The following is a 72,089-nucleotide window of genomic DNA, read 5'->3' as shown; positions in this document are numbered from 1 at the left end:
TTGCACCTACCTCAGGTTCCAACGGTAGGTAAGTGTTGGCATGCTGTCAAAAGTGCGGGTGCTGTGGTGGAGAATGTACTCCCACCACATAACTCTGACTTCTGACAGGACACTAACATTTGCCTGCTGTTGGACCTGAGGAAGGAGACGAAACATGTTGTCCACCTCATACCTAAATAAATTTTTATGTCCTGTGCAACTGTGGGGGTTTGGAAATTCTTTATGCCTACCAAACAGCAGCCCTAGTATTAGACCCTTATTTTTCCTCTATTTTGCATTCTCTTTTGTATAACCCTATAAGGTAAGCACAGCACCACTGGTATGGTGGTGGGTCAACAACATAATGCAGTATTACACCAGGGAGCCCAGCAGCAGTTTTCTCCTTTTTTCCTTTCTTTTATCCTAAGGACAGGGGATAAGATTTCTGATCTGGCTGCTGGGACACCCCGCGAACTCCAGGCTGGCAGGGTTAATGACCCCTCCAATAGACATGAATGGAGGGGCGTGGCATGACATCATGAACACGGCCACCTGAAGCTGGCGTTCTGAACATAATAATTCAGAATGTCAGTCTGGAGATCGCTGGGGGCCCAGCATCCTGACTCCCCGCAATTAGACATCTTATCCCCTATTAAGATAGGGGATGAGATGTCTAGGGGTGGAGTACCCCTTTAAATTGCCCTCACTAAACAGATGGCTTACTACCAGCCACCCCAAAAATAAATGTGTTACCTCATACGTCATTCAACATCCCATAGAGTCTATCACACCTCGTTGTCTCCACACCAGAGGTTTTGTTCCTTCACAGACCCCCCCCCCATTGCAAACACAGTGCAGAATCTTTTCTAGTCTGATAATGAGCTGACTCAAGAGCAGAACTTCCAAAGTGGGACAGGATCATGGTATTGCCCCCTCCTAATTTTAACAATCACTTCACAGGTACCAGGGAAAACCAGCTGGAAAATGTACTGCATGTTCCCAATACTTTATCTGGTTAGTGTGAGAAAATCCCTAGCACCATGGACATTGGCCCTCATTTACTATTCTAAACCCGACCTCTTTTGTCTGGTTTTTTTGTCGCATCTTTGTCTGCGCCATGTCACAGACATCGTGCGCCAGTCTGCGACACTATGCGACATTTTTTCCCGACGGACCCGATGTGGATTCTCCCAAACCCGAAAAAGGGGCGTAACCCGACATTTCTGAGCTTTCCCACGTATTTATTAAGGTTTCCAACCCGAATTTGTTGAATTGTTGTGGATTTTCTCCCGACAGCTCAGAGGAGTTGGAAACCAAAACCTACAAAACCCACGTGCGACAAACAGGATGCGACATAATAATAAATACCAGGGGGAAAAAGCAGTCGGGTAAGAAAGCAACATAGACTTACAACCCGATTTTCTTAGTAAATGAGGGCCATTATTTTTAACCAGAGCCCCACTTTAATAGTATGCAAGATTTCCACACTTTGGCCCTGATTTACTAAGAGTGGATTGTAGTTTTCTTTGTGGGTTTTAATTCCCTACAATTTTTCCCACGGTATTTACTAAGGTTTCCCTACATTTTGCACTTTTCCCTACATTTTGCTTTTTTTTTTACACATGCTCTGATCTGTAGGGTTTTCCTGAAATCCACTACATTTTATGTGGAAACCTTAGTAAATATGTTGGGTTTTTGGGAAAATTTCGGGGACATGCCCCCTTTTCCCGATGACCACACCCCTTTTTGTGGTTTTCTCAGTAAAATGGAGAGTTGGTCCGTTTTTTTTTTTTTCATTTCTGGCGCAATGAGACAGAATTCTGGCACACAACCCGACAAAGCGTGTCGGGTTTACAATAGAAAATCAGGGCCTTTGTGTATATTATAACTATTATATTAGCCTACGGGTCAGTAGGTGCGTGCATGTCAGAATATCTGTAACTGCGTGATTGTGGGAATATACAATTTCATGTACCACCCATAGGTTCACTTAGGCATTATTCTTTCAATCTGAATATTCCCCCAAGTGCAACTCCAACCTGATACAGACAACTGGGATAAAAATGACACGTTCTCTTTAAATTTCATATAAAATTCTCCTAGTGAGATCTTTTCTTACCATGAAAAGAGAAATAAACATAAATGTTCCCATGTGTAGCATATCCATTATAGACAGCAGTTTTGGAACATACGTCTGTACTAAATACATATCCTCTGAGGTTCTTTTAATGATTGACAGATTACTGCTGGAAAAAATGCATTTCCTTAGCAAAGCATTTTTCAGAGAATCATAAAAGAAAGGAACGGGTTTTCAAACTGTGGCTGGGAGCGATCTTTAAATGTCCCCGTACATACATGAATCCCTTTAATTGGTTTTTCTTATAGTGTGTTGGATGTTATATTTACTCTCTGAAGTTGAAAGTCTGCATCCCAAAGCTGGCATTAAATCTTGCCATTTCTGCCTAGCCAGCAGAATGATTTTCTCCAGAACTTCCTCTGCCCTGGGTCTTCCCTTTATCAATGACTGTGTCGGAGCAATGCTCACCACAGCACACACACACATTCACAATTAAAAGGAGTATGTCTTTACATTTTAACCCCTTAAGGACCAAGCCCATTTTGACCTTAAGGACCAGGCCAATTTTATTTTAGCGTTTTCGTTTTTTCCTCTTCGCCTTCTAAAATCCATAACTCTTTTATATTTCCATCTACAGACCCATATAAGGGCTTGTTTTTTGCGTGACAAATTGTACTATGTAATGAAACCTCTCATTTTACCAAAAAATTTATGGCAAACCCAAATAATTACTTTTTAGGAAGTAAATTTTAATGAAAACCACAATTTTGCACTCTTTATGGGTTTCGTTTTCACACTGTAAACTTTACAGTAAAAATGAAATGTGTTCTTTATTCTCTGGGTCAATACGAATAAAATGATACTCATGGCTAGATACTTTTCTATTTTTTTGTACCGCTTAAAAAAATCTCAAACTTTTTGAACAAAATCAGAAATATAAAATCTCCCTATTTTGACCACCTATAACTTTTTCATTTTTCCGTATATGGGGTGGTATGAGGGCTCCTTTTTTGCGCTGTCATCTGTAAAAATGCAGCTTTTTTGTCACATTTTTATTCAAATTTTTTTAAATTTTAATAAAAATGTGACAAAAAAGCAGCATTTTTGGAATTTTTTTCATTTTTTACCTTTATGCCGTTCACTGTAAGGGATCATTAACATTATATTTTGATAGTTCAGACATTTATGCACACGGTGATACCAAATATGTTTATGAAAAAAAGTGTTTACATTTTTTGGGGGTAAAATGGGAAAAAGGGACAATCTTCCTTTTTATTGGGGGAGGGGATTTTTTACTTTTTTCCACTTTTTATTTTTACATTTTCCAACTTTTTTTTTTTTTTTTTTACACTTTTTATGTCCCCATAGGGGACTATCATTAGCAATCAGTTGATTGCTAATACTGTTCAGTGCTATGCATTGGACATAGCACTGATCAGTATTATCGGCTACGTTCTGCTCTGGTCTGCTCGATCTCAGACCAGAGAAGAAGACGCCGGGAGACGGCCTGAGGCGGGTGAGGGGACCTCCGGCCACCATTACAGACGATTGGATCCCCAGCGCTGCGGGCGATCCGATCATCTATTTTAACATTCACATTGCCGCAGATGCCGTGATCTGTATTGATCCCGGCATCTGACGAGTTGATGGCGAACATCCGCACGATCGGGGATGTCCGCCATTACTGGAGGGTCCCCAGGTGCTATACCACTTGCAGTGCATGACGCGAGCCCCACTCCCATGCTTGCGGTCATACACAGGATATAAATGTACATCCTGGTGCACTAAGTACCACCTCACCAGGATGTACATTTACGTCCGTGGCCGTTAAGTGGTTAAATAAGGATAAGCTTTTTTCCCCATAATGGTTCAGCTTTAATCTCATACTGTCCAGTAAATGAAGGTATCTGTTTCTTAATGGAAAGTATCTGAAATGAATCTAAGATTTAATTGATCATTTATGTACCCTGCACCTGAATTGTCTATTCATCATAAATGTAAGTACATCATTAGATGAGATAGAATGGATACCCACCATATGCATGCAAGATCTGCAGAGGCATAGTTCCTTTAAGGTTGATCTGATGTGGATTAGTTCTACATGGCTATCACATTTAGCAATACATTTTACAGCCAAGTGTTAAGGAGGTGGTGGCTAGATGCTCACATGCAACAGCCAGGCAAACCTCCATACTCACCCTAACCTTCCAGCCGCTCAATGAATGATGTACCGGGCTTGGCTTATGAGCTTTGAGGTGAGGGTGAGCAAGGAGGCATGCCAGTTTGTTACACTTGAGCAGCTTGGCCCTACCTTGACACTTGGCTCAGAAATAAAAAAAATCTGTGCTACCATGTGCTACCATAGACACTGTACTGTTGGCTGTTGCCTCAAAAGTCCAAAGCTCAGCCTTAGGTATTTTTCTGTAAATGTATTCATATGCAAGTGTATGTTTCTATATATATATATATATATATATATATATATATATATATATACATATATATATATATATATATATATATATATATATATATATATATGCCCCCGGCATGCACTAAGCCAATACAACTGTCTCTACCCAAATCCTTATCTTTATTGTGTAAAGGTGGTAACAGGTCACATATCCACCCTTCCACCAATTAAGGGCTGAAGGTTGTCCTGTCTTCACCCCAGTCCCCAGAGAAGGGGGAGGGACCTAAAGCAAAAGTTAGAGCGTTAGGCTCTGGCCTCTGGTCAGGGAACATCACCCAGTAGCAGCCTTCACACCTTCAGTGGGAGTCTGCCTTCAAATTCAATATTCCAGGTCTAGACAACAAGCTGCAACCTTTTGGTGTTACCCACTACAAGGGTAATACCAACACAAGTGGATGCTTTAGGACCAAGAACAAAGCTGATGGGCCCTCTAGCAAAGGAAGAACTGGCCTGTCCAAAGCGACAGACTAATGTCTGGAGTCTTCTACCTGAATGTTTTCAGATGAGGGAGGGAGACTTCACATACCCTGTGAAGACTCCTGGAGTACTCAATCACACTTTGATAGCTGCCAGAACAGAAGAAGAACCAAGTGAAGTCAGTGTCAAGTAAGGTCAGTCTAAAGTCAAGTCTTAAATTGTATTCTAAAGTGTCTAATCTTATCCTGCAAGTGCAGTGTAGTACAGGCCAGAACCGCTGCACGCATCTGAGCCCAGCACGTACCACTAGGGATAGAGAACCAGTTTACACAGGAGAACTACAAGTCAAACAATTGCCAAGTTTATAATTTTCACATTGTTAAAGGACTGCGACAGTGACTCACTACCATCTATCTCTATCTAATGTGTCTATCAAGTGTGATATCCACAGTATGTATCATAATCACCTGTTATATACTGTATCTGCAACTTCAGTAAAGTACACGTTATTATTCAAAACTCCTGTCATTTTAGGTATTTATTCCCAGGGCTTTGATACATATGTGGTAGCCCTTGGGGGGTATAGTTTAGTTGGGGTGTTGCTGTGATGAGGGGTTAATTTAACCCTTGTCACTCGTGACGCCAGGGTGAGGGTTAATACGCTGAGGTAGTTGCTAAGCCTATCGCCACCCTTCCCAGAAACGATAGGTGCGTGCAGAAATAAACTATTGTCCACGGCAGTGCTGAACTTGAACTTGCAGGAACTTTACTGATGAATTGCGGTACATTCAGTAACGGTAACAGTCTTAGTAACAGAGTCTATTATTAGCATGGCAGTGACTGACAGTTGCTTAGGACCGATAAGTTATCCTGAGATTAGTAGAATTAGGTTTTGCAGAGATCCGCTGGATTTAGGGGTCTGTTTAGGTCCAGTGATCTTGCGGAGTAATAGGGAATTGAAGTAACTCACAGTTTTGGAATGATGGCCGTTGCTGCAAGGCTTTGGCCTAGTGGTTGCCGATGACAGCTGCGCAGATCCGTCCTCATCAGCAGCCCACGAGGAAAGAGAGAAATTAATGGCCGCCTTATATGGGCAGGGGCAGGGCCGTTTTGGATTGGTCCCCGTTAGCTGTCACTCACCGTTACAAAGCATGGTGGGTGATCACCTGACTACCTCCAAAGGTCCTTGAGTAAAAACCATAGAGTTCTGGAACGCATCACATGACCCGCAGGTCCTGCGACACCAACAACAAGGTAAGTACTGTTACGCCGAGCGCTCCGGGTCCCCGCTCCTCCCCGGAGCGCTCGCAGCGTTCTCTCATTCGCAGCGCCCCGGTCAGACCTGCTGACCGGGTGCGCTGCGATATTACTCCCAGCCGGGATGCGATTCGCGATGCGGGACGCGCCCGCTCGCGATGCACATCTCGGCTCCCGTACCTGACCCGTTCCCCGTCTGTGTTGTCCCGGCGCGCGCGGCCCCGCTCCTTAGGGCGCGCGCGCGCCGGGTCTCTGCCATTTAAAGGGCCGCTGCACCACTGATTGGCGCAGTAGGCCTAATCAGTATTCTCACCTGTGCACTCCCTATTTATACCTCACTTCCCCTGCACTCCCTCGCCGGATCTTGTTGCCATTGTGCCAGTGAAAGCGTTTCCTTGTGTGTTCCTAGCCTGTGTTCCAGACCTCCTGCCGTTGCCCCTGACTACGATCCTTGCTGCCTGCCCTGACCTTCTGCTACGTCCGACCTTGCTTTTGTCTACTCCCTTGTACCGCGCCTATCTTCAGCAGTCAGAGAGGTTGAGCCGTTGCTGGTGGATACGACCTGGTTGCTACCGCCGCTGCAAGACCATCCCGCTTTGCGGCGGGCTCTGGTGAATACCAGTAGCAACTTAGAACCGGTCCACCAGCACGGTCCACGCCAAACCCTCTCTGGCACAGAGGATCCACCTCCAGCCAGCCGAATCGTGACAGTAGATCCGGCCATGGATCCCGCTGAAGTCCCACTGCCAGTTGTCGCCGACCTCACCACGGTGGTCGCCCAGCAGTCGCAACAGATAGCGCAACAAGGCCACCAGCTGTCTCAACTGACCGTGATGCTACAGCAGCTACTACCACAACTCCAGCAACAACCTCCTCCGCCAGCTCCTGCACCTCCTCCGCAGCGAGTGTCCGCTTCCGGCCTACGATTATCCTTGCCGGATAAATTTGATGGGGACTCTAAGTTTTGCCGTGGCTTTCTTTCGCAATGTTCCCTGCACTTGGAGATGATGTCGGACCAGTTTCCTACTGAAAGGTCTAAGGTGGCCTTCGTAGTCAGCCTTCTGTCTGGGAAAGCTCTGTCATGGGCCACACCGCTCTGGGACCGCAATGACCCCGTCACTGCCTCTGTACACTCCTTCTTCACGGAGATTCGAAGTGTCTTTGAGGAACCTGCCCGAGCCTCTTCTGCTGAGACTGCCCTGCTGAACCTGGTCCAGGGTAATTCTTCTGTTGGCGAGTATGCCATCCAATTCCGTACTCTTGCCTCCGAATTATCCTGGAATAATGAGGCCCTCTGCGCGACCTTTAAAAAAGGCCTATCCAGCAACATTAAAGATGTGCTGGCCGCACGAGAAATTCCTGCTAACCTGCATGAGCTTATTCATCTGGCCACCCGCATTGACATGCGTTTTTCCGAAAGGCGTCAGGAGCTCCGCCAGGATATGGACTTTGTTCGCATGAGGCGTTTTCTCTCCCCGGCTCCTCTCTCCTCTGGTCCTCTGCAATCCGTTCCTGTGCCTCCCGCCGTGGAGGCTATGCAAGTTGACCAGTCTCGCTTGACACCTCAAGAGAGGACACGACGCCGCATGGAGAATCTGTGCCTGTACTGTGCCGGTACCGAACACTTCTTGAAGGATTGTCCTATCCGTCCTCCCCGCCTGGAAAGACGTACGCTGACTCCGCACAAAGGTGAGACAGTTCTTGATGTCAACTCTGCTTCTCCACGCCTTACTGTGCCTGTGTGGATATCTTCGTCTACCTTCTCCTTCTCTACTATGGCCTTCTTGGATTCCGGATCTGCAGGAAATTTTATTTTGGCCTCTCTCATCAACAGGTTCAACATCCCGGTGACCAGTCTCGCCAGACCCCTCTACATCAATTCTGTTAACAATGAAAGATTGGATTGTACCGTGCGTTACCGCACGGAACCTCTCCTAATGTGCATCAGACCTCATCACGAAAAAATTGAATTTTTGGTCCTCTCCAACTGCACTTCCGAAATTCTTCTTGGATTACCGTGGCTTCAACGCCATTCCCCAACCCTTGATTGGTCCACAGGAGAAATCAAGAATTGGGGTACTTCTTGTCTCAAGGACTGTCTTAAACCGGTTCCCAGTACTCCCTGCTGTGACCCTGTGGTTCCCCCTGTAACCGGTCTTCCTAAGGCTTATATGGACTATGCTGACGTGTTCTGCAAAAAGCAAGCTGAGACGTTACCTCCTCACAGGCCTTATGACTGTCCTATTGACCTCCTCCCGGGTACTACTCCACCCCGGGGCAGAATCTATCCTCTGTCTGCTCCAGAGACTCTTGCTATGTCAGAGTACATCCAGGAAAATTTAAAAAAGGGGTTTATCCGCAAATCCTCCTCTCCTGCCGGAGCTGGATTTTTTTTTGTGTCCAAAAAAGATGGCTCCCTACGTCCTTGCATTGATTACCGAGGACTTAATAAAATCACGGTAAAGAACCGCTACCCCCTACCTCTTATCTCGGAACTCTTTGATCGCCTACAAGGTGCCCACATCTTTACCAAACTGGACTTAAGAGGTGCTTAGAATCTCATCCGCATCAGGGAGGGGGACGAATGGAAGACTGCATTTAACACCAGAGATGGACACTTTGAGTATCTGGTCATGCCCTTTGGCCTGTGCAACGCCCCTGCCGTCTTCCAAGACTTTGTTAATGAAATTTTTCGTGATCTCTTATATTCCTGTGTTGTGGTTTATCTGGACGATATTCTGATTTTTTCTGCCAACTTAGAAGAACACCGCCAGCATGTCCGCATGGTTCTTCAGAGACTTCGAGACAATTAACTTTATGCCAAAATGGAGAAATGTCTCTTTTAATGTCAATCTCTTCCTTTCCTAGGATACTTGGTTTCTGGCCAGGGACTACAAATGGACCCAGATAAGCTAGCTGCTGTATTAGATTGGCCACGCCCCTCCGGACTCCGTGCTATCCAACGTTTTTTGGGGTTCGCCAATTATTACAGACAATTTATTCCACACTTTTCCACTATTGTGGCTCCTATCGTGGCTTTAACCAAGAAAAATGCCAATCCCAAGTCCTGGTCTCCCCAAGCGGAAGACGCATTTAAACATCTCAAGTCTGCCTTTTCTTCTGCTCCCGTGCTCTCCAGACCTGACCCATCTAAACCCTTTCTATTGGAGGTAGATGCCTCCTCAGTGGGAGCTGGAGCTGTCCTTCTACAAAAAAATTCTTCCGGGCATGCTGTTACTTGTGTTTTTTTTTCTAGGACCTTCTCTCCGGCAGAGAGAAACTACTCCATCGGGGATCGAGAACTACTGGCCATTAAATTGGCGCTTGAGGAATGGAGGCATCTGCTGGAGGGATCAAAATTTCCAGTTATCATATACACTGATCACAAGAATCTCTCCTATCTCCAGTCTGCCCAACGGCTGAACCCTCGCCAGGCCAGGTGGTCGTTGTTCTTTGCCCGTTTTAACTTTGAAATTCATTTTCGCCCTGCCGACAAGAACATTAGGGCCGATGCCCTCTCTCGTTCCTCGGATGCCTCTGAAGTAGAGCTCTCTCCTCAACACATCATTCCTCCTGACTGTCTGATCTCCACTTCTCCAGCCTCCATCAGGCAAACTCCTCCAGGGAAGACCTTCGTTTCTCCACGCCAGCGTCTCGGGATTCTCAAATGGGGACACTCCTCCCACCTCGCAGGCCATGCGGGCATCAAAAAATCCTTGCAACTCATCTCTCGTTTTTATTGGTGGCCGACTTTGGAGACGGATGTTGTTGATTTTGTGCGGGCCTGTACTGTCTGTGCCCGGGATAAGACTCCTCGCCAGAAGCCTGCTGGTCTCCTTCATCCTCTGCCTGTCCCCGAACAGCCTTGGTCACTGATTGGTATGGACTTTATCACAGACTTACCCCCATCCCGTGGCAACACAGTTGTTTGGGTGGTCGTTGATCGATTTTCCAAGATGGCACATTTTATTCCTCTTCCTGGTCTTCCTTCAGCGCCTCAGTTGGCAAAACAATTTTTTGTACACATTTTTCGTCTTCACGGTTTGTCCACGCAGATCGTCTCGGATAGAGGCGTCCAATTCGTGTCTAAATTCTGGAGGGCCCTCTGTAAACAGCTCAAGATTAAACTAAACTTCTCTTCTTCTTATCATCCCCAATTCAATGGGCAAGTAGAAAGAATTAATCAGGTCCTGGGTGACTATTTACGGCATTTTGTTTCCTCCCGCCAGGATGACTGGGCAGATCTTCTACCATGGGCCGAATTCTCATACAGCTTCAGAATCTCCGAGTCTTCTGCTAAGTCCCCATTTTTTGTGGTGTACGGCCGTCACCCTCTTCCCCCCCTCCCTACCCCCTTGCCCTCTGGTTTGCCCGCTGTGGATGAAGTGACTCGTGATCTTTCCACCATATGGAAAGAGACCCAAAATTCTCTTTTACAGGCTTCATCCCGGATGAAAAGATTTGCCGATAAGAAAAGAAGAACTCCCCCCATTTTTGCTCCCGGAGACAAGGTATGGCTCTCCGCTAAATATGTCCGCTTTCGTGTCCCCAGTTACAAACTGGGACCACGCTATCTTGGTCCTTTCAAAGTCTTGTGCCAGATTAACCCTGTCTCTTACAAACTCCTTCTTCCTCCTTCTCTTCGTATTCCCAATGCCTTCCATGTCTCTCTCCTTAAACCACTCATCATTAACCGCTTCTCTCCCAAACTTGTTTCTCCCACTCCTGTTTCCGGTTCTTCTGACATCTTCTCCGTGAAGGAGATTCTGACAAAAGTCTTATCCTCAGGTTCTCAGGCTCCAAAAAGAGGGGGAGACCCAAGGGGGGGGGGGGTACTGTTACGCCGAGCGCTCCGGGTCCCCGCTCCTCCCCGGAGCGCTCGCAGCGTTCTCTCATTCGCAGCGCCCCGCCCCGTTGGCTGTCCGGGCATGCTGGGTGTTGTAGTTTTGCAACATCTGGAGGTCCACAGGTTGTAGACCACTGTCCTGTACTTTACATTGCACGGATCCCTCAACATGCCATGGTTTCAACAAACGATGGTCTGTTTGGAACGGATTACCATCGTATGTTGAGGGACCACTGTAATAAAGTCCATAGCTATGTGAGACCATGGAGTTTCCAGAATAGGCAAAGGTTGAAGAAGGCCTGCTGGTCTCTGCCTTGGAGTCTTGTCGCGAGCACAGATGGCACAGGAACAGACAAAATCTGTGACATCGCATTCAAGGTTCGGCCACCAGTAATGCCGAGAAATAAGTTGGATGGGCTTTTGTACTCCAGAATGACCCACCAGCAAGGAAGAATGTCCCCAAGTCAAGACTCTTCGTCTCAGTTGATAAGGCACGAAAGATTTCCCAGGAGGAACATGTAGAAGATTGACAGGCGTAGCAGAAACAAATCGCTCAGGGAGAACAATGCATCTAGGAGTGGAGTCCAGAAGAACCACATTGGAAAATCTAGAAAGAGCATTGGCTCTGTCACAGGATTAAAATGAATAAAGAATAAAGAATTAAACCTGGAAAAGAAAAGAGACCATCTGGCCTGCCAAGGTTCAAACACTGAGCAGACTGGAGGTATTATAGATTTTTATGATCTTTGAAGATGCTAACAGGACGAGATGCACCCTCCAGTAAATGTCGCCACTCTTCCAAGGCAAGTTTAATAGCCAGGAGTTCCCGATCTCCGATAGAGTAATTCTTCTCTGCTGGTAAAAAGGTTTTGGTAAAAAAGCCACAGGTTACAGTTTTGTCCTAGTGAGTTTTTTGAGTAAGGACATCCCCAGCTCCTACGGATGAAGCATCTACCTCCAAAAAGAAGGGTTTCTCAGGATTAGGTCTAGAGAGGACAGAAGCAGAGGCAAATGCAGATTTTAATCGAGAGAAGGCCTCTTCGCCCTCAGGAGTCCAAGACTCCTGAGTCACAGTTCTTTTTCGTGAGTGCCACAATTGGGGCAACCAAGGCAGAGAAATGTGGAATGGACTGTCGATATAATAATTGGCAAACACAAGAAAGCATCCCAGAGTTATTAATGCTTAAAGTGACAGTGGTCAGAATTGCAAAAAATGTTCTGGTCGTTAGGGTCAAAATGGGCTCGGTCCCCAAGGGGTTAAACCACAGGACAAGAAAAACAGCCCTTCAGTTCAATGGGGAAGGAAGGAGGAAATATTATCACCATACATATCACCATCATACTGTTACTGACCAAATCCTGTAGACTGAAACCAATACTACCTGTATATATGAAGGAATATTATCACCATACATATTACCATCATACTGTTACTGACCAAATCGTGTGTGCTGAGACCAATATGACCAGTATACAAGGAGGAAATATTCCCCCCCATACAGTGACCATATTGTGGTAGATATTAGTAGATAAGTGCTTATATAAAGTTACATCAGGTGATGTCCAGGGCCGTTTGAAGGAATTTGGGGGCCCCAAGCAAAATGGACATGGAGGGCCCCCCCCCCCTTGATGTTTACGCACGTCACGCTCTAGGGCCGGCGTCAGGACGTATTAACGCCGGCCCTTGAATTCTGGGAGCGCAACGTGAGCGAACGTCGATACGAGGCCCCCACATTAGGTGCAGCAGAGTTCCCCCCACATTAGGTGCAGCAGAGTTCCCCCCAAATTAGGTGCAGCATAGTTCCCCCCCACATTAGGTTGGCAGTGTTCCCCCCACATTAGGTAGGCAGTATTCCCCCACATTAGGCTGGCAGTGTTCCCCCACATTAGGCTGGCAGTGTTCCCCCACATTAGGCTGGCATTGTTCCCCCACATTAGGCTGGCAGTGTTCCCCCACATTAGGCTGGCAGTGTTCCCCCACATTAGGCTGGCAGTGTTCCCCCCACATTAGGTAGGCAGTGTTCCCCACAGACATACAGCCTCCAGCAATATACAGTGAATGGCTGGAGGCTTTATGGCTGTGTACTGCCCCACTTCAGTGCTCCAACCACCACTCCTCCGGTCCGGCCATAGCAGTAGTTCCCGGGACCGGAGAAGCGGTGGTCGGAACACCGAAGATGATGTCCCGCTGGTCATTTACCAAGCTGGCCAGCGCACGTCTACCTCCTCCTCGATGCTCCAGTCTTCTTTGCATCCGTTGCTATGGCCGCACGCACGGGACGTCAGTGACATCCTGGCGTGTGCTATCTCCCGGCGGCCCCTGCATTTTTAAACTTAACGTGGGGCTGCAGAGAGTTAACGGGGGCATCCCTGTGTCCTGAAAACATCTTTCGGGACACAGGGATGTCCTTAATAGTGATGGGGGAATTGCTCCGTCGCTACAGAACAGGCAAGCACCGGCTCTGCTCGGGGCCCCAAGCAATTGCTTGGTTTGCCTGTCCTGTAGCAACGGGCCTGGTGATGTCTTCTCTGATTGGAGTCATTTACTTTCCTTTTTCTTCTCCTTCCGGCTCAGACGTCATGATGACTTCTTCCTTTCACAACTCCTCTCCACAGAACCTGCCAGACAAACATTTTAGGCTCTGCAGTTTTCCTGCACCTGCAACGCTCCATACAGTAATAATAGAGTGGCTGTTACATCTAGCGCTCAGGCTGGACACGCTGGCCGTGAACGCTTCCCTGCTCCATCCGCTTCTGCTAGTGGGCCCGGGATTTGCATCGTGGGACGTGCTCACATGCGAATCTTGGGTCTACACTCACCTTCCCTATCTGCTGTTCCTCCTGTAGTCTTGCATCGCTGGGGCGTATCCCTGCCTCCTAGGGCGCGTGCTGGTGCTTTAAGATTTAAAGGGCCAGTGCACCCTTGATTGTTGCTTTCACCTGTCCCTTGTCTATAAGTGTTATCACCTCCCACAACCCCTTGCCGGATCTTTGCGTAATAAGCACAGTAAGAACTTATACCTCCCAGGTTTATTGAACAGTTGGTTTTCAAAAGTGAAAAATTTGATTTTTAACAGAAAAATTCTGTTGTTACCCCAAATGTTTCATTTTAACAAGGTGTAATTGAACAAAAATCCCCACAAAATTTCTAGCCCAATTTCTCATGAATAAGTAAATACCTTTATATGTGGACATAAATTGCTATGCGAGGGCACTAAAGGTCTCAGAAGAGAAGGAGCGCTATTTGGCTGTAGGAGAGAGAATTAAGCGGTAACTGAAGTTGGGGGCAATGTGCATTTACAAAGCCCTCATGGTGCCAGAACAGCGGAAACCCCCCACACGTGACACCATTTTGGAAACTACACCCCTCAAGGAACATAATAAGCATTACAATAAGAACTTACACCTCCCAGGTTTATTGAACAGTGGGTTGTAAAAGTGAAACATTTGATTTTTACACTAAAATTCTGTTGTTACCCCAAATGTTTCATTGAACAAGGTGTAATTGAACAACCCCCCAAAAAAATTTGTAGGCCAATTTCTCGTGAATAAGTAAATACCTTTATATGTGGACGTAAATTGCTCTGCGAGCGCACTACAGGTCTAAGAAGAGAAGGAGCACTGTTGTGGCTGGAAGCCTTCAACTGTACCATCTTTTTGGAAACTACACCCTTCAATAACAAGGGGTACAATGAGTATTTACAACTCACAGGTTTTTTGAACAGTGGGCCGTAATAATTAAAAATTTGATTTTTAACACTGAATTGCTAGTGTTGGATCATATTTTTTTATTTTTAACAGGGATTATAGGAAAAAAAAGCCTCCCAAAATTTGTAGCCCACTTTCAAGTAAGGAAATATCACATATGTAGATGTAAAGTGCTGTGTGGGTTGCGGCTCCCGTGCATTGGGTTTGTACTGGTCAGAGTTGGGTGTTGTGTACATGTATAATAAAAAAAAAAATAATAATAATTAAAATGATATCTTAGCTAGCAAGTACGGAGTCGTCAGTATATGTATACGTATACATATTGCCCGTTCAGTCAGGTGCATTTGTAAAAAAAAAGGTTACATTGTTTACGTTTATGCAGGCAGGTGCGTTGTTGGGGTACCAGACGGTCGTAGTTGATAGCTTTCATTTCTGTCTAGAAGGTTGGCCCCAAAGGTTTATTTTCACAGTTTTTCGATCATGCATCTTGTGTATCTCGTTACCGCTTATGGTTGTGCCCACAATTCCTGGCACATTTCCAGGTTTCACGAGTTCGGTTATTCTAATCTTAAGTAGGAGAGTAGTCACAGTCTGGGTAGTCAGCAGATTGCTTCTATGTTGCTAAATCGTCATCTTGTTGGTTCAAGTCACTAATTCTGTCATGTGGACAGTCGGTGGTCATACTAATACACTGACACTTATGTAAGTAAAGTGCATGACACATAGGTGGTGGTTTACCGTTTAATCCTGACTCATCTTGAGGAGGAAGTCACCATAGGGAATGGTTTGCTGACACGTTTTCAGAACATTCTCATGCTATTTAGTCATTGGTTGCCAGTATACCTGACACGTTCTTCAGGGGTAGCCATTGGCGCACTGTTGATTACTGACACCTATTCAGAGCAACAGTTACTCACACATAGGCGATGATTTACCGTTAACCTGACTCATCTTCAGGGGGAATTATCACAGTTGGTGTTGCTGACATGTCTTCAGAGCATCAAATCATTAATAGATTCTGTTTGCCATTTTCCTGACACATCTTCAGGGGTGACCTTAGCCTGCGGCTGTTACTGACTTGTTTTCAGAGCAGTTGCTCCTTTCATACGTCATATACAATATCATATCACATGGCTTGCTCGCATCAACCCGACTCGCTCAGCATGACTCTGCATGGCAATTGGTAAGCATATATGCTATGCTAGCGTTTGGTCACTCTTGGTTTCGGATAGTGGCACTGAGCGTTTTAATCACTGTACGTAACAACAGACTTTCGTCACTTTAGTTTCATGTTTATGTCTACTCCGATTCGCTAAGTACCTCATGTTCCACGGTATATCCCGCAATTTGGTAGTTTGTGTCATTCTTAACACCAAAATTACACACCTTACTAGTAAATAGTAAGTGAATGTGCACTACAGAAATTATACCACCGAAAGTTTGTATAAATTAGTGCACAGAACCAAAAAAAAATGGTAAAACATATTATACTTTATTGAATATCAAAGTTAAAAGACATACATAGAACATAATGAAATACACAGACATCACTAAGGGACACTGGAAAACTATAGATGGATAGGTACACATGGACTGGGAGAGATGGCAAAAAAGAAATGGTATGTGATAAACAATAGCTAAACATGCACATGGGAACCACAGAACCATAAACTGCTCAGAAAATTAAACAAGTATAATAAGAATGCAGTACAAAATGGTGCCCAATATGGATAAGGATGCCAGACCATACCTACCAACCCCAACGATCGTTTAGCTTACTGAAATGCTTCCTCAGGGGGTCTGGCTATCCAACACCATATCCTGCCTTAAGTAGTGCTAAAAACCCAATCATTATGCCACTATGTTTGATTGACATGCAACCTGCCCTCTTAAAATGGCTGTACTAACGTGTGCCTAAGGCCCTCCAATAGTGGCGCATACTGGCTGCAGAGCGCACGCGCGGCTTGTTGCGTAGTAAACAAGACCTCAGCAGCGTCCGATCATGTGATATTACATTACATGATCGGAGCTCAGGACCCTAGCGCATGCGCAGAAGAGATATAAAATAAATGAATGAAAATTGAAAAAGGAAAGGGAAGAAGAAGAATATTGTAATGGAATGGATGAAAAATGAATAGTGAGTGCTAGTGAAAGTGTGAACGAGTGTAATGTGTGACATGGAAAAGATACATGCATTAATCGTGAATGAAAGTAAAAAACATTTAATGGTGCCCACATCAAGCGGCACAGTATCAATCAACACTTCAATTCAAAAAATATATCTAAGTATAAATAATACAAAACAACCAATAAACACATGATTAAAAAATAATAAAATAAAACACGATAAAAAAATAATAGTAATGATGACAATAATGTTGGTGTGTGGGTGTACTAAATAAATACTAAATTATGAATAGTGTTGAGCGGCATAGGCCATATTCGAATTCGCGAATATTCGCGAATATATGGACGAATAAAAGTCGCGTATGCGAAAATTATCATATACAAAAATTAGCATAAGTGAAAATTCGCATATACGAAAATTAGTATATGCTAATTTTCGCATATGCAAATATTCGCACACCAGTCTCACACAGTAGTATTAGAGCCTTCTTTACACCACACAAGCTGGAAGCAGAGAGGGATGATCACTGTGATGTGTACTGTGAAAAAATAAAAAAAACAAACAAAAAAAAAAACGAATATTCGTAATTACGAATATATAGTGCTATATTCGCGAATATTCTTCGTATTGCGAATATTCGCGAGCAACACTAATTATGAAATATCATAATTAATGTTAAAAATGGATGCTATAAATGTGATATGTGTATACGTGTACATGAATGTGAACATATTATGAATAAATGAACAGACCAAATAAGTGTGAAGTAGTGAATAAAAAATTATATTGCCACTGTTGATTATAAATGATGATAACAGTGATAAAAATGGTAAAAAGTACTGAAAAATAATAATAAAATATAAAGATATATATATATATATATATATATATATATATATATATATATATATATATAATAAATTATTATAATGAATAGTGAATAATAATAATAATAGTGATGATGATAAATACAAATAATGGTGATGAAAAGTGGTATTACTGAATAAATATGGTGATAATGTAATAGTGAAAGTGTAGGATAGTGAGAAAAAAGATTGCAATAATAACAATACTATGTACAAAGTAATTGTTACGCCGAGCGCTCCGGGTCCCTGCTCCTCCCCGGAGCGCTCACGGCGTCTCTCTCCCTGCAGCACCCCGGTCAGTCCCGCTGACCGGGAGCGCTGCACTGACATGGCCGTCGGGGATGCGATTCGCACAGCGGGACGCGCCCGCTCGTGAATCGCATCCCAAGTCACTTACCCGTCCCGGTCCCCTGCTGTCATGTGCTGGTGCGCGCGGCTCCGCTCTCTAGGGCGCGCGCGCGCCAGCTCTCTGAGACTTAAAGGGCCAGTGCACCAATGATTGGTGCCTGGCCCAATTAGCTTAATTGGCTTCCACCTGCTCCCTGGCTATATCTGCTCACTGCCCCTGCACTCCCTTGCCGGATCTTGTTGCCTTGTGCCAGTGAAAGCGTTTAGTGTTGTCCAAGCCTGTGTTACCTGAACTCTTGCTATCCATCTTGACTACGAACCTTGCCGCCTGCCCCGACCTTCTGCTACGTCGGACCTTGCCTCTGCCTAGTCCTTCTGTCCCACGCCTTCTCAGCAGTCAGCGAGGTTGAGCCGTTGCTAGTGGATACGACCTGGTTGCTACTGCCGCAGCAAGACCATCCCGCTTTGCGGCGGACTCTGGTGAACACCAGTAGCCTCTTAGAACCGGTCCACCAGCACGGTCCACGCCAATCCCTCGCTGACACAGTGGATCCACAACCTGTAAGCCGAATCGTGACAGTAGATCCGGCCATGGATCCCGCTGAGGTGCCGCTGCCAAGTCTCGCTGACCTTCCCACGGTGGTCGCTCAGCAATCACAGCAGATTGCCCAACAAGGACAGCAGCTGTCGCAGTTGACCGCCATGTTACAGCAACTTCTGCCTCTGCTACAGCAGCAACCATCTCCTCCGCCAGCTCCTGCACCTCCTCCGCAGCGAGTGGCCGCTCCTAGCCTCTGTTTGTCCCTGCCGGACAAATTTGATGGGGACTCTAGACTCTGCCGTGGATTTTTGTCTCAATGTTCCCTGCATATGGAGATGTTGTCGGACTTGTTTCCTACAGAACGGTCTAAGGTGGCGTTCGTAGTGAGCCTTCTTTCAGGAAAGGCCTTGTCTTGGGCCACACCGCTCTGGGACCGCAATGATCCTGCCACAGCCACAGTCCAGTCCTTCTTCGCTGAAGTCCGTAGTGCCTTCGAGGAACCAGCCCGAGCTTCTTCTGCCGAGACTGCCCTGCTGAACCTGGTCCAGGGTAATTCTTCAGTGGGCGAGTACGCCATCCAATTTCGTACTCTTGCTTCCGAATTATCATGGAATAACGAGGCTCTCTGCGCGACCTTTAAAAAAGGCCTATCCAGTAGCATCAAGGATGTGCTGGCCGCACGAGAGATTCCTGCCAACCTGCAAGAACTTATCCATTTGGCCACACGCATTGACATGCGTTTTTCTGAGAGACATCAGGAGCTCCGCCAGGAAAAAGACTTAGATCTCTGGGCACCTCTCCCACAGCATCCTTTGCAATCTACGCCTGGGCCTCCCGCCGAGGAGGCCATGCAAGTGGATCGGTCTCGCCTGACCCAGGAAGAGAGGAATCGCCGTAGGGAAGAAAATCTTTGTCTGTACTGTGCCAGTACCGAGCATTTCTTGGTGGATTGCCCTATTCGTCCTCCACGTCTGGGAAACGCACGCACGCACCCAGCTCACGTGGGTGTGGCGTCTCTTGGTTCAAAGTCTGCTTCTCCACGTCTCACGGTGCCCGTGCGGATTTCTCCTTCAGCCAATTCCTCCTTCTCAGCCGTGGCCTGCTTGGACTCTGGTGCCTCTGGGAATTTCATTTTGGAGTCTTTGGTGAATAAGTTCTGCATCCCAATGACTCGTCTCGTCAAGCCGCTCTACATTTCCGCGGTCAACGGAGTTAGATTGGATTGCACCGTGCGTTACCGCACAAAACCCCTCTTAATGTGCATTGGACCCCACCACGAAAGGATTGAATTTTTCGTCCTCCCCAACTGCACCTCTGAGGTCCTCCTCGGTCTGCCATGGCTCCAGCTTCATTCTCCCACCCTTGACTGGACCACCGGGGAGATCAAGAACTGGGACTCTGCTTGCCACAAGAGATGCCTCTCCCCCCCTCCCAGTCCCGTCAGGCAAGCCTCAGTGCCTCCTCATGGCCCCCGTCCTTGTGTCACCCTGCCCCGTGCCAAGCTTCACCCTCTGCCCTCCCTCCCCATTCCCACTCCTGCTGTACTGCCTGCCTTTGAGGAAACCCTCCATTCACTCCCGGTGTCCTCGTCCCAGGTAAAGCAGTTGTCGGACAAAAAAAGGGGGAGACCTAAGGGGGGGGGGGTACTGTTACGCCGAGCGCTCCGGGTCCCTGCTCCTCCCCGGAGCGCTCACGGCGTCTCTCTCCCTGCAGCGCCCCGGTCAGTCCCGCTGACCGGGAGCGCTGCACTGACATGGCCGTCGGGGATGCGATTCGCACAGCGGGACGCGCCCGCTCGCGAATCGCATCCCAAGTCACTTACCCGTCCCGGTCCCCTGCTGTCATGTGCTGGCGCGCGCGGCTCCGCTCTCTAGGGCGCGCGCGCGCCAGCTCTCTGAGACTTAAAGGGCCAGTGCACCAATGATTGGTGCCTGGCCCAATTAGCTTAATTGGCTTCCACCTGCTCCTTGGCTATATCTGCTCACTGCCCCTGCACTCCCTTGCCGGATCTTGTTGCCTTGTGCCAGTGAAAGCGTTTAGTGTTGTCCAAGCCTGTGTTACCTGAACTCTTGCTATCCATCTTGACTACGAACCTTGCCGCCTGCCCCGACCTTCTGCTACGTCTGACCTTGCCTCTGCCTAGTCCTTCTGTCCCACGCCTTCTCAGCAGTCAGCGAGGTTGAGCCATTGCTAGTGGATACGACCTGGTTGCTACTGCCGCAGCAAGACTATCCCGCTTTGCGGCGGGCTCTGGTGAACACCAGTAGCCTCTTAGAACCGGTCCACCAGCACGGTCCACGCCAATCCCTCGCTGACACAGTGGATCCACAACCTGTAAGCCGAATCGTGACAGTAATATGAATATACAGTTTAAAATCATTATGTAGTGCAAAACACTGTATGGGTATCCCCTATGTGTATAAATATATTAAAAGAGTTTCATATAGTATGAAAAATAATGAATAAAATAAAAAGGTCTGGCATCACTTAATATAGCAATACTTGCTATTAATATATATGGGCATAGATCCATACTATTATTATGACAAAATAGAACACTATACATAATGAAAAGTTAACAGGAACATGGATGGTAGGTAGTAATCTACATGTAAATACATACATGAGACTAAACTCAAATACTGAATAGAACAGGATTGGACATATGGAGTGGCTGGTGATGATCACGGGTGACAGGATAGGTGGAGGCTAGAAGACATGAAGACAAAATACTGAAACAGAAATACAGATAAACCAATTAAAACCATAAGGAAAAGCACATAAAAAAATGTGAAAGTCAAGCCATGGACAGTCACAATCACAAGAAACTGGACAGGTGGGTATAACAAAATAGGTATTAAGCACAAAGCGCCGAGAGTGGTGTTATAGAAAGGCGGCAAAACTCAAAGACTCATTAAGGCCCAGGGGATGACCTGTCTTTAATCTAAAAATCCACTGGACTTCCCTCTGTGCCAGCATTTTTTTCCAATTCCCTCCTCTGGGACCCACAAAAACGCAATCAATACCTCGAAATTGTAGGCCCGATGGGTCACTGGAATGATGGAGTTTGAAATGGCGTGGTAGCGTTGTCAACATGGTGATGTCATCTTCTTCTTTTGCTGACAGGATGCCCAGAATGTGCTCTCTGACCCTCCTCTTGAATTCCCTCGTGGTGAGACCTACTTGGTAGATAATGCCAACAGTGTTGCACAAGATGGTGTGTGTAATTTTGTATTGTTTGGTTCCCCTGGAATCCCAAAAATGTGTATCAGAGATAACATTGACACATGCAACACAGGAGACACATGGTTAACAGCCCCATTTTGGGCCTTTCGCACCAAATAATCTTTGGGGTGTCTTACCAGTATGGTGACTATGCACTAAGACATCACGTAAATTTGTGGCTCTTTTGTAGGTGATAGATGGATAAGGATTTAGATACAATTTAAGAACTGGGTTAACCATCAATATCTCCCAATATTCAGACAAAATCTGTCATATCTGCCCTGCTTGTGAGTTGTAAGTAGTGATAAATCTCACCTGATTGTCATTGTTCTTGGGTGGTCTTTGTTGTAAGAGGCCATCACGATTTGAATATTTGGCTCGTCTGTAGGCTTTTTTTGATGCATATTTCATCGTATCCCCTGTCTCAAAAGCGTTGACTCAACTCGCTGGCTTGTACTTCAAAAGCCTCCATGGTGGAGCAGATTCGACGGGCACATAAAAATTGACCTACTGGAATACTGCGAACCGGTTTTGTGGGATGTGCGGAATCGGCATGGAGAAATGCATTGCTAGACGTAGGTTTCCTGTATAGGTCAGAACGTAAAAAACCATTGTCATCTACTGTAAAAAGAATATCCAAGAATTCCATATTCGCTCTACCACTTTTGTACATCAATTTTATCTTCAAGCTGTTGTTTTTCAAATCCTTAATGAACTGATCAGGGTCCTCCTGGGATCCTTTCCAAATCATGATGATGTCATCAATGTAACGTGCCCACAGGTGGACCTTATCCACCTGTGGGCACAGATGGGTGAGGAAATTTCCCTTTCCCAGGCCCCAAGGAATAAATTTGCATATGAGGACGCACAGGCCGCCCCCATTGCATTCCCTTGTCGTTGCAGGTAGATGGATTGATGAAAATAAAAGTAGTTATGAGTGAGAGCAAATGACAGTAAGTTGGTAATGAACTCACCAATATCTGTAGAGAAGTCTGACATCAGGAAGGAAGATCTCACAGCTCGAATGCCATCCTCATGACGAATTGATGTATACAATGACTCCACATCACATGTGACAATCATCATATCCGAATCCAGATGGAGGCCCTCTAACCGTCTGAGAGCATCTGTCGTATCTTTAAGGTAAGATGATAACACGTGAACCATTTGTCTAAGAATATAATCAACCAACTTACATATCCTCTCACAAATATTGTTGTGACCTGATACGATGGGTCGTCCCAGTGGTAATGTGGGATTCTTGTGAATTTTTGGCAAGAGGTATAGTGTGGCCACTGTAGGGTAAGGGACCTGTAAGTATTCCACTTCTTTGTCCGTGATAATGCCATTAGAATGTGCTGTAACCAGAATTTTCTTCAGTTCTGCCTGAAATTTGATGGTAGGGTTATATGTCAGTTTGCTGTAACAGTTGGAATCCCGTAGTTGCCTCTTTTTCGTAAAGAGAGGTCGGCCATAACACAATATTGCCCCCTTTGTCTGAGGGCTTAATAACTACGTCAGGCAAGGATTTGAGTTCTAAAATAGCCTTCCGTTGTGTGGGGGTACAATTATCAGAATGTTGGCCCACTGACATATTTTCTATCTCATTAGACACAACTTGAACAAAAAGATCCACATTGGAGTGGAGTGTCAATGATGGAAATTTACCTGATTTGGGGATGAGTGTAGATGGAAACCATCCATTATCTCGAGGATGACTCTCGAGGTGCAGATCTTCTAAAGCCTGTAAAAGTGGTGATGTCCTCCCTGGTAGTGCATGTGGATGCAGATGAATTATGATGAAGCAATTTCTTGAAAACTAGTTTCCTTGCGAAAAGGTGCAGATCTTTTATTATACTGAAGATGTCAACACTAGATGTTGGAGAGAACGAAAGACCAAGTTTCAATACTTCAAGTTGTGCCTCAGATAGGAATGTTTGGAGAGATTTATTTCCTTTAATGCAGATTTTTCAGAATCAGCATGGTTGGAACCACGGAAACGACCACGTCTGTCCGGTCCTCCATAGTTTTCCTTTTTGCCTTTCTGAGGGGCCTGAGCTCCTCGCTGAGACCCTGTAGTTGAGGAGTCTGACTCACCGCCATAGGAAGTGTTAGAGGAAAAGGAATTACTTCAAGAACGAGAACTGTTAGTGGCATGAGTGTTATATTTCCACTTATAGACTTTATGATTCAAAAAGTCAGTCTGATCATGATGGAATTTTTTTGTTTTGACAGCTTGAATCTGCTTCTCCCATACATCTTGTGCATCATCCAGTTCCTTCGTAGAAGTGTCCATTTCGGACGTGGTAAGGCTATCCTGAATAAGTTTAGTAAGCCCCTCAATCTGTGTGGTAAGTTCTGGCAAACTTCTGGTATTCAAGTCTACAATGAGTTGTAAAAACATAGCTGAGCATTTGCTACTGACCTCCTCCCATTTGGAGCAGAAGTCTTCATCCTGCCGTCCATAAGCCAGAAACGTTTGAATGCGTAATCCACGTGGGATGAGATTCTTGGAAATGTACTGCTCCAATGTGGATCTATTCCACCAAATCCTCATGCGTTTGTGCAAAAGATTGCGTAATAAAACCTTGTTGGACCGTAAAGAATCCTTACCAGATCCTAAATCCATAGTAGAACCAGTACCAAATAGATTTGCCATCTGGGATTGCCAAGTGGCTTCACGACTAGAAAAATCCATGTATGGAAACCTATGTATACAAAACACAGGAAAAATCAACACCAAAATGACACAACTTACTAGTAAATAGTAAGTGAATGTGCACTACTGAAATCATTCTTAGCCTGTTAATTGTTGTGGTTTCAATTGCTACTCTTTCCTCGGCACCCTCTTTCTGGACCGGGCAGGTGGGATCTTACTCGAGATGTCACACTGTGTATATGCCATAGGGCTTTTCTGTTAAAATGTTCATGGCATTTACACGGTTCACACCCTTGTGGCATTTGGTTTATACTTTCACACGTTCATGGTACTCAAAATTCAGACGCTCAGGGCAGGTATACGGTTAATAATCTTACAGCATGTATGCTGGTTACACGCCCTTAATATTTATACTGTTTTCACGTTTTTGGTGTATTATTCTGAGGCTCATGGCACGTGTGTTTATTAGCCCACGGTATTTATGCTGTTCACTCGCTCAGGCCATTGTTCAACATGCTCGTGACATTGATGCTGTTTACACGCTCATGGTATTTATATTGTTCATGCACTTATGTTATTTACACGATTCATATGCTCATGATACTATGCAGTTCATATGTTTATAGTACCATACTGTTTATACATGTAGGGATTTTTCACTGTCCATAAACTCGTGGCATTTACAATGTCCTTATGCTCATGACAATTATACTGACCATACACTCACGGCTCGCATAATGTCTTACGCTCATGGCATTTATAGTGTTCACACACTTGTGGCATCTACCGTTCATACATTCTTAGCAATTATTCTGGTCAGACACTCATGGCATTTATACTGTTCATGTCATGGTAGTCATGTTGGTATATGATTTTGGTATTCATACTATTTATACGCTTTTGTTGTTTATACATGCATTGCATTCATGCTACATGTGCACCCTTGGCGTGTTGTGGGGAGCATGCACCCGTACATTTGGGTTCAGGGCATTTTTATGGTGAATGGCATTTATACAGTGTTATTCGTGCATAGTATTACGGTTGTTTCCAACCATACCTGCCACCTCGGCAGATGGATGCACTGCGTAGTTGATGCTACTGAAATGTTTTCAGATCGATAATATCATTATACATAGGTGATTGTATACCCTCCATACCTGCCATGTCTGCAGGGGGATACATTGCATATTTGCGGTTACTGACAAGTCTTCTGGGCAACAGCATCACGATATGTAGGTGGTTCTATACCCTTCATATCTGCCATGACTGGAGGGGGATACAGTGCATAATTGTTGTTACTGACACATCTTCAGAGCAGCAACATCACAACACATAGGTGGTTGTATACCCTTCGTGCCTGCCACAGCTGCAGGGGGATACACTCCCCAGTTGTTGTTACTGACACGTGTTCAGAGCAATAACATAATCGACACTTAGGTGGTTGTATACCTGTCATACCTGCATGGACTTAGGGGACTTCATTGCATAGTTGTTGTTACTGACACATCTTCGGAGCAACAACTTTACAACACTTAGGTGGTTGTATACCCTTTGTACCCGCCAAGTCTGCAGGGGGATGCACTGCGCAGTTGTTGTTACTGACATGTCTACAGAGTGACAAAATCACGACGCATAGGCGGTTGTAACCCGTTATGCCGGCCATGTCTGCAAGGGGAGGCGTGGCGCAGGTTATTGTTACTGACACGTCTTCAGAGCAATAACATTATGACACATAGTTGGGGGTTTACCCATTATGCCGGCCATGTCTACAGGAGGAGGCACCACGCAGGTTATTGTTACTGACATGTCTTCAGAGCAATAACATTACGACACATAGGTGGTTGTTTTACCCGTTATGCCTGCCTTGTCTACAGGGGAAGGCACCAGGCAGGTTATTGTTACCGACACGTCTTCAGAGCAATATCTTTACAACACATAGGGGGTTGCATACCCTTCGCACCTGCCACATCTGCAGAGGGATGCACCATGCAATTGTTGTTACTGACACGCCTTCAGAGCAAAAGCATCATGGCACACATGTGGTCGTATTCCCTTCATACCTGGCACGCCTGCAATGTGAGGCACTGCATAGCTATTGTTTCTGACACGCTTTAAAAAAAATTAAAAAGATGGTTATGCAAGTTCTTTCACGTGTACAGGCACAATGGTTACGAAAGACCAGGTTTATGCAAAGACCTACAGGTACGAGGGGTACGCAAGTGACTCTTTTGTTTACAAACACAATGACAAGGAAGGTATCAGTCACTTGCGGCAGGACGTCACCCCGGAGACCAGTTTTTAGTCGGAAGCTCGGCAATTTAAAGCATGGTTAGTATCCAGGAAAGGGGTTATTCGAGTGTAGTAGATGGTGCATAAGACTGTCAGGTTGATACGCACAATGCTTACTCATAAACCTGGCCAGTCATCAGACAGGATATTTAACCCTAGACCTGAGCCTTTCAGAGGCACGATGGTTATGCATGGATCGGTCACCTGCAGTGAGCCATTACTCCTGACACCTCTTGGTTTGTAGTTTAGGGTATGGCTGTCAGAACAGTTCTGGTAGTCTTCAGGTAAGTTTCTTGAGCTTAGTACTGGTTGCAGGTAACATGAAAATCATGGTCAAGGTCTGTCATGAGGTCCAGTTACTCGTATGTCTGAAAGCAGGTCATGACACATGCAGATTCCGTCAGCACCCTGGTCCCTCCACCGCACGTACCAATGATGGATTGAATTACTATACTCAAGTAGGTAACACTTTAATTAGATATTCCCTCGCACTCAGCGTCAAGAGAGCCTATGTCATAGCTTTTAATACTTACAATACTTTCTTCGGTTCTTCAATATTCCGTTTTCCTATGACACCACCACTATCCTGCCGTTTATTGGGTTTTGCCACTCAGCATCTCATAATACAGTGAAAACATATTTATCGGGCTACAACATTTCAGTTCATTTTCCTCATCAACAGACAGGTAATCCTGTCTATTCACGCTATCATCTAGTCAAATCATAGTCGAGGTGGAGGGATAGTTCTTTGAGCTCAGCTTCAGAGTCAATGACCCCAAACATACATCAAAAAGCACCCAGAAATGGATGGCAACAAAGCGCTGGAGAGTTCTGAAGTGGCCAGCAATGAGTCCAGATCTAAATCTCATTGAACACCTGTGGAGAGATCTTAAAATTGGGAAAAGGGGTCATTCCAATAAGAGAGAACTGGAGCAGTTTGTAAAGGAAGAGTTGTCCAACGTTCCTGATTTCAGTTATTTTTTCCAAAGGGTGTGCAACCAAATATTAAGTTAAGGGTTCCAATCATTTTGTCCTGCCCATTTTTGGAGTTAGGTGTGTCATTATGTCCAATTTGCTTTTTTTCCTCCCTTGTTTGGTTTAGTTCCAATACACACAAAAGGAATAAACATGTGTATAGCAATCCTTTTCTGTGAGAAATACTTCATTTTCTTGAAAACTTTCAGGGGTGCCAAAATTTACGACCATGACTATACCTATATAGTTAATAAGCCCACATCTATGTTCCTATATAGTTAAAGGGGTTATCCAACATATCCAACATCCATACAGTGACCATTAAGTTTGCTTTTGGGATTTGGTCCTGCTCTGAACAGTTCCTGACATGAACAGAGGTGTCAGCAGAGAGTACTGAGGTCAGACAGAAAAGAAATTCAACAAGAAAAGAACTTCCTCTGGAGCATACAGCAGCTAAGTAATGGAAGGATTAATATTTTTATATAGAAGTAATTTACAAATCTGTATAACTTTCTGGAGCCAGTTGATTTGAAAAATGTTTTCCTCCGGAGTACCCCTTTAACCCCTTAAGGACACATGACGTACTGGAACGTCATGTGTCCACTCCCGATCTATAACGCGGGGCCACGGCGTGGCCCCGCGTCATAGCGGGTCGGGCCCGGCCTCTAACAACGGCCGGGACCCGTGGCTAATAGCGCGCGGCATTGATCGCTGTGCCGCGCGCTATTAACCCTTTAGACGCGGCGTTCAAAGTTGAACGCCGCGTCTAAAGTGAAACCGAAAGCATCCCGGCTAGCTCAGTGGGCTGTTCGGGATAGCCGCGGTGAAATCGCGGCATCCCGAACAGCTGACAGGACAGCGGGAGGGCCCCTTCCTGCCTCCTCGCTGTCCGATCGCCGAATGACTGCTCAGTGCCTGAGATCCAGGCATGAGCAGTCATCCGGCAGAATCGTTGATCACTGGTTTCTTATGAGAAACCAGTGATCAACATAGAAGATCAGTGTGTGCAGTGTTATAGGTCCCTATGGGACCTATAACACTGCAAAAAAAAAGTGAAAAAAAAAAGTGAATAAAGATCATTTAACTCCTCCCCTATTAAAAGTTTGAATCACCCCCCTTTTCCAATAAAAAAAAAAACACAGTGTAAATAAAAATAAAAATAAACATATGTGGTATCACCGCGTGCGGAAATGTCCGAATTATAAAAATATATCATTAATTAAACCGCTCGGTCAATGGCGTGCGCGCAAAAAAATTCCAAAGTCCAAAATAGTGCATTTTTGGTCACTTTTTATATCATTTAAAAATGAATAAAAAGTGATCAATAAGTCCTATCAATGCAAAAATGGTACCGTTAAAAACTTCAGATCACGGCGCAAAAAATGAGCCCTCATACCGCCCGATACACAGAAAAATAAAAAAGTTATAGGGGTCAGAAGATGACAATTTTAAACGTATTAATTTTCCTGCATGTAGTTATGATTTTTTCCAGAAGTCCGACAAAATCAAACCTATATAAGTAGGGTATCATTTTAATCGTATGGACCTACAGAATACATATCAGGTGTCATTTTTACCGAAAAATGTACTACGTAGAAACGGAAGCCCCCAAAAGTTACAAAACAGCGTTTTTTTTTCAATTTTGTCGCACAATGATTTTGTTTCCCGCTTCACCATAGATTTTTGGGCAAAATGACTGACGTCATTACAAAGTAGAATTGGTGGCGCAAAAAATAAGCCATCATATGGATTTTTAGGTGTAAATTTGAAAGAGTTATGATTTTTTAAAGGCAAGGAGCAAAAAACGAAAATGCAAAAACGGAAAAACCTCCGGTCCTTAAGGGGTTAATAGTTATTTAAAATACAATAATTTATTGCAAAAAAGAGAAACTAAATGCCCCCTTACGGTAGTAAGAGCAAGTTTCCCCTTTCTAGGACCTCCCCCACCCACATAACAAGTCTCTTTTCTCCAGCCCCCCAATACACACACACAAATACACACACACACAGCGGGACTCCACATCCCAGCACACCCATATGCACACACACACACAGCAGGACTCTACTTCCCAGGCCCTCCATGCACACACACACACAGCAGACCTCCATTTCCAAGCCCCTCCCCCCCCACCACAAATCAGGACTTAACTTCCCAGCCCTCTCCCCCCACACACATATAGCAGGACTCCATACCCCCCTCCTCTCTTCCAAACACATAGCAAAGCACATAGGTTACCTTCTCATCCAGTGCAGCACATCTTCCTCTGAGCAGCTCCTCTTCCTGTGTGCCATTAGTGGGAGGAGCCAGAAGAGCAGTGAGGAGGCAGAGAGGAGAGGCAGCAGTGAGTGTCCTGTCTGTACAGTATGTAGTCCTGGGGGGGGGGGGGGGGGGGAAATGAGGTAACTCATCCAAGAATTACACTCAAAAGCTGGTCCTGAAGGACTACTGATAATAGGAATGGTGTTTCTTGCTGTGGAAAAAGTGCAGGAACTCAATTCCGACACATTCCTGCAGGACTTAAGCCCTAGTACAGATTGTAGTCTCCGCTCACTGTGTCAGCCTGTCGGTCTCAGGATCTGTGTGTGATGCTGCAGATGTGGTGCACAGGTCCTGAGTCCTGACAGGCTAAGGCTGGGTTCACACTATGTATTGACCATATGGGGACCGGATCCAGCTGGGGGATGGGAAAACCGGGCACTCCCGTATCCCAGCCGGGCCCCGCCCCCATCTCATTCATTTGAATGAACAGACCGGAGACAGATAGTGACTCCAGGCGGCTCATTTTTGCCCCGCATCCGGCTTTGTGACCGGACCTAAAACCGTAGTAAACCACAGTTTTAGGTCCAGTCACAGAACTGGAAATGGGGCATAAATGAGCCAACCGGAGTCACTGTCTGACTCCAATCGGCTCATTCAAATGAATGAGATTGGGGCCAGGCCCGGCTGGGATACGGTAGCACCCTGTTTTCCCATCCCCCAGCCGGATCAGGTCCCCGTATGTAATAAATGTGGTGTGAACCCAGCCTTATACAGTTACTGATGTTGTATGTGTCAGGACTCCTCCAGCCACTGCGGGCACACAGGGCAGCCGGCCTACCAGGGATTTTCCCGGTATCTTTGTAGGTCAGTCCAGTCCTGATTACAGTAAGCATCAATGTATCCAGACCTAATGGTGTGGGAGAGGGTGTTTTGGGCCCCCTCAGGCTTCAGGGATTGGGTGTGAGTTCTTCCACCTTACCTGGTACAGAGGAATACCCTAAGGCTATGTTCAGACAGTGGAAAATTTCTGTGCGGACATTCCATTGACAGCAGAGCAACAGAATGTGCCGGTGCTAGGACTGTTTGGAAATGTGCCATCTCATAGATGGCAATTCATTTTCATGCGGACTCTACAGAAAGAATAGACATGTCAATTCTTTCTGCAGACACCGTAATTTGAATTTCCATTCCAGAAATTCTGCCATGTGAACAGTGCAGCAGAATCCCAATGACGTTAATGAAATTCTGCTACTGCGGAATGTCCATGTGGAATTCCTCAAATTCCATCCTGTGAACCTAGCCTAAGACCAAGTTCACATGGCAGTATGTACAAAAATCCACATTAATCTTCTGCATGGACATTCTGCAGCAGCAAAGTCCAAATGGTTTCAATGGGACTCTGCTGCTCTGTTCACATGACAGCAACATCTGCCACAGAAATCCTGATTCTGGAGTTCGCAAAAACATTGAACAGCGCTTTTCCGAGCGGTCCTAGTGCTGGCATGTTCTGCCACCACTCATCTGTCTGTGGAATGACTGCAATTAAATTTTACTGGGATTTAATGCGAAATTAGTAACAATGCACACACCTATTATTTGCCATTTTAAGACCATTTTAAAGAGATAAACCCAAAGCCCATCCTTTCCCTCTTATCAATCTATTTAATTGTCTAAATATCATTCATTAGCTATATAAAGCTTTTTTTCTCTTTGGCTGTCACTTACATGCGTGAAGGCAGGGAATGACATCATCCAGCCATCCACTCTTTCTCTGTCTAAATCCCTCTCTGAAAGCAGCCCCCACTCTCCTGAGATTGCTGTCAGTAATCTCCTTGATAAAGCTACGTGAGCGGCGAAACATGTCAGGGTTTGACAGCCTGATATTTTAACTGCTTTCCCTATACATCAACTATGAGCTCTCACATCATGCATCTCTAAGTAACTATTAGCGGTGTTAAATTGTTGTTTATAATTTATACCTCTGTATGTGTTTAGTGGCCTTTGTTGATTGAATCACTCTCCTGAGAGACACAGACCATGTGGTTTCTGCCCTGCAGTCATGCTCTCTTTGGTGCTGAGAACTAGGAGGCATGTGCAGCCTAAGCCAATCAGACACAGAACCTCTCTCTGCTGTTCAGAGCAGGAGGATGAGGGCTGGCAGAGCAGAGCTGCAATGATTGCTGGAAGATGTAGGCAAGGGGACAGAAGTATGGCAAAGAATATCATGCAGCCAGAGAAGACAATAGAGGCCACAGGAGCCATGCATATCAGTCAGGATGGTTAACAGGGAACATATCGAGGAAGTGTGTTGGCTTCCCTGGAGTACCCCTTTAAGGCACTAGCCATGACTATTTCCACTCTGCTCCTCTTATCATTGGCATTCATAAAAGAAGGGGGCCCCATAGCAAATATCAAAATGTCCCTCCTATTATGGCATCTGATTTTGCCCCCAAGACAGAAATGTCTGATGTTTATTTCCTCCTTTCCATTTATTATCTGACAATGCAGTTCCCTGGAGAGAGGCATTATGTACCCAAGAAAATAAATGGCACCCAAGAGGATGGGGCCCCTTTTTAAAAAGCTCCATAGCAGCAGCAGGGTCTGCCACTAAGGTATGTCTGGCTTGGATACTAGAAGGCTTTGTTGTTTATTCTATCATCTATTATAGAAAAGATAGTGCTCCTTTTTTTTATGTCAAAATGGACACCTTGGCTGAACTACATATATGTCAGCAGGGTCCACTGATCACAATTGCTACCTCTTGTATAACAGATATGATATTGGATTGTGGCTTCCACTATACATGGAAACTATGATATCAATGAACAATGTACCCTATATGTCCTTGACTGAATTCTATAGAAATGTTTGTAACTTTTGTATCTTATGTTAAGGAGTTACAGGGGTTATCCACCATAAGGTGATTTTGGTACTTACCTGCCAGACAGTAATGGACATGCTTAGGAAGGATCCGTGCTTGTCTTTAGGCTAAATGGCAATGCTCTGAGAAAACCATAATGTTGCTGCTATGTTTTTGTGAAATGGCTATTTCCTGTTGGAGTTCCCTCCCTTCAACTACAAGTCCCATGATTCCTTGCTTGTAAGTGTGAGGTCACTTTTCTCCCACACATCAGCCACCCCACCCATTGAAGCACACCTGAGCTTAGCTTCCATGCTGTGCTGTAAACAATAGACCAGTGTTTTCGAACCAGGGTGCCTCCGGCTGTTGCAAAACTGCAACTCCCTGCAGAATGATTTCCTACTAACCCAGTGCTCACTCCACCCATTAAGGCAGACAGGCTCCCTGTTATCACTTGACTAGTAATGTAATGTCTCGGGCCACACTGCAGCCTGGAAAAATTTCAAATGACACTCATTTTATATATTGTTACGAATAAACATTGGGACAAAAATCACAGAATTGCGAGCCCACCATGAAACACAGGCACAGACACTATATTAATAACTACATTAACTTTACAGCCCCTGTAGCATAGTCAAATAAAAAAAAATCCTGGAATACCCCTTTAACAGAAACACCGGTGTGATATGTGCATTGTCATTTTTGCATATCAAAGAGGTTATAAGTAATCATAGTAGATGGTGGATGTGATGGAGGGTTCTGTTTTTGCTCGTAACCTCAGGAGAAACAGAGTTTTATGCATGCAGAATAAAATAAGCATAAAATGCATACGGATATACACACTGTATAATTTATTAAAATCTCTTAGTTGCAAAAAATAATTTAATATTGCAAAAAGAACAGGGACCTAATATTATTAAAGCAAAAAGTCAAAATGTATTTAATCAGATAAAATGAAATTTGTCAAGTGTTTTTTTTTCTATTGAATTTTCATAACTATTCGTCTTACACACGTCCCATCTAATCTAGATCTATGATCTTCATATTTTCCTACTGAGGAATAATCCACAAAATTCGTGACCCAGGATTTATCCCTCACATCCAGCATCTGATACATAGTACATTCCATGTATATTCCTTCCTTGTGGATCCAACAGAAGGGTGTCTATGTGAGGGGTGCTGTGTGTGTGAGGTGCTGTGTGTGTGTGTGAGGTGCTGTGTGTGTGTGAGGTGCTGTGTGTGTGAGGGGTGCTGTATGTGTGTGTGAGGTGTGCTGTGTGTGTGTGGGGTGCTGTGTGTGTGTGAGGTGCTGTGTGTGTGAGGGGTGCTGTGTGTGTGTGAGGGGTGCTGTGTGTGTGTGAGGTGCTGTGTGTGTGAGGTGTGCTGTGTGCGTGTGTGAGGTGCTGTGTGTGTGAGGGGTGCTGTGTGTGTGTGAGGGGTGCTGTGTGTGTGTGAGGGGTGCTGTGTGTGGGGTGCTGTGTGTGTGAGGTACTGTGTGTGTGTGTGAGGGGTGCTGTGTGTGTGTGTGGGGTGCTGTGTACTTGTGTGGGGTGCTGTGTGTGTGAGGTGCTGTGTGTGTGTGAGGTGTGCTGTGTGTGTGTGGGGTGCTGTGTGTGTGTGGGAGGTGCTGTGTGTGTGTGAGGGGTGCTGTGTGTGTGGGGTGGTGTGTGTGTGAGGTGCTGTGTGTGTGTGTGAGGTGTGCTGTGTGTGAGGGGTGCTGTGTGTGTGTGTGTGTGAGGTGCTGTGTCTGTGTGATGGGTGCTGTGTGTGTGTGGGAGGTGCTGTGTGTGTGAGGGGTGCTGTGTGTGTGTGTGTGAGGGGTGCTGTGTGTGTGTGAGGGGTGCTGTGTGTGTGTGAGGGGTGCTGTGTGTGTGTGTGTGAGGTGCTGTGTGTGTGAGGGGTGCTGTGTGTGTGTGAGGGGTGCTGTGTGTGTGAGGTGCTGTGTGTGTGAGGGGTGCTGTGTGTGTGTGTGAGGTGCTGTGTGTGTGTGTGAGGTGGTCTGTGTGTGTGTGAGGTGCTGTGTGTGAGGGGTGCTGTGTGTGTGTGAGGGGTGCTGTGTGTGTGTGTGAGGTGCTGTGTGTGTGTGTGTGTGTGTGAGGTATGCTGTGTGTGTGTGGGGTGTTGTGTGTGTGTGTGTGTGTGTGAGGTGCTGTGTGTGTGAGGGGTGCTGTGTGTGTGTGAGGGGTGCTGTGTGTGTGTGTGTGAGGTGCTGTGTGTGTGTGTGAGGTGTGCTGTGTGTGTGCGAGGTGCTGTGTGTGTGAGGGGTGCTGTGTGTGTGAGGGGTGCTGTGTGTGTGTGGGGGGCTGTGTGTGTGTGAGGTACTGTGTGTGTGTGTGAGGGGTGCTATGTGTGTGTGGGGTGCTGTGTGTATGGGGTGCTGTGTGTGTGTGTGAGGTGTGCTGTGTGTGTTTGGGGTGCTGTGTGTGTGTGAGTTGCTGTGTGTGTGAGGGGTGCTGGGTGTGTGTGGGGTGCTGTGTGTGTGTGTGAGGGGCTGTGTGTGTGTGTGAGGGGTGCTGTGTGTGTGTGGGGTGCTGTGTGTGTGTGAGTGTGAGGTGCTGTGTGTGTGAGGGGTGCTGGGTGTGTGTGGGGTGCTGTGTGTGTGTGTGAGGGGCTGTGTGTGTGTGTGAGGGGTGCTGTGTGTGTGTGGGGTGCTGTGTGTGTGTGTGAGGTGCTGTGTGTGTGAGGGGTGCTGTGTGTGTGTGTGAGGTGCTGTGTGTGTGAGGGGTGCTGTGTGTGTGTGAGGGGCTGTGTGTGTGAGGTGTGCTGTGTGTGTGTGTGAGGTGCTGTGTGTGTTTGTGTGTGAGGTGCTGTGTGTGTGTGTGAGGTGCTGTGTGTGTGAGGGGTGCTGTGTGTGTGTGTGTTTGTGTGTGAGGTGCTGTGCGTGTGTGGGGTGCTGTGTGTGTGAGGTGCTGTGTGTGTGTGTGTGTGTGTGTGTTGTGTGTGAGGTGCTGTGTGTGTGTGAGGTGCTGTGTGTGTGAGGGGTGCTGTGTGTGTGTGTGAGGGGTGCTGGGTGTGTGTGAGGTGCTGTGTGTGTGTGTGAGGTGCTGTGTGTGTGTGTGTGAGGGGTGCTGTGTGTGTGTGTGTGTGTGTGTGAGGGGTGCTGGGTGTGTGTGAGGTGCTGTGTGTGTGTGTGTGTTTGTGTGTGAGGTGCTGTGTGTGTGTGAGGTGCTGTGTGTGTGAGGGGTGCTGTGTGTGTGTCTGAGGGGTGCTGGGTGTGTGTGAGGTGCTGTGTGTGTGTGAGGGGTGCTGTGTGTGTGTGTGTGTGTGTGAGGGGTGCTGGGTGTGTGTGGGGTGCTGTGTGTGTGTGTGAGGTGCTGTGTGTGTGTGAGGGGTGCTGTGTGTGTGTGTGTGTGTGAGGGGTGCTGGGTGTGTGTGGGGTGCTGTGTGTGAGGTGCTGTGTGTGTGTGAGGGGTGCTGTGTGTGTGTGTGTGTGAGGGGTGCTGGGTGTGTGTGGGGTGCTGTGTGTGTGTGTGAGGTGCTGTGTGTGTGTGTGTGAGGGGTGCTGTGTGTGTGTGTTTGAGGGGTGCTTTGTGTTTGTCTGTGGGGTGCTGTGTTTGACGGGTGCTGTGTGTGGGGTCTGCTGAGTTTATGTGGGTAAAAGGCATCCATGGCGAACTATGGCCATGTGCCCACAAAGGGGGCCATCACTGCTCTAGACCCTATATGGTATTATTTAGTGGGCTGTATGTAGCAATAAACATTTGGCACAATATGGTGATTTGACAGCATTATGTGTGTGTGTGGGGGAGGGGGAATGTATTGTGGAGGTATTCTGCCTATGAAGCACTGTATATAGAGTACGGTATGAACAGAGACGTGCACAGATAGGTATATAAGGGGGCTGAAGCCCCAGCCCCTTCTCAGCACCTGCTCTTAGATGCACAATTGACAGGTATATTATTGCATCTTGACACGATTTGTGCGAAATCACGGCAAAACCGATTTTGCGCAAATGTGACAGACTGCAACAATATGAAGTTTTTTTTACTAGAGCTCTTTGAGCTGTACAAAGCCCATAGAGCAGCACAAACACTGTTACAGGTCCTGTAACAGTGTACAAAGAAAAAGGAGGTAATAGGGGACATAGTGCTGGCAGGAAGAGGCCGGGCTCCTTTAACAGCCTGTACTGGGACACTAACAGCCTGTACTGTGACAACACTGTGTATTATCCCTGTACTGTGACCTCACTGTGTGTATTATCCCTGTACTGTGACATCACTGTGTGTATTATCCCTGTACTGTGACTTCACTGTGTGTATATTATCCCTGTACTGTGACATCACTGTGTGTATTATCCCTGTACTGTGACATCACTGTGTATTATCCCTGTACTGTGACAACACTGTGTATTATCCCTGTACTGTGACCTCACTGTGTGTATTATCCCTGTACTGTGACAACACTGTGTATTATCCCTGTACTGTAATGTCACTATGCATATAAAACCTGTACTGTATTGCCACTACGCACATTATCCTTGTACAGTACAAGGTAAATATGCACAGAGATGTCACAGTACTGGGTTAATATGCATAAGGACATCAAAGTGCAGCTATAATACACAGTAATGTCACAGTACAGTTATAAAACACATAGTGATGTCACAGTACAGGGATAATACACAGTGATGTCACAGTACAGGGATAATACACAGTGATGTCACAGTACAGTTATAAAACACACAGTGATGTCACAGTACAGGGATAACACACAGTGATGTCACAGTACAGGGATAATACACAGTGATGTCACAGTACAGGGATAATATACACAGCGATGTCACAGTACAGGAATAATACACATAGTGATGTCACAGTACAGGGATCAGAGAAGTATGAAAGACAAAAAGGAACAATGCGCCTATCTATGTGCCGTTATCCTTATTACAAGTGACAGGTGAGGAAGCGTAAGGAATGCTCTCACCTGGTGGTGTTATGCTGAGAGCATAACACCTGTTGCAGCTTGAAGGGGCCCAACTGGTGTGGGTAAGTGGAAATCCACGGTGTGCTGCCCGGATCCACCCGTCCGGCCGGACGGTCTGAGAGTATGAGTGGTAGCGGGGAAAAAGGAATCCGATCCTGGCGCTCACCCGTGCGGCAGCTCTCTACACAACAGATCCCAGCCGGCTTAAACAAGCCGGCTGGGATCTGTTGTGTAGAGAGCTGCCGCACGGGTGAGCGCCAGGATCTGATTCCTTTTTCCCCGCTACCACTCACAGTACAGGGATAATACACACAGCGATGTCACAGTACAGGGATAATACGCAGTGATGTCACAGTACAGGGATAATACACAGTGATGTCACAGTACAGGGACAATACACAGTGATGTCACAGTACAGGGATAATATACACAGTGATGTCACAGTACAGGGATAATACACACAGTGATGTCACAGTACAGGGATAATACACACAGTTATGTCACAGTACTGGTATAATACACACAGTGATGTCACAGTACAAGGATAATACAGTGATGTCACAGTATAGGGATAATAAACACAGTGATGTCACAGTACAGGGATAATACACACAGTGATGTCACAGTAGAGGGATAATACACACAGTGATGTCACAGTACAGGGATAATATACACACAGTGATGTCACAGTACAGGGATCATATACACAGTTATGTCATAGTACAGGGATAATATACACAGTGATGTCACAGTAAAGGGATAATATACCGACTGATGTCACAGTACAGGAACAATACACAGTAATGTCACAGTACAGGGATAATACACAGTGATGTCACAGTACAGGGATAATACACACTGTGATGTCACAGTACAGGGACAATACATAGTGATGTCACAGTACAGGGGTAATATACACAGTGATGTCACAGTACAGGGACAATACACAGTAATGTCACAGTACAGGGATAGTATACACAGTGATGTCACAGTACAGGGATAATACACTCAGTGATGTCACAGTAAAGGGATAATACACACAGTGATGTCACAGTACTGGTATAATACACACAGTGATGTCACAGTACAAGGATAACACAGTGAAGTCAAAGTACAGGGATAATACACAGTGATGTCACAGTACAGGGATAATACGCAGTGATGTCAGAGTACAGGGATAATATACACAGTGATGTCACAGTACAGGGAAAATACACACAGCGATGTCACAGTACTGGTAAAAAACACACAGTGATGTCACAGTACAAGGATAATACAGTGAAGTCAAAGTACAGGAATAATACACAGTGATGTCACAGTACAGGGATAATACACAGTGATGTCACAGTACAGGGATAATATACACAATTATGTCACAGTACAGGGATAATACACACAGTAAAGTCACATTACAGGGATAATACACACAGTCACAGTACAGGGATAATACACAAAGTGATGTCACAGTACAGGGATAATACACACAGTGATGTCACAGTACAGGGATGATACACAGCGATATCAGATTACAAGTATAATACACAGTGATGTCACAGTACAGGGATAATACACACAGTGATGTAACAGTACTGGTATAATACACACAGTGATGTCAGAGTACAAGGATAATACAGTCAAGTCACAGTACAGGGATAGTACACATTGATGTCAAAGTACAGGGATAATACACACAGTGATGTCACAGTACAGGGATAATATACAGTGATGTCACAGTACAGGGATAATACACACAGTAAAGTCACAGTCCAGGGATAATACACACAGTGATGTCACAGTACAGGGATAATACACACAGTGATGTCACAGTACAGGGATAATACACACAGTGATGTCACAGTACAGGGATGATACACACAGTGATGTCACAGTGCAGGGATAATACACAGCGATATCACATTACAAGGATAATACACACAGTGATGTCACAATACAGAAATATGACACACAGTGATGTCACAGTACAGTTATAATAACCAGTGATATCACAGTACAGAGATAATGCACACAGTGATGTCACAGTACAGGGATAATATACAGTGATTTCACAATACAAAAATATGACAGAGAGTGATGTCAAAGTACAGGGATAATACACACAGTGATGTCACAGTACAGGGATAATACACACAGTGATGTCACAGTACAGGGATAATACACACAGTGATGTAACAGTACAGGGATGATACACAGTGATGTCACAGTGCAGGGATAATACACAGCGATATCACATTACAAGGATAATACACACAGTGTTGTCACAATACAGAAATATGACACACAGTGATGTCACAGTACAGATATAATAAGCAGTGATATCACAGTACAGAGATAATGCACACAGTGATGTCACAGTACAGGGATAATATACAGTGATTTCACAATACAAAAATATGACAGAGAGTGATGTCAAAGTACAGGGATAATACACACTGTGATGTCACAGTACTTATGACTTTATTTTAGAGGATATCCATTATCAAGTATGTTCTGACAGTAAGTTCTGGCAGACATAAGACAATAGGGCTCAAGCACATAAAGAAACTGGCACAAAGGACCATATTTATGACTAGGCACTCATGGGCCAGTACCTAATTAATTTCATAGTCTTGCATTGGGTCTAAAGTAACTTTGGAGTTTAGGTCTGGTGTCTGAATCTATTTCAGGGTCTGGTCTCAAGTCTGGATTCATTTTCTGGCTATTTCTGAGATCCAAATTAATTTGGGGTTCTGGTCTGGGGTCTGAATTTGTTCTCGTTATAGGGAAAATATGTCTTTTGGATCTGTATAGGGTCCAAATTGGGGAGGTTTGGGTTTGAATTAATTTTGAAGGATTGAGAATACAAAATTGACCAAGTCCCTTAGCCTCGCTTTGTCTAGATTGAGGTGCCTCAGTTCACCTATTTTATCAACCTGCAGCCATAGTCTATCATGGCCTTGATTTCTCCCATATCCTTCCTTTCCTTTCATTCTACCTCCCTCCCTCCTCTCCTTATTTTGCCTTTGTTTTTCTTTCTTTCCTTTCCTTCTCTATAGGCGTTTTTGATTGTTGGTGTTTATTGAAGCTCCTGACATATCTGTTCCTCTTGGCTCAGCTTGGTTGCAGTCATCAGTATTAGGCTATGTTACTTTGAACGGTACCAGTTGCCTTGTTCACAGGCCGTACATTTCCCCCTATATTGTTTTTACCTACCTCTACCATGTCACTTTGCCTAACAGTACTCACTACTTAATGATGTTTTTCCAAGTTTGTTTTGATTATTATTGGCTTATCACTCAATGGACTACACTTGATCTGTATTTCTTGTTTGCTATGCTCTGTTTAAAACTGCATCAAATCCTTTAGAATTAGAAAAAAAAATCTAAAACAGTTCCATTATTTAGAAGGGTCTATGGAAATGAAAGAGTACCCATCATTTGGACACAGTGCACGGTACCAAGCGTTAGGCCATTTCCCTTCTGTTCCATAAATTGTATTGCGATGCAAATCTAAGGGTCTTCACACATAAGAGGTGTATATGACCATCCTACTATGGAAACAAAGGTGGGGGATTAAGAAAAGTCAAGTCAAGTCAGGAGTGCTACATAGAAGTAGGATGATCCACATCACCAGGGGTGACTGACTGCAAGTAATTCCTCCATGTGTTGGGTGTGTGCAATTTCCAAGGCCCATTTCACCACCTATGGGGGAACTACTGATTTCCAATGACTAAGAATCACTGAACACCTTTAGGTTTTAATAGATGTTTGTATATTAATAAAGACATTTATTTTCTATTTCTAGTCTTCTTTGTTCCAATAGGCAAAATTCATGATTCTATAGTACAGCCATAAAAACGTGAAAATTGATTTCAGTCTGCAAAAAGATGGCATGTGTGATTAATATCAGGGCTGTAAACTGTTATTTCGGGATTTTTAGGAGGCTGTAAAAGTAAACTGAGATTCTATTAAAAGAATTTCAGGTAATTTGAAACTTAATAACAGAAAACAGCAACATTTGTGTATTGAGTGGGCACTCTAGCTATCTCATCTATCTATCTATCTATCTATCTCATATCTATTTATCTCATATCTATCTACCTTATATCTATTTATCTATCTATCTCACATCTATCTATCTAAACAAGAAATAAGTTGGCCAGCACTATTGATTCCAAACTATTATACGGACATGGCTTACAGGTGCAGGCTGCTGGGCTAAATATACAGCAACAGGAGAATACAGCAGCACACTGCTAGCACAAAGATGTAGATAAAACATGAGTATATAGATACAACATGAGAAACTATTCAGCTATGGTGCAGTAATGAATAGTGAGATACTTAGCTTGCAATTTGGCGGCCAAATAGCTTGTACCGTCCCACCACGGTAAGGTGATCTTATTGGGACGGACCCTACACTATGAATATGCCTCTGTGTGAATAGATCAGCAGGCATTGCAAGATCTGGAACATCCAAATCACCTTATATACATCTGATAGAGGTGGGTGGGGTGCAAGAACCAACATGGAGGTAGCCACTCCCCCATATGTGTAATACAAACAAGAAATAAGTTGGCCAGCACTATTGATTTAAAACTATTATACGGACCTGGCTTACAGGTGCAGGCTGCTGGGCTAAATATACAGCAACAAGAGAATACAGCAGCACACTGCTAGCACAAAGATATAGATTACTGCACAATAGCTGAATAGCTTCTCATGTTGTATCTATATACTCATGTTTTATCTATATCTTTGTGCTAGCAGTGTGCTGCTGTATTCTCCTGTCGCTGTATATTTAGCCCAGCAGCCTGCACCTGTAAGCCAGGTCCATATAATAGTTTGGAATCAATAGTGCTGACCAACTTATTTCTTGTTTGTATTACACATATGGGGGAGTGGCTACCTCCATGTTGGTTCTTGCACCCCACCCACCTCTATCAGGTGTATATAAGGTGATTTGGATGTTCCAGATCTTGCAATGCCTGCTGATCTATTCACACAAAGGCATATTCATAGTGTAGGGTCCGTCCCACTGAGATCCCCTTACCGTGGTGGGACGGTTCAAGCTATTTGGCTGCCAAATTGCAAGCTAAGTATCTCACTATTTCATTACTGCACCATAGCTGAATAGCTTCTCATGTTGTATCTATATACTCATGTTTTATCTATATCTTTGTGCTAGCAGTGTGCTGCTGTATTCTCCTGTTGCTATATATCTATCTATCTATCTCTCATATCTATCTGTCTATCTATCCAGCTATCTATCTAATAGTAAAAAAAATTCTGCAGCACTCCTAGATACATGAAGTAACGGTGAAATGTATTAGCCTCACGGCATAGCGACGTTTCCGGTGCCCACTTGCAGCCTTTCTGAAGCTTGAGAAAGGCTGCAAGTGGGCAGCCGAAACATCGCTATGCCGTCAGGCTAATACATTTCACCGTATCACACGTATCTTTCTATTGGATTTTTTACCTGTAACCTGGGACAACAACCTGCTGGCACCCACCATTGCTCCTTTATTTGGTTGTGCTGCTCCATTTCTCCCTATTTATCTATCTATCTCTCATATCTATCTATCTATCTATATTTGAGTTCCTCCTCTAATATTATTATTATACATTTTTACGGTCTATATCTAGAGATTCAATTACCCATTTTTTTTATTTTTATAAAATTTACATTTCATTAAACAGATTTGAGAAATCTTAATTACAAAGTAGCCATTACTATTTGGTGGATCAATTATATGGCGGTAATATGTGAGCTACTAAAACATGTACCTGCAAGGAGAGAACGGTATTGCATTTATATGCTTGTAGTAATTAAATCTATTGGTCTGACATTTGGTAGACCGGTCATAGAGAAGTTTAATTACCTCTGTTCCATCACATAAGGGAATGCTGTAAAAGGATATAGCCAGCATTTCCAGCATGATTACAGACAATCCACAGCATGTGGCAGAAATGTCCTTTATATTCACAATGAAGGAGTTTTATGATCAATCAATAAACTGTAATGGTCATCAAAATTGTGGCTCATTACTGTACATATATGTATCTGCTATCTATCTATTTATCTATCTATCTCCTCTCTTTACTCTCTTCATAGGGATAGAACGATAATCCACGGATTTATTCTGATGCCATATTGGAGTTGTGAAGGGTTTTTTCCTCTGTAAGGGTATGTTCACATATACAAGATCCTGTGCAGATTTGATGCGCAGGATTTGTAATTGCCGATTAGAAGCTTTGCTCACTCATTTAGTTTATATTGAAATCTGCAGCAGAAAATCCTGTGCATCAAATCCTGCGCATTAAATCTGCCTACGTGTGAACTTAACCTTATGGGAGTATTGGCGTCAGCCTAATAGGGGTTTTCTTTGCCTTCCGATGGATCTTATAAATACAGTAGAGATAAGCAAATCGAATCTGACGAATACGAATTTGTTACGAATTTCAGGAAAAATTTGAATTGCAACAAATGCGAATATCGCAGTGATTCTATCACGCAAATCGCTAAATTTAACTCCATTTAGTGCGGTACAGGCTCCAGGGCATCTAAAATGGCAGATCCACATGTGAGGACATGGGGCAAGGAATCCGGGGAAAGCAAGAACAAGGGTAGGCGAAATGACACTGATTCACATGCAGGATGCAGCCTATCAACAGCCAATCACCCCTTCGATGTCACAGCCCTATATAATCGGCAGCCATATTGCAGCCAGTCACTTCATACTTACACTGCAGAGAGATAGATAGGGACAGACAGCCCTGTGTGTTACCCTGAAAAGCTTTTTCTAGGAGCGATTTACCTCGAGTCAAGTCAGCATTCTTTTGGACAGAGAGCGGTTTGTTTGTCTCAGAAAAGCATTCTTACAGCAACGATCCACCTCCCAGCCAGTGTCTACAGCATTCTATTACAGAGAGGATCAGAGAGCAGTGTGTTGCACAGAAGAACAGCAGCGATTCAGCTCAAGCACAAATCCTGCCTAGAAGCATTGATAGGGAAGGGAGTGAGATTGAGATTGCAATTTTGGCTGTAGTACACAGCGACTATGTGCTGCAGCGCTGGTGTCTACTGCTGGTGTTGTGCACAAAAACTTTTTTAAGCATACTGTAGCGCATTTTCTGCCCTAATAAGTGCATACCACACACGTACATCTAAGTGTTGTACCATTTTGTTCCTGATAAAGTCTTAAGTGCCTAGATACTGTGAAAGGACAGCCAAAAGTAATCACCGGCTGGTGTTGTACACATACTTTTTTAAGCATACTGTAGAGCATTTTTCTCCCCTCATAAGTGCATACCACATACGTACATCTAAGTGTTGTACCATTTTGTTCCTGATAAAGTCTTAAGTGCCTAGATACTGTGAGAGGCCAGCCAAAAGTACACACATGCTGCTGTTCTAGACAAATGCTTTTTTAAGCATAGTGTAGCGTATTGTACTCCCCTCATATACGCACTAAGTATGTCAGGCAGAGAAGTGCAAGGACGTGCACAGGACAGGCAGAGGTCTCAGCAGACTAGGGGCGAGTGGCAGCAGGAGTCGCAACAAGAGGCCTGATCTCCCGGTATCAGGAACCCATCTGCCATCATCGATTGGTTAACACGGTCATCCAATTCATCACAAGTGACATCTGATACCCCCAGTCAACAGTCAGTGGGTTCCTCAAACACAACCCTCAGTTGGCATGGCCTGGGAGCAGTCCCTTTCCTCCCATTGCCTCTATCATATGCTGTTCCCTCTCCTACAGAAGTATCTTATGCTGTGGGTTCAGCTCCACTATTCACTGAGGACAATCTAATAGAGGACAGTCAGCAGCTACTGCCCAGCCAAGAAGGGGAGGAGACATCCGCCGCTTCCTCCACTAGGCGAGCAAGTAGTGATGAGGAGAGTGACGTGGTACGTGGTGTTGTCAGTGTTCAGGGTCCTGAAGCAGAAACTATTGGGGAACCTGAGGAGGACATCAGTGTTGTGCAGACATTTGTTGATAATGATGAAGCCGATCGCAATTCTGCCACCATATGTTCTCCTCATGCTGCCGCCACCTCCAGACTGTGCCATTCAGCCACTATATGTCTCCTCATGCTACCGCCACCTCCACGCTATGTCATTCAGCCACTATATGTTCTCCTCATGATGCTGCCAACTCCTTTGGATAGGGGATAAGATGTCTCAGAGCCGTAGTACCCCTTTAAATAAGCTTCTAAGACACTATTCATGTCATTTGCTCAGCCAGTTCAATCAGTAACATTTTTCTCCATTTCTGAGGAGAACATCCAAAAGTGACAATCCACGCGGATACAGTGTGCATCATGGATCACTGTCACAAAAACAAATTACAAGCATCAAAATATGAAATAGAACAGAATTATTATATTCTTTAAATCCTTCCGCTCAAGCTTAAAGACAGATTTATGTAATTGTTATTATTATTTTTTTTTTTGGGGGGGGGGGGATCCCAGTGTTTATAAATTCCCAATATGTATGGAGTTAAACAAATAGAGTAATTGGCAATTCAGGGATTAAGATATTTTTGCTCATCTTGGAAAGGTTACAGAATTTTTGAATTTTAATGTAATGGTATGTGAGAGCGCAGCCTGCGAGCTCAATCACCCCATGAATTCCAACAACTGCTTGCCCAGCTGGTGATCATACCATGGAACCTGCCTGGGGGCATCTCCAGATGGCTCAGTGTGTCTCAGAATGAATGTTGGGGAAACTAGTTATTTGGGAAAAACGATAAAGGTTATCAGTGACAAGGCTGGAGAAATTTAAAGGGACTCATTCGTCTTTCTGCAGAAGAAATCTTTGTATTTTATTACAGTGTTATCATTTTGATGTACTGAGAATGACACGATATCAGTGTCTTCAGCGATTAATAGATTTCCTTTGTTATTTATATTTGTTTGGTTATTATGACCATATTACTGTCCAGTGGCTTACCTGGGGTGGGGTAGAAGTGTTTCTGGCATATGCCTCAGGTGCTGGATCCCGTTTCAAATTGACCCAACAAGCATATAAGAGGCATATAACATGCCAAAGAGCAGAGTCTACGAAGCCCCTACAGGGGGGTGTTAACTTCTGCAGCAGGAAACTTACAGGTACTCTCAGGATATGTTCACACGGTGGAATGTCCACATGGAATTCCACAGGGATATTCTGCACAGACATTCCACTGCAGCAGAGTCTCATTGATTTTTGCTGCACTTTGCACACAGCGGAATTTCTGCAGATGTTTCCCAATTCCGACTTCTGCAGAAAGAATAGATTTGTCTATTCTTTCTGTGGATTCCGCTCAGAAATGCATTGCTGTCTATGCTGTCTTTGCATTTCCGTGCAGTCCTAGAGCCTGCTGGATTATTGAAATTTACTTAATGTCCGCGATAAAAGGAGATTTATAAGAAAACTGAAATTTTTCAAATGTTGGTGCGTTAGGATTTTTACATAGTGCATAGTTTTTTTTTATTATTGTATTACGGTACCAAACTTTTTTTTAACAAAATTGGTATGCAAAAAATTGTCCTTTTCTGACCCCCATAACTTTTTTTATTTTTCCATATACTGGGTTATATGAGGGCTCAGTTTTTGCTCCGTGATCTGTAGTTTTTATTGGTACCATTTCTGTTATGATAGGACTTTGTGATCACTTCTTATTACCGTATTTATCGGCGTATAACACGCACTTTTTAGGCTAAAATTTTTAGCCTAAAGTCTGTGTGCGTGTTATACGCCGATACACCCCCAGGAAAGGCAGGGGGAGAGAGGCAGTCGCTGCCCGCTTCTCTCCCCCTGCCTTTCCTGGGGTCTAGAGCGCTGCTGTCGGCCCTTTTCACCCCCTGGTTATCGGCGCCGCTGCCCGTTCTGTCCCCCTGACTATCGGTGCCGGCGCCGATAGCCAGGGAGAGAGAAGCGGCGCCGACAGCCAGGGGGAGAGAAGGGGCAGCGGCACCCATTGCCGGCGCCGCTGCCCCGTTGCCTCCCCCCATCCCCGGTGGCATTATTACCCGAGTCCGGTCCGCGCTGCTCCGCTGCTCCAGGCCTCCGTCGTGCGTCCCCGGCGTCATTGCTATGCGCTGAACGGCGCGGCGCTCTGACATCATGCGCCGCGCCGTGCATAGCAATGACGCCGGGGACGCACGACGGAGGCCTGGAGCAGCGGAGCAGCGCGGACCGGACTCAGGTAATTATGCCACCGGGGATGGGGGGAGGCAACGGGGCAGCGGCGCCGGCAATGGGGTGGAAAGGGGGGTGAAAAGGGCCGACAGCAGCACTCTAGACCCCAGGAAAGGCAGGGGGAGAGAAGCGGGCAGCGACGGCCTCTCTCCCCCTGCCTTTCCTGGGGGTATATCGGGGTATACACGCACACACACGCACCCTCATTTTTTCATGGATATTTGGGTAAAAAACTTTTTTTACCCAAATATCCGTGGTAAAATGAGGGTGCGTGTTATAGGCCGGTGCGTGGTATACCCCGATAAATACGGTATTTTATGTCTAATATATACATTGTGATAAAAATCTGTATTTTTGGTGTTTGATATTTTTTTATGTTTACGCCATTTACCCTGCGGGATAATAAACATTATATTTTAATAGTTTGGACATTTATGTATGCAATGATAGCAAATATGTGATTTTTTTTATTTTTTTTTTATGGAAAAATAAGGGTGATTTTATTTTTTATAAAGGAGGGGGTTTTATATAATTTTAGTGACTTTTTTTTAACACTTTTAAAGGACTTTTAAAAAAAATTTTTGGGACTTTTATATGCAATCATTAGATGCAATGCCTATGACATAGCATTATACAGTTTGATCAGCAATCCACTGATATAGCCTTGCTAAGCCAGGAGGATACATCAGTGAGTTGGTGATCAGTGGCAGGAGGCAGGTAAGGAGACCCGCCTTAACCTGCCGACACTCACTGCTCTGAAGCAACAGGGCCCTCGCACACTACAGAATTTTCATCGCTGCACATGGAACCTCCACCTGGAATTTCTCTGGGTGAAGACTCTATGTGCAGCAGTCGCTGCCAAAATGAATCAGTGTTAAGACTTTTTTGTGTCTGTTTTCATTTAAAGAAATGCAGGTCCGGGAAGAATTTTACTAAAAAAAATGAACATGTTTATTTTTTGCGAGTCGGGAATTGGAATTTGTTCAGCGGAAACTCTGAAGTGTTCACAATGCAGCAGAAAATCTCCTGGCAGAAATTCTCTAGTGTGCATGGCCCTTTCTGCCAGGTTTTCCCCACAGATTTTCTGACATACAACAGTTACAAATTTTACATCTTTTTGCACTGTTGTGCCACCTGCCAATTTTACTGTAATTTATATCAGAAAGTGGAGTAAATTATGCCTGAGATGTTATATCTGTAATGAAATATAAAGCCTGTTTACAGTCAAAAATATGGTTCAAAATGTATTTGACCATAAACATGTTAAAAAAAGGGGCCAAAATATGCAATTTATATTTTTATATAGTGCCATTGTAAATGTTACAGCAGTGATTGATGTAGAATGCTGAGCCATGTCTCTCTATGATGCTGTATTTTGCCTTGTTATATTTCCTCCCTCTCTTCCTTCATTGTAGTAAAGCTGTTGATGAGACTCAGTCCATGCTCCTGTATGTTTTTTTGGATAACATATGTGACTTAAAAACTACAGGCCCGTAGGTGACTCAGTTTGCCCATTGAAATCAATGGGGTCCGCTGTTCCCATTAACAATATATGTCAGCATCCCATTTTCAGACTGATGCCAATGGATACGACTAACTGGTGCACTAACTCCAGGCTTACTCCAGAAACCAGGAATTGCAAGGAGATTAAGGCTTGGTTCACACTGCAGAGTTTCCGAGTGTAATTCCGCTTAGAAGCTACCCTTGGAAATTCCAGTGCAGCAGAAACCTATTGCTGTCAATGGGATTCCGCTGCACAGTGCACATTGCGAAATGTTCTTAGGTAAGTTTCTGCCGCTAAAATTCAACCACTGAAAGAATAATCTCTTTCATTTTTTGCGTGAAATCCACCTTCAATACATTGGTGTCTATAGGGTTTGCAATGTTCGTGTGGCCGGAATTTAGATTTCCATTTACTTCAATGGCGCTCTGCATAGAATTCTGCCATAACTATTGTCAGGTTCAATGTTTTTGCAGAATCCAGAATTACTGCAGCAGAAATTCTGCCATGTGAATGGGACAGCCCCGTTTAACACAATATGCAGTAAATTTTGCAGAATTTACAAGCTCAGCAGATTCTGCATGTAAATTCGGCTATGTGAACATAGCCGTAGGCCATGATCACACTACGAAATGCCCGCACGGAGAATCTCTGTGTGGACATTCCAAAAACTGCGAGCACCATTTATGCCAGCGTTTGGGACCGCATGGGGAAGCACCTTCTCATAGATGGCTATGCATTCTGTGTGGAGTCTGCAAAAAGAATGAACATGTTCATTCTTCCTGCGGACACGGAATTCCGAATTTCCGTGGCCGAAAACATCTGGCACAGAAATTCCACTGTGTGCACAGCACGGCAGAATCCTGTTAAGTTCAAGGGGACTTTGCTGCAGCGGTATATCCATGCTGAATTCCAATGCGGAATCCGACATGGGAATTCTGACATAAAAACATGGCCTTAGAGTTCTCTCTCTCTCTTGAAGCTCCTCTAAGGCTAGGATCAGACACAACTTTTTTTTTTCAAAGCTTGTGAGAAAATGTGAAAAGGTATAGTGCTCACCTGGAGCATACATCTAGTACACATCTAACTCTATAGTCGGAGAGAGATGGGAATCCTGCCGGAATGTAGGATGGCGGTCCACAATGTCATACAAGAGTAGAAAAACAAAGAATATCCTCTTGAAGATTCTGCAATTACAGTAGTAAATCATGGAGAATGTAATTTCAATAAGGATGAACTTCATTTTATACATAAAAAAAGGAACATTGCTAACAAAATTAATACATTTTAATACATAAATTACCATTCGTCAGATTGGGGTAAGGCAATAGTGTATCAAACAAGCATATATCCACATATAAGTACAATGAAAAAAATACACAAACAAGAGGTGCAGTTGGCACTGCCATACTTAGGAATACACCTGTGACAGCGCTAAACTGGGTCCGGATCACTCCACCATCTCAAGGGGATATTTCAGTAGTGCTCTGTGATTTATAGTTGCGTCCCAAAGGTTCATCCACCATATAATATAGAAAGGATCACAGCACTCAGCAATTGGCGTGAGACAGCACCGGGGACCAACCTCTGTGCATGTGAAACACCCAGGCAGCCAGCCTAGTATTAGCATATGCAAAGTCCAGAAATCACAGCACTGGCAGGTCGAGGATCTTCATAAACTGGTTTCTTTATTCACCCCAAAAAGTTACAACGTTTCGGCAATAGTAGCCTTTATCAAGCATGCTTGATAAAGGCTACTATTGCCGAAACGTTGTAACTTTTTGGGGTGAATAAAGAAACCAGTTTATGAAGATCCTCGACCTGCCGGTGCTGTGATTTCTGGACTTTAAATATATATGTATATATTATTTGTGGTCGTTGCTACATGACTGATATGCGTACAACCCTAGTACTAACCTAACAACCAACTGTAACCAATAACCTATCAACCTCAACTAAGCAGTCTGAAGTGTGCCATAACTGCGGCGTAAAGAATATGCCTGGAAAAGAGGGCATACCCTGTGGTTAGTGTGATGAAATGAAAAGAAGGGGGGGGTGGGTGGGAGCGAAGAACCCACAGCGTCATTGAAGGGGGGAGAGCCGTGGGTTTTATGGTCATCCCGCTCCTCCCACAATTACAGGCCAGCTGCGCAGGCCTTACCATTTGTGGTCGTTGCTACATGACTGATATGCGTACAACCCTAGTACTAACCTAACAACCAACTGTAACCAATAACCTCAACCTCAACTAAGCAGTCTGAAGTGTGCCACAACTGCGGCGTAAAGAATATGCCTGGAAAAGAGGGCAAAACCCGGATTTAAACAAACATTTGTTTATTGCAGATTACAACACAAGAGACTGGAATGCGCTAGCCATTTCTTTGCGAGGGTTAGGGATATACTGCATGTAGCATCCGCATTTCCAACATCCTAATTTCATGATTACGTGGGTTGGGACCCCGTGCTTAGAAGTGGCTGTAGCTGCGCCAATACGGAAGGAGTGACCAGATAATGAAGTCGGGACTCCTCCCAGCGACCTGACCGAAATGCGTAAATGTTTGATGAATTGAGAAGTAGTTAGCGGGTTGGATCTGAAATGGAGTAAAGGGTCGTCAGCTGATAGGTTAACACAGGCATTCAACAATTCACGGAGGACTGTGACAGGACACCATTTGTGCACGGTGGGGAAAACCGGACAATCACAGTTTGACCCGGAGACGAGGTCTTGGTCTGACTGAGGGACAGCTCGAAATGATCAGAGACATGTGACAGCTGACTGACCTTAGGAAAGGGCGCGTTAATGGTCCGAGCAGTACACTCACCCGGTCTGAGAAACCCATAATAGGCAAGGTACATGGCCGCTTTTAATGTGAGGCTATCACGAGTACCCAATGGTGTGGAGTCTAACAAGTCGGACAACTGCCTGAACATGTTGCCTGTGATTGGTTGTCTGACTGGGCTGCGAGGGACTTCCTTCTCAAGGATGCCCTTCAGAGCGGACTTCACCAAGCAAGAAGAGAGTATAGAGTAACTACGGGTATTGGTCAAGGATAAATGGTGTTGGATACCGGCTAGATAACTCTTAATAGTATTGTGGGATAAATGCAGTGTGGTATGGCAAAACCCGACATATGCTAATAGGAAGGGAACTGAAATCTTGTCGCCCTCGGCGTGCTTGGATCTGAATTTGGAAAATGAGTTCCACGCCGTACCATAAATTTTTTGCGTATTTGCGGACAAGGAATCACTGACCAAACGTTTGGCTATCCGAAGGTGCTGGTTCAGTTCATGACTAGTGAATGGAACGGGGGAACTTGCGCCCCTATGGAATCGGCTTCTGGCATCACCTGAAAGAAATGTGACAGGTTGTTCCTAGATAAGGCATCTGCTGCAATATTCTGGACTCCTTCAATGTGAGCACATGTGAAAGTAAATGTATGTAGTAGGGACAGCCAAACTAACCGTCTAGCCAAGCTCATTTATCTATAACATAGCTGACCGTCTAACACCAGGACAGAGAGAGAGTATCCGAAGACGTGCCGGATGAGAATTGTATACGTGACTGGACCTAGACAAGTATGTGCCCGGTGACAAGTGCGAAACGTTATACAAGTACCTTAACAACCTAGAACACCCTGAAGAGGATCTTTAGGAACGAGACTACACAGAGAAAGGAATGCACCGACAACGCAAGCAATCACAACCTGAAAACGTGTCAGGTTCATGAGGTGATTACTTGGACAACAATAAACAACTCTTTAAACCAGGACAGAGGGAAAGTATCCGAAGACGTGTCGGACGAGAATCGTATGCGTGACCGGGCCTAGACGAGTATGCGCCCGGTGACAAGTGCGAAACGCTATACGAGTACCATATCAACCTAGAACACCATGAAGTACATTTTTGGACATGACTACACAGAGAAAGGAACGCATCGACAACGCAAGCAATCACAACCTGAAAGCGTGTCAGGTTGATGAGGTGATTACTTGGACAACAATAATCAACTCTTTAAACCAGGACAGAGGGAAAGTATCCGAAGACGTGTCGGACGAGAATCGTATGCGTAACCGGGCCTAGACGAGTATGCGCCCGGTGACAAGTGCGAAACGTTATACGAGTATCATATCAACCTAGAACACCATGAAGTACATTTTTGGGACATGACTACACAGAGAAAGGAGCGCATCGACAACGCAAGCAATCACAACCTGAAAGCGTGTCAGGTTCATGAGGTGATTACTTGGAGAACAATGTACGACACTTTAAACCAGAACAGAGGGAAAGTATCCGAAGACGTGTCGGACGAGAATCGTATGCGTAACCGGGTCTAGACGAGTATGCGCCCGGTGACAAGTGCAAAACGTTATACGAGTACCATATAAACCTAGAACACCATGGAGTACATTTTTGGGACATGACTACACAGAGAAAGGAGCGCATCGACAACGCAAGCAATCACAACCTGAAAGCGTGTCAGGTTCATGAGGTGATTACTTGGACAACAATAAATAACTCTTTAAACCAGGAGAGAGGGAAAGTATCCGAAGACGTGTCGGACGAGAATTGTATGCGTAACTGAGTCTAGATAAGTGTGTGCCCAGTGGTAAGTGCGAAAGTTTATACGAGTACCATGACAACCCAAAACATCGTGAATTCCGTTTTTTGAGAACGTGACAATATCGTAAAAGAGGTGCACCGACAACACAAGTAAACACAACCTGAAGACGTGTCAGGTTCATGAGGTGATTACTTGGATAATAAAACAAATCTTATCACCTATGTATGGCGTTATTGCTGTTCTGAAGGCGTGTCAGTAACAACCGTGCAACGTACCCCCTGCAGGCGTGGCAGGCATGATGGGTATACATCACCTATGTGTGGCGTTATTGCTGTTCTGACGGAGTGTCAGTAACAACTGTGCAACGTACCCCTGCAGGCGTGGCAGGCATGATGGGTATACATCACCTATGTGTGGTGTTATTGCTGTTCTGAAGGCGTGTCAGTCATACCAATTATGCGACGTACCCTTTCTGTAACATGACAGGCTTAACAGGTAAATACCACCTATGCGTAATGTCAGTGTCGTTCAGAAGGCATGTCAGTACCAACGATAATGAAACATACCCCGTCTGCAACGGTTTACTGGGTAAGCCCCGCCTGTGCGTCGTGTAATTGTCGTTCTGAATATGTGTCAGCAGCGACAACTGCTATGTAGCACCCTGCCTATATAAAGATGCGTGCAGAACGACTACGTGTGAAACTGTCGTGAACCGCTATGCATGGCTGTACCACCAACTTGATCAACCTATACTCGGGCTAACCATATACGCGTATAGACCACCAGTGAACGCCTGAAGCTAACCACGACCCATGGCAGAGAATATGCCGGCAAGTAGTAACTATTATGACCACATGCCTGCGTACGGGGCCACACCCCATGTGCTGTATGAGCATGTGCGCTGCACAAAACTGCGGGCGTACGAACTTCACAAATAGCGCAAGTGCATGTACAGAACACATGCCACGAGTGCACACGCAGCCTGATTCCCGCGTGCACCCGAGTAATATAACCCTACAAACACGCGTGATACAAGTCCTGCGAGCGGGTGTGCAGCACAATCCTTATGAGTGCATATTCAGTAGTAATCCTACGAGCGTGGGCCATGTAATACTATAAACGTGCGAACAGTGTGACTCGTATGAGCGTGTACAAAGTATGATTCCTATGAGTGTGTACAACATGACTCCTACAAGAGCGTGTGTAGTATGAACCCTGCAAGCGAGTACAAGCGTGTATACCACGTAAACCTACGAGCAAGTGTACAGTATGGATGCTACATTGGTATGCACCGCATGAACTTTATGAATTATGCGAGCAAGTGAACCGTATAAATGCTACCGGCGAATGTACTGCATAATCCTAACGCGTGTAAAGTAAGAATCCAACAAGCGTGTGTACAGGATATCCTACCAGTGTGTACTGTGTACGGCATGAATCTTATAAGTGTGTACGCAGCATAATGCTACAAGTATGTACAAGTGTGTGTATAGAGTAAATGCTACAAGCATGCACCCCACAAATATGCTCAAGCGTGAGTGCAGTATGAATGCTACAAGCAAGTGTACAGCATGAATCCTAAGGGTGAATGTACGATACAATCCTACAAGCGAGTGTACAGTATGAAACCTGTAGGCAAGTAAACGGCATAAACTGTACAAGTGTGTACTGTATGAAACTTACAGGCGTGTGTGTAGTATAAACCTTACAAAGGGGGTGTACAGTATGACCCTAAAAGCGTGTGAACGGTATAAAACTACAAGCGCGTAGAGAACGAATGAACCCTATAAGCGTGTGTGGCGTATAAATGTTACCGGCATGAATCCTACCAACGTGCATGGGTACCAGGATGTGTACAGCATGAACCCTACGGCATGATTCCTATAAGTGAGAATCGTAGCTCCACAACAGCTGGAGGCACACCGCCCGGAAACACAGAAGTATAAATATAAAATAAATGAAAAGAAAACTGTGAGGAAGTTAGTTAAGAGACAAAGGTTGGAAGTGAGCACAGCTGTTGGTGTAGCGTGCCTTAGACTGACCAGATTGGCAGCTGTGGGGGTGAAGCATAAGCCCACAGGGTGGGGCGGAGCGGTGAGTCCGATTGAGTGTAAAGGTGTGCGAGTCTCAGTATACCGGAGACACATATAGATCCTCCCAGCAGCACAGAACTACAAAATGTGATAATGACATATATGTGCAGGAGGCTGTTCACATAGAGCGGCAATGTTATACATGTGCAGGAGACTGTTTACATAGTGCGGAAATGATAAAATATGCAGGAGACTGTTCACACAGTGCAGCAATCATATACATGTGCAAGAGGCCTAACACATAGTGCGGTAATGATAAGCATGTGCAGGAGACTGTTCACATAGTGCGGTAATGATATGCATGTGCAAGAAGCCTATCACACAGTGCGGTAATGATATGCATGTGCAAGAGGCCTAACACATAGTGCGGTAATGATATGCATGTGCAAGAGGCCTAACACATAATGCGGTAATGATAAGCATGTGCAGGAGACTGTTCACACAGTGCGGTAATGATATACATGTGCAAGAAGCCTAACACATAGTGCAGTAATCATATACATGCGCAGCAAGCCGTTCACATAGCGCGGTAATGATATGCACGTGCAGGAGGCTGTTCACATAACAAAGTAATCATATACATGCGCAGCAAGCCGTTCACATAGTGCGGTAATGATATGCACGTGCAGGAGGCTGTTCGCATAACAAAAGAATCATATACATGCGCAGCAAGCCGTAAGTAATCATATACAGCCGAATGCCGATATGTAATACAATAACCTGGGGCCGGGCTGACCAAGGGTTTCCCTGAACTCCGGCTCACCTCCGGAGTCCGGGAACAGCCAGCGTTACCCCCGGTCAGCCACGGCCACTTACCACCACCATGCCGGCTGAAGCGACCTTCCAGTCAGCGGACTCGTGCAGTCAGCTGACCGGTGGGAACGTGACTCCACCTCCTGCCGACATCACGTGACAAACCCTCAAGCGAAGAACCCACAGCGTCATTGAAGGGGGGAGAGCCGTGGGTTTTATGGTCATCCCGCTCCTCCCACAATTACAGGCCAGCTGCGCAGGCCTTACCATATATATATATAATATATATATATATATATATATATATATATATATATACAAAAACAAATAAAAAAATTGCTCCACAAATATAAGGGGAGAAGCTAACCTTTAAGCTGCAATTGTAAAAGAACATACAAAACAGAGTGATGGAATGAATAAAAGCATACCAATATAAATAGTCCAGCACATGAAATGGATATGAGGACAGTATAAATTATTTTTTTGTTATCCTTTTTGTTACACAAATCTGACAAATTATTGGTTATATGTATTGGAATAAAGTTCATCTCTATTGAAATGACCCTCTCAGTGACTAGCTTTGGGAATCGCAGCGCCTACAAAAAGTTATTTTTTGTTTTTCTACTGATGCAGCAAGTATGGCATTTACTGGGGCATTTTTAACAGAAAGTGTCATCCTAATGGTGGAACTAAATAATCAGGTTGCTTTAGGCTATGTTCACACAGGGGAATGTCCACACGGAAAATTTGGTGCTGGGACCGCTCAGAAATGTGCCGTCTCATAGCTCGGAAATGTGCCGTCTCATTGACGGCAATGCATTTCCGTGTGGAGGGAACTGTGCAGCAAAATCCCAATTAATTCAATGGGACTCGTTGTTGCTGTGGAATTCCGCATGGAACTTCGTCTGTGTGAACATGGCCTTACAGTTGCATTGCATTTTAAAACTACAATATTTCTAGGTTCATATTTTTATGCTTTCAATGAAAAATTTGGTATTGGGTATTTGGTGCTTTGTTACACGGTTCTTGACTACATTGTTATGCCAAAAGGTGTCAACCTGTTATAAAACAAACAAACAGCTGTTATACAGTATACCAAATTAAAAGATAATTGAAAACTAGATAATACAAGAAAATGCAACTTAAATGCAACATTATTAATGCAGTTACTACATGAAAAAAATGCAACAAAGCCACCATGCAATTGCAACCTGATTGTGTGGTTTCACCCATAAGCCAAATTCACACACTGTAAAAAATAAGGTTTTTTCAGTGTTTGAACTTACTCCTGTATGAAGCAGTATGGGGTCCCTAACTACTACATGGGTGGGGGGGGGGGGGGTGCTGGTGGTTGGGCTAACCACTATATGGGGGCAATATGAGAGACCTTACTACTATACTACTATATTAGGCAACAGGAGGGACATTATGTGGGGGAAGTGTTGGGGATCTAACTATTATATGAGGGCAGTATGGGGGACGTTACTGTTATGGGGGCAGTGTGGGTGACCTAACATCTATATGGGGGAAGTGTGAGGGACCTAACTACTATATGGGGGCCAGTGGCGTAGCTGTTGAGGTCCCAAGGGCCGCATAGTCAGGGGTGCCTGCAGGGCCCGTTTGCCACTACTCTATACTGTGCCTCCAACTTGCTGTCCATAGCTGCATCGCTGGGTCACACAGATTCAACAATGCAGCTCTGGACGGCCTGCACGCAAGGAGCAGTCCTGGAGGTGGAGGGTGAGGGCCCGGGGTGTGCTGGCATTACTCACTCAGGCAGAGACCCCCCCTAGATGACCCCGCCCCTACATCCAATGGCCCCATCCCCTTTCTATGGTGGGATACAAGATGGAGAGGAGGAGGAGGGGCCGGGCACATAAGTTCCAAGAAGAGTAAAAGACCCCTGTCCCTCCTCCCCTAGTGTATGCCCAGGATTTGACCATGTAAAAACAACTACCTGCCAGAACCCAGGTAAGATTATTCTTTTAAATGCCAACTTGGGACATGGGGGCACTGTGTGGAGCAGTGTTTCCCCACTAGGGTACTTCCAGATGTTGCCAAACTACAACTCCCCACATGCCCAGACAGCCTTTGGTATGGAGGGAGGGGGGACATGCTGAGGAGGTGGTTACTAAGCAGAACAGTGTTTCACAACCAGAATGCCTCTGGATGTTGCCAAACTATGTGGAAGGATAGGGGACATGCTGAACAGGTGTGGGGAACACCGTGTGGAAGCATGGGGGACATGTTCAGGAGAGGGGGACATGGTATGTATAGATGGGGACATGCTGATGGGGCAGTGTGTGGAGGGATGGGGAACATATTGATTTGGGGGCTATTGTGAATGGATAGAGACATGCTGACTGGTGGATGTACGGGGGTGAATGGATTGGGGACATGCTAATTGGGAGGCTGGTGTGGGTGGATGGGAACTGTGATAGATCCTAGACTCACCCTACCTACTTGGATGGACTTTAGGACATCACTATTTGTACCCCTCAGTTGATGTTGTCCAGTGACATAAAGCTCAGAGTTAAAATACTTTTATTTACTGTTTTCATACACTTTCTGTGCACAATACACAATACTTTTTGCACATGGTCTACCTTTTGCACACTGTCCACCTCCTTTACACAATACACCTTTTGCACATGGTTCACATTTTGCACACGGTCCACTTTTTGCACACGGTTCACCTTTTGTACAATGTACTAATTCTACACATGCTTCTCCTTTTTGCACACAGTCCAACTTCTGCACACCTCCACTTTTTGCACTCAAGGCACTGTATAGGGAGAGCTAATCACCTTTATTGGATTATCTCCCAGACTCACTATCACCTGTATTGTCTTTACTGACCCTTCCCCCTGTGATGTCCTTCCTATAAAAGAAGACACTTGTTCTACAATAAAGAGTTCGGATTTTATACCTGAAGACTCGTGTTGCCTGGTTCTTTGGGTACAAGGATGCAATTGTGACGGTCTGACTCCGCCAAAAGTGACTTCTCCTTCCGAATGACAAGCCCCAGCATATCACAGGCAATATCCCCAGGCAGCACTAGAGATTATTGCATCCTTGTACCCAAAGAACCAAGCAACACCAGTCTTCAGGTATAAAATCAGAACTATTTATTGTGGAACAAGTGTCTTCTTTTATAGGAAGGACATCGCTGGGGGACGGGTCAGTAAAGACAATACAGGTGACAGTGAGTCTGGGAGATAATCCAATAAAGGGGATTAGCTCTCCCTATACAGTGCCTTGAGTGCAAAAGGTGGAGGTGTGCAGAAGTTGGACTGTGTGCAAAAAGGAGAAGCATGTGTAGAATTAGTGCATTGTACAAAAGGTGAAGCGTGTGCAAAAAGTGGACCGTGTGCAAAATGTGAACCATGCGCAAAAGGTGTAATGTGTAAAGGAGGTGAACAGTGTGCAAAAGGTCGACAGTGTACAAAAGGTAGACCATGTGCAAAAAGGTGTATTGTGCACAGAAAGTATATGAAAACAGTAAATAAAAGTATTTTAACTCTGAGCTTTAAGTCACTGGACAACATCAACTGAGGCGTACAAATAGTGATGTCCTAAAGTCCATCCAAGTAGGTAGGGTGACTCTAGGATCCGTCACAGGAGCATACCAAATTTTGTCCTGGGGCCCATGGGACTCTAGTTAGGCCCCTGATTCAGATGGTTCAGTATATGATAGGCTTCTATTTATTATTGTCTTTACATATAGGATGAAGATCTGCTGACAAAGTGAGGAGCCAATGATGTCCGGGCGTAAGAGACATTACCACGGTCTGGACCAGATAAAGTAGAAAAAAGACTACAGAGATGACGCCACCTGTGAGTCACTTATATCATTGTGTATTCACCTGTCCCATCAGTGCAGTAGTCACTGATATCTTTGTGCGGCCAAAGCCAGGGGAAGGGGCTTGTCTGGGGTTAGAGTAGGGTGTGTGTGTTGGTGGGTGGAGGTGCAGGGGTATAGGGGGTCCAGCACAATTTTTTGCATTGGGGCCCTGTATTTTTCAGCTGTGACCCTGATGTGGGCAATGTGGGGGACCTAACTACTATATTGGGGCAGTGTGGGGGGACCTAGCTACTATACAGGGCAGTGTGAGAGCATAACTACTATATGGGGCAATGTGGTGGGCCACACTACTATGGAGGTGCAAAGTGAGGCCCCTAACTACAAAATGGGAGCATTGGGGTGAGCCTAACTACAAAATGAGGGCAGTGTGGGGGACATAACTACTATATGGAAATGCCCAAAATATTAAAGGACAAATGCAGCAAAAGATAACTTATCCCCTGTCCACAGAATAAGGGATAAGTGTCCGATCGTGGGTGGTCTGACCACTGGGACCCCCCATGATCTCCTGCACGCGGCCCCCGCATTGCCGCTCTATGTTAATGCGCATAGCATCAACCTCTCTGAAGTCAACTGAGGCCCCCTCCACGCCCCCTCCCCATAGAGTTCTATGGGAGAGGCGTGGAGGCACGAACGCTGCATAGAGATACATGGAGGAGGTGTGTCGGCCGCAACGTCATGCTGCACGGGACTCCAGCACGGGAGAGCCGCAGCTGAGCCGTGGCCCCACGGTAGATCGCGGGGGGTCCCAGAGGTCGGACTCCCGCGATCAGACACTTATTCCCTATTCTGTGGATAGGGGATAAGTTGTCTTTTGCTGCAGATGTCCTTTAATGTTATTGAAACTGCATGCTGAATGGCAGAAACAAAAAGAATACCAAGCGCCAGAATTAATTTTTTTTGGTTGCATCATATTCCACAAAAATGTCTGTATGTTTTGTGCTAAAATAATAGGTATCATTACAATCCACAATTCGCCCTGCAAAAATAAGCCCCCATATGGTCCTGTAAAGGAAAGAATTATGGATTGGTCATTTAGGGGTTAAAGGATACCTATATTTATTCAGAAGTGTTAGTCACAAGTTTTGATCAGTGGGGATCTGGGTGCTCAGACACCCACTGGTTTCTAAAACGAAGGGGCAGAAATGTTCAGTTGAGCACTTTGCCCTTTTACTTTAGACTGGCTTACATTCCCTTAGAAAGCTGAGTGTGTGGTGTACAGATTCATATAAAGTCTATGATTATGAATCCATACACTGAGTGATTGGCTCTCGAATAAGAGCCAGCGAGAAAGAAAACGACATAGTGTTTGGCTAAGAACTTTTGTTCCTTCATTCTAGCGATCACTGGGGCCTCTGCATTCAGACCCCCACTGATCAAACAGTAGAGGATAACCCCCCTGGCACTACAATACCCCCATGGCACTACAATACCTATGAAACCAATGCCCCTTTGCCATAAAATGATATTGAATTCTATTTGCTTTAGGTTGATAGCTCTCCTTTAAATCAGACTGTATTTATACGCCTAGAGCCTAGACAAACAAATCCTAGCGACTGTGAGCTATTTTCTGTAATACAAATGTGTGAGTGAAGGTGCACAGTTCACCAAACCCATGTTATTATCCAGAGAATTCAAGTTAATGGGGATTTCATGAGGCAATCGGCCACCACTGTTAATTCTTTCATTACTGGGAACTTGTTGTACAAAGGAGCTGAGACGGTAATGGTTTGTATTTTCTTTTATGTATTTTTGCGTATTTGCAAAGAGAAAAAGGAATTGTTTTTCTGGAGGAAATCAATATACAGCAGCTGTCTATGTTCGGCTGCTTAGCGGCAGTACCATTGTTTCCTTGAGTCAACAAACAGAAGTTACTGTGTAATATACGTGTGTTTTGTAACTCCGGCTCATTAATTCTTTTCACTGTGTTGTAATGAGTTGTATGTTAATTGTTAATGTTTGTTATTTTTTACATTTTTTTTTACCCTTTCTAAAGCATGAAGCCATGGCTAACATTTTACCATATTAATTTTTGAATCATAATAGATTATTCCATGTATTGAAGTCTAAATTGGAAAGATTGAAACAAAAGGACCAAATGCAATAACCTAAGAACAAATGTGTGTGTTGTTCTATAGGGATGTAATATATGGGTTCCAAGTAAGGATTTGATATATCAGAGCCATGCTTTTTATTATTTTGCAAACATTTGCTACCAAATGCTATATTCGTATATTGGACCACATGAAAAAAGTAAGGAAGCAGTAAATGAATACTGAGAACATAAAAGGATGCATCTCTTTTGCCTGGGCAACGTGTGAATAGAGCCTTTAGCAGTAGGATAAAGCTGTCACCTGTCACTGAAACCCTTCCCTTCACTGATCAAGACTTTTTATAGACTAGTCTAATATGTGCCCCAATCTTGTGTCTCTACCTCCTTAATTTATTTGCATTATTTTTCATTCTAATATATATATAGCGAAGTGATTTGGGTGACAATTTAGTAATTACATGAGTCACAAAACAGAGGTGCATAGTAACAGGCTGTTTCCTTTATTCATACCGAATACAGAAATTTTTGTCCTGCACGATATGAATTTTTCCCCATACTGCAATACCGGTTTGGCCCCTCCCTGTCAGGAATTAATGAATTATCAGCCCAGCGCTAATCATTTTCGAGCGCTGTTCTGCCCCCCCCCCCCAATTAATTATCAGCCCAGCGCTGCACTGTCCCCATTGGGGTAAATGCTCACATATCACCCACAAGCGCTGCCCTCCTCGTCCTCCTGCTTGTTGCCGCTGGAAATCTATACTGTACGCTGTATCCCTATGCCAGGGCTGCAAAAGATAAACAAAATAAACTTTACTCAGCTTCCCCGTCGGTCCGGACCTGCTTCCTAGGGATGGGAACGTCGGACAGCCGTCAGCCTATCACCGGCCGCAGCGATGTTCTTACATGACAGTGGGCTCAGCCTATCACTGAGGCGGAACATCGCTGCGGTCGGTGATAGGCTGACGGCTCTCCAAAATTCCAGTCCCCAGGAAGAACGTAAGGCTGACGTAGGAAGGTGCGTTAAAGTTTATTTTGTTTACCTTTTGCAGCCCGGGCATAGGGATACAGCGTACAGTATAGAGTGTCAGCAACGGTGGTCCACAAAAAACAGGAGGACGAGTAGGGCAGCGCTTGCGAGTGATATGTGAGTATTTACCCAGATGGGGACAGCGCAGCGCTGGGATGACAATTCTTTTTTTTTTTTTTGTGGAGGGGGGGGGGGGGGGGAGGAAATACCGTTATATACCGTGGAACTGCGATAAGTTACAAAAATACTGTGATACACATATTTGGTCATACCGCCCAGCCCTAGCCTGAAGTGAATCCTCAGTGTGAAAAAGCAAGGACTCAGCAACTCATGTATAGCTGGTCCATACTCAATCTTCTTTATAACAAAGACATATACAGGAGGATACATACAGGTATTAGAATGAAGCAGGGAGAGATAAGGGAAGTTATGGAGCAATGGTATCTGACAGCCGTGTCGTGCGCATGAGGGCTCGAAACGGCTGTCAGATACCATTGCTCCATAAACTTCCTTATTTCTCCTGTGTATGTTTTGCTATATTCCTCCTGTATATGTCTTTGCAATAAAGAAGATTGAGTATGGATCAGCTATACCTAAGTTGCCGAGTCCTTGCTTCTTCACAATGAGAATTGATCACAGATTGCTTTCTGTTTACGGATGCCGAGCACCGGATGGAGATCCGAGTTGGATCTTGGTCACACAGCACCTCTGCATGAGCGTTGGATATGTGAGTACAGGGAAGTGCGCAGCTTCGGCTTGTTTCTTTTATACTAGTGGCATCGCCTGAAGTCACTTGAGTTAAATCAATCCATAGAAATGGGTTTTTCCACAAAAAATCTTTCATGGAATTTTTACATGAGTGCAAGTTTCCTCTCAAATATTTGTGTTCATTTCCTTTTGCTGAAAACTAGACATTCATTCTCTGTATCCTGGTAAAGACTGTTTTGCAGAGGACTTCACAAAGCTGTCCCTATGTTACCCCAACAAGTTTCTAATGTGAAATAAATATGGTGCATGGCCTTATAGCTGCTGCAAAAGGTTGGGGAGATGTAACATTAAAGGCGGCCACACACATAAAATAAAGCGTTTGATTGACAGCTCTCTCTCCCAGACCCTGCTGGTGGTGGATTATCTACCCAGGACAAAAGAATTGGGTGGTTGAAATATATAATACGTAGTCCTTGACATCAGCTGGGAGCATCAGGAGGCCACCATATATATTAGATTGTTGGTTGGTCCTGTCATAATTGACAGAATCAGCAAGCACATCTAGAAGAAAGGAAGGCAGAGCCTATCAGAGGGCAGGGAAAAGTAGGTAAGAAATGGAGGGGGCAGTGTAAGACCTGAGTCTTTTTGGTCCACCAAATAATTTTAAGATCCCACCCTTCAGTTGTAGAAAACAAGTTAATTTATACTTTAGTCTTCTTTTCTACTATGTTATCATTACACTACATAATTTAGAATGGATATATGCTTGAGAACTAACCCCCAAAAAATCGATAGACTAAATGATATGTTCAAAAAATTTCACTGTGGACAAGGCCAGCCCTGGAAACTGTGTAACTTACTCCAGTCTGAAAGCTTTTGTGTAATTAAGAATTCCTTTTAGGGGCCATGTTTTTCCCCACCTTGCTCATTTTTAGGTGATAGGTGAACTGTTATTGGGCAAACATGTTTATGATCATGTCGCCAGAGATAGAACTGGTCTTTCTCTGGTTCCACAGGAGGCTTCAAAGTGTTGGATTTTCTTTCTAACATGTCTATATTCCCTAATAGGGCAACGGATTTAATCTTTTATTGTTTTTACAACCACTGCTTACCATCAGTAAATGGAGATATACTTGGGAAGCTCAAAGCCTGACACATCTAACAAGCCACACACCGGTATTGGTTGGACATAATCAGGATGTGTTTTAGCCATTGAAGTGTTTCTATTTGCAGGCAAAAAGTTGCAAAACTATTCGTTATACAATGAATAAGCTTTAGGCTAGGCTTAGGCTGTACTGATAACAATATATTCTTTCAAACAAGAGGAACAGTTGTTCAACTGGTCAACAGACAGGCCTGTGGGGTAGCATATAATGCTCATGTACAATAGGGTACTTGGAGCTTATTTTCTTTACTTGAGCCATTTGGGATGCTGCTATTTCCTTTAGTCTTCTACCTAGATCCTAGCTGTTTGACTCACAGTTTGCATAGAAAGTCGCTACTGACAGCTCAGAGGTGGCAATCTATGTTCACTTGTCATATCACTGCTACAGTTCCTAATGGTGGGGTGTAGGTTTTGAGGGCTATCCACCCAAAATACTAGGCCTGGCAAGAAGCCCCCTGAGGACCTAACATGTTGCTATGAGGTCCTTGTGCAATTTTTCTTCAAAGACTTGATTTTTCCTTTCTCTTCTCCACTTTCTGCTCTCCGATGAAGGACCAGGTAGAAGTTCTGGTGTCCTGGACCAAAATATTATCAGAAGCTGGTGTTGCCCCTAGCTGTCTGCTTGACATGGAGAGAAACTAGTACACTCCTCTAGTACACTGAACTTACTGTTCCTATTAATGGTGAGGTGGGACCATAGAAAGCTCCTGCCTTCCCACTGGACATTTAATAGCTGTGTTTGTGTGTGTGTGTGTGTGTGTTAACCCTTCTGCTCCCAGCCATATCTAGTACAATGCAATTACACTATAAATCATAGTGCAAACATAACAAAATAATAAAAATCTGAAAACACATTTGAAAAAAGGGACTGACTAGATGACACCCAACCACAGGCCCTGCATGGATCTCAGGGGGACACTACTCTATTCACGCTACCAGAAAACCCCTTTATTTCCAGGCAAGCAGCTTGTGCAAACTTATTATTTCTCTGTCCCAGACGTCTCTCCTCTTGCACACGTAGCCCTGTCAACCATTTGCCATTCTGACTGCTTAGTGCCCAGTATGCCTTTCTTTCAGCATTGCTGGCATGCCTATCCATGCAATTAAAGAGAGAGACATGCTGCCAAGTCACAACATAAGCCACATACAAAGGACATTTCACCCCTTTCATATGCTCTTAACGCCTGAAGTTTACCAGCACGGGCATCGGGATACCAGGTATACCATTAGACTGTTGGAATAAATATTTGCAATAAATATACATCCATATTTTATCTCATAGCTTTCGGGTGGAGCAGCAGAAATACATAGTATCATTAGCAGAAAAAAGTTTGATTATTGATTAAAGAGTGAAATAACCTTCTTCTGTTATAGAAAAAAAAATAATTCCTGGGTTTTCTACTACTGTCAAGTCAAGTCCAGGGTTATCTGTTTTGGTGAATATCTGTAAACTGTAAGGAAACTCAGCAACCAGGGCTCAATGGGGAGGGGGGGGGGGATTCTTCGTGTAAAAAAGTTGCAAAATAAAGGTGCGACTTTTGTGCGACTTTTAGTGGTACACCATCCTGCGCGATTTCTCCCAATCCAGCTGTTTTACACAAGTTCTGTTTTTTACTTTGCTGTAGTCAGGGATTTACTAACTGCGACTTTTGTTAAAAAGTCACACAAAAAGTTGCAAGTGGGGTAAAAAGTCACAAATCTACATTAAAAAAAAAGTTGGATAAAAAGTAGCATAAAGTTCTGCCCACATCTAACACCTGCCGGCCGCCCGCATCTGTCACCCGCCACCCGCATCTATCACTGGCTGCCCGCATATACCACTCGCCACTTGCTGTTGTAAGACTACAACTCCCAGCATGACCTTACAGTGAGTTGTAGTCTTTCAGTAGCTAGCTGGCAGGTGTTAAGTGCGGCCGGGCAGCAGCTGGTATATGTGGGCAGCGGGTGGTATTTGGGGGGGCGCTTGGTGGTGGTATACTGCGGGCGGTGGATGTATGCGGGGGGCAGCGGGTGATAGATGCGGGCAGGCAGTGAGGAGCAGAGCCAGCCGGGAACCTTGAATATAATACTACGGCATTGTCATTTCATATTCCCTGCCCGGAGCTGTGATTGGCCGAGGGGTCTCGGCCAATCACAGCTCTGGGCGGGGAATAGGAAATTACCATTCTGTAGTATTATACTCATGGTAGCCGGCCAGGGAGTGGAGCGCTTGTCACCTGCGCCGCATGATTACAGCTCACCGCATGCCCTTACAGTAATAACATGCTTGTAGCTGTAGTTGTGTGGTGCACGCAGGTGACAAGCGCTCCGCTCCCCGTCGGCTCACAGGAATATGGAACTACGGCATTGTAATTTCATATTTCCCTCCTGAAGCTGCAATTGTCCGAGACCCCTCGGCCAATCACAGCTCAGGGCGGGGAATATGAAATTACAAAGCCGTAGTATTATATTCATGGTTCCCGGCCAGGTGACAAGCGCTCTGCTCCCCGGATGGAAACCATGAATATAATACTATGGCATTGTAATTTCATATTCCCTGCCCGGACCTGTGATTGGCCGAGACCCCTCAGCCAATACCCACCACCCGCAGTATGCCACCACCACGTGGCCCCCCCATATACCACCCGCCGCCAGCGCAACACACATCTACAACTCCCAGCATGTCCTTGCTGTAAGGGTATACTGGGAGTTGTAGTCATGCGGCACAGGCGGGTGCAAGATGTGCGAGTGGGAGACAAGCTTACCTGTCACCCACCCACACATTTCCCACCAGCCTGCGCTTCACAACTACAACTCCCAGCATGCCTTTACAATGAGGACATGCTGGGAGCTGTAGTCATGTGGCCCAGGCAGGGGGAAGATAAGCGGGCTTCCCTGGCTGTTGCTAAACTACAACTCCCATGATGGGAGTTGTAGTTTAGGGACATGGTGCATCCAGCTGTTGCTAAACTGGAGGCGCGCTGTTGCTAAATTACAACTCCCGTCATGGGATGGGGGTTGTAGTTTAGCAACTGCTGGAGGCACCATAAATGTATGAACATATTTTCCTTTTTTTTTTCTCATTTCAGATCCGTGTATGCAGAAGACTTCTTCGGTTTTGGTGGATTACGTCAATGACCATTTTTTTTTTTTATATTAATAAAATGGTTAATGATGGCTTGTAATGGAGAGTTTATTGGAATAAAAAAAAAGTAAACATATTTTTTTGTTGTTGTTTTCTTAACAGGATTAGTAGTGGAAGCTGTCTAATAGACAGAATACATTATTAAGCTGGGCTTAACGTTAGCCCCAAAAACAGCTAGCGGTGACCCCCAATTATTACCACGGTACCCACCGCCACAGGGGTGCCGAGAAGAGCCAAAAATTGTGCTCCTGGGCCTAGGCAGTAACAGGCTGGCATTATTTCGGCTGGGGAGGGCCAGTAACAATGGTCCTAGCCCACCCTGGTAACATCAGGCTGTTGCTGCTTGGTTGGTATTGTGCTGAGAATAAAAAGAGGGGGAACCCTATGCGTTTTTTAAAATTATTTTTTATTATTTATGCAAAAAATGTGTGTGGTTTCCCCATATTTTCATTCTCAGCACGATACCAACCAAGCTGCAACAGCAAGTTGCTGTTAAATAGTAGTCACTAGGAATTTGTAGATAGAGCTTGGTAGCTCATGGTTTTAGTGGCTGCTGGTTCTTTAGGCTTTGGCCTAGGTAAGATGAATTGAGATATGTTGATTGTGCTTGCTTTGGATCCGGGAGATAAGAGAGAGAATTTAGTGACTGCAGCCCCTTTTATACTAGGGGGGCTGGACTAATCCCATTGGTTGTCAAGCCTGGAGGTCCTGAACCCAGAGAACTCTGGGTACATCACATGACCCCGGAAGGTCCTATACATTATACTATACAACTTTGTACATAATTGTATACATATTGACCAATATACATTATATCTTTAATGCTTTATGCAAGGTGAGTAAAGGGTAAACCCTGCAGAAGAGCCCTGTGGAATGGAGAGATTCTAACTGAGGGGACTTCACACAGGGTAAGGACAAGGTCCTGTACCGGGACGCCACAATAAACGTAGGGAAAAATTTAGCCTTATTTAACTCCTCCAATGTCAACATATAAAACACAATTTACGATATTAACTAACTAGAATAGAAATTTACATGTTGGTGTTTTGGTCAGGACACTATTAAATACAGAAACTTATGTATTAGGCTAGTGTGCCAATTTGGGAGCCCAATACAATGATCTGCAGGATATCATCTGCATTTGATTCATCAGGGTACTGAATATTCCAATAAGATTAGGATAATGTCTTCCAGGGAGGCTCACACACAATGTACGTGGAATTTTGCTAAATAAGCTCCCTATTCTCTGGATAGATGACTGGGGTGGTTGAAGTAGAAATGGGGCGAGATCTCATAAACACAGCCCTGGCTCAGCTTGTTGAGAATTCCAACATGTAATTTGCTGATATGTGAGTTAAAAGGGCAGCTGTCTGCGCTAATTTAAGACTCTAGGGCTGCTTATTATTCATAGTGTCACAGGCAGCGTGTTCTAGCAAGAAACAAACGCACACAATCTATGGAGTGGCAGCATTATATTATTAATATGTGGGTAATTGGACAACATATGTAGCAGTGCTGTGAATGTCAGTTGTAGTTTAGATGAGATTGTGAAATATATGTAGGGGCTACAATTGTGAGTTTTAGACAACTAGGAGGAGTAGAGCTGTATTTGCCATTAGATACCCATGGGCCTGTGCCTAGGGCAGCAGCAGGTGGCAGACTGACAACACTCAGGGCCCCCAGTCGGCCCCTAGCCACACCTCTGCCCCGGACCTATTCTACCCAAATCAGTCCAGATGCACGACTTCTACATAAAAAATAAAATTAAATAAATATAATGTAGGTAAGATATTTTTCCATTACCAATACCTGTATACAAGGAGGAAATATATATCACCACACAATAACTGGATAATACCCGCATTCTGTACTAAATTAAACCACTATACACAACAGTATCCCCCATACAGTTCTTATATAGCGGTAGATTCCAGCTGTACACAGAATCTGTATACCATATAAGTGATTATATACAGGGCCATATAGAGATAGAAACCAGCTGTACCCAGGGTGTGTATACCATATAAATGATTACAGTTACATTTGAGCACTCACAATCAAAACATTTTCTGATCAGTGTCGTCCTTTAACGTTTTCTTCTCTGTCCACATCAGACCGCCATGTCAACTTCTTCAAGCCAAAACATATGTAAGACAAACATGTTACACTCTGCATGTTTACAGTGCCCTCCCCTCCTCTACACAATCTCCCCATCTATAGGCCCCAAAATGTTATAATGCCCTCCTGCACAGTAAAAGGATAGGTAAATAGGTAGCCAGGTAGGTAGCTAACTAGGTAATTAGGTAGTTAGGTATGTAGGTAGGTAACTAGCCAGATAGGTAGGTAGCCAGCTAGGTATGTAGGTAGGTAGCCAGGTATGTAGGTAGGTAACCAGGTATGTAGGTAGGTGTGTAATTAGGTAGCCAGGTATATAAGTATCCAGGTAATTAGCTAGGTACTTTGTCACTACATCAATCATTTTACTATAAAATCTATGGCAAAAGCAAATAACAATATTTGTGGGTCAAATTTTCTTTTAAAAACAGGGCAGTTTACACATTTTGGAAGGGTTTGTTACTACACAAAAATGACTCATTAGCCCAGATTCATCAAACTGTGTGAGAGAAAAAGTGGAGTGATTTTCCCACAGCAACCAATCACAGCTCAGCTTTCGCTTTACAGAACTCGTTAACTGAGCTGTGATTTTGTTTGGATTAGACTTTTTTTTTTTTATACATGAAGGTATACGAAGTGCCCAAAATGCAGCAATTCTAGACATATGATTAATGTCATTCCAAAGCAAAATTGGTGGCGCAAAAAACAAGTACCGTATATACTCGAGTATAAGCCGACCCGAGTATAAGCCGAGACCCCTAATTTCAACCCAAAATCCCAGGAAAAGTTATTGACTCGAGTATAAGCCTAGGGTGGGAAATACCTCATCCCCCCCCTGTCATCATCCAGACCCGTCATTAACATCCTCATCATCATCCCCTTGTCATCATCCCACACATCCCCCCTTCATCATCCCCTTATCATCCCACACATCCCCCCTTCATCATCCCCTTGTCATCATCCCACACATCCCCCCTTCATCATCCCCTTATCATCCCGCACATCCCCCCTTCATCATCCCCTTATCATCCCACACATCCCCCCTTCATCATCCCCTTATCATCCCGCACATCCCCCCTTCATCATCCCCTTATCATCCCACACATCC

Source organism: Hyla sarda, chromosome 11 (assembly GCF_029499605.1).
Source record: "Hyla sarda isolate aHylSar1 chromosome 11, aHylSar1.hap1, whole genome shotgun sequence".
Taxonomy (NCBI): domain Eukaryota; kingdom Metazoa; phylum Chordata; class Amphibia; order Anura; family Hylidae; genus Hyla; species Hyla sarda.
Note: the sequence above shows the minus strand (reverse complement) of the source record.